Genomic DNA, 72,089 nt, shown 5'->3' with positions numbered 1-72,089 from the left:
CATATTTTTATTTTCTAAATCACAGTTAACTTCCTGTGTGGAAACCTTTTCTGCTGCGTAATGACCGCTATGTGGAAACCTTTTCTGCTGCGTAATTACCGCTATGTGGAAACCTTTTCTGCTGCGTAATGACCGCTAAGAGCGCATCATTGCGCTCCCAAAGTTACGAGCGCTGACTTCCTTTACAAATCACTCTCCCAAGTGTCAGGAAATGGTTAAAAGGGAGACACTGCAGCAGCAGCAGACTCCCCCTCCTCCCCTCCCCGTATTGCTGAGTCAGAGGCACAGGTCGATGCTGTGTCCTTACATCACACCACTGAGATTCTGGGTGGGTGTGGGGGTGCATTGACAAGAGTGGAGGCTGTCCTTGAGAGAGAGAGAGAGAGAGAGAGAGAGAGGGAGAGAGAGGCCTTCTACATGAATGAATACTGTGTTGCGTCAGATTATATTAAAGCAACAGGGTTTGGTGCACATATTCGACAGAGTTTATACAAAATGTGCACGGCAAATAAAAGAGGGACAAATTGACACAGGCTCAGTTTAATTTAAAAGGTAAATTTGTGAGAAAAAAATAATTGTTTTGGAAGTCTGTAAAGCTGTTGCCACAAGTCTTGGTAATCCATGAAGGTGATATTCAAAGCTGCATAAAATCATCTGCAAAAGAGGACGTGGCTTTGCTCCGCATGTCATCTTGTTGTACTTAACCGACCTTGTATCGTGTACTGCTCTGTTTTTTTTCCCCTCAGGAGACAATTCACCAGCTGGACAATGAGCTCAAGAGCACCAAATGGGAGATGGCTCGTCACCTGCGCGAGTACCAGGACCTGCTCAATGTCAAGATGGCTTTGGACATTGAGATCGCTGCATACAGGTAGCCTAACGATGTAATTGACATCTGTTCAAGTAGCAGAAATAACATTTGCAGTCATTTCATAAAAACGGTAACCTTCTCTGTACCTAAAAGGGATTACTAAAAACATTATGTATACATTTGCTATCCTCAGGAAACTCCTAGAGGGTGAGGAGACCCACTTCAGCACTTTCCCTTATCGTCAGGCGACCCCCACCAAAATCTCTAAGCCTAAATCAGACCCTCCCAAGCTCAAGGTGCACCACAAGTTTGTGGAGGAGATCATCGAAGAGACAAGGGTTGAGGATGAGAAGTTAGACATCGACGAGGCCCTGGCGGAAATAGCACAGGAGCTGTCTGCCACACTCGGAGGGGGAGATGAGGGTGAGGAAGAGGAGGGGGAAGAGGAAGGAGAAGGGGGGGAAGCAGAGGCTGAGGGGGAAGAGGGAGAGGAGGAAGTTGTAGCCGCCACTGAAGCCAAAGTTAGCTCTAGCGAACCCGCCAAGGACGAAGAAGAGGATGGAAAAGGTGACGATGAGGAAGAAGAGGGGGATGGAGAAGGAGGTGAAGAAGGAGAGAAGGAAGAAGAGGATGAGGGAGAAAAGGGGGAGGATGCAGAGGGAGGCGACGAAGGAGACGGAGAAGAGGGAGAGGATGAAGTTGAGGAGACAGTCCTGTGCTCCAAAGCTCCAGAGTCTAAAGCCTCTCCTGACAAAGAGAAGGCCGGAGACAAAGAAGGCAGCGGAGGTGAAGAGGAAGCTGGTGCTGAAGAGGAGGAAGGCGATCAGGATGAAGATGTAGCTAGTGACAAAGCATCCAAAAGCGGGGATGAGAAAGAGGAAAAAGAGGACGGGGACAAAGACAAAAAAAGCGAAAAAGATGAGAAGAAGTTAAAAGATGAGAAAGCAGAAGAAGCTGTAGCCAAGACAGAAGCTCCAAAAACAGAAGCTGCAAAGCCAGAGGCCAAGAAAGAAGAAGCTGCCAAAACCGAGGCATCAAAACCAGATTCTCCAAAGTCTGAATCCCCTAGACCTGGATCACCCAAGTCTGTATCCCCTAAACCTGAGTCCCCTAAGTCTGAATCCCCTAAACCTGAGTCCCCTAAGTCTGAATCTCCTAAACCTGAGTCCCCTAAGTCTGAATCCCCTAAACCTGAGTCCCCTAAGCCTGAATCCCCTAAACCTGAGTCCCCTAAGTCTGAATCCCCTAAACCTGAGTCCCCTAAGTCTGAATCACCTAGACCTGAGTCCCTTAAGCCTGCATCCCCTAAGTCTGAGACCCCCAAAGAAGGCTCACCGAAGGCTGGATCCCCAAAATCCATCTCCCCAAAAACCGAGTCCCCCAAGTCAGACTCCCCAAAACCCGAATCTCCAAAAGCTGAATCCCCAAAGACCGCCAAACCCGAGGCCCCTAAAGCTGCTGAAGATAAATCAGAGAAAAAGAGCGACAAGAGCGCAGAAAAGAAAGACGCTGCCATGAATGGCGACGCAGACAAGAGCAGCCCCGAAGAGAAGGAGAAGAAGGACGAGGGAAAGGAAGACGACGTGATCTCTAACGGCGTGGACGAAAGTCCCGTCAAGGAAGACGGCAGCCAGAAAGTGGTGATCACCAAAACTGTGGAGACGATCACCACCGGAGAAGACGGCTCCAAGCACGTCACCAAATCGGTCACCGTGACTGAAACGATGAAGGAAGAGGTGGAGGAGGTGAAGCAGGAGATGCTGGTCTCCACCAAGAAGACGGAGAAGCACTCCACCCAGTCCATCAAGCAGGTGACAGAGGGCGAATGAGCGGGCCGATCCAGCGGAGGCGGACCGGAGGAGACGACACGGAGATGAGCAATCAACCCAGAACTAACATTTAAAAAAAAAAAAGAAAATCATACAGCTAGAGCGATGTAACACAGATAGCCACTCACAAATCATAGAGAGAAGCCAAAACTTAAATGCTACAAATTTCAAAAATGCATGTCGAGTGACAGCTTTCAGCGGGGCTTTGCTGCGGACGCGGTGAGGAGCTAGCGACCGAGACATTTTATCCTCTTTTTCTTTCTTTCTGCAGTTCACGGGCGAGCTCATGGGAGGGAGGGAGGGGAGGGAGGGGGGGAGGGGGGGTCTCTGCATGCTAGCTCAGGAGAGGGGAGAACTTTCCTCTCATCTGTCTGTATGGTAGAAATACACTGTAAAAAGAGTACATATGTAAAATGAATAAATACACTGTGGATGGGAGAGTGAGAGAAATATTATTAAAGTTGAGAGGTTTTTTCAGAGTTTAAGTAAAGGGGGCGGGGGATGGGGGTAGAGGGGGAGGAGCAGGTGGGCGGGTCCTCTACGAAGACACTTGCTCTACTGAAGAAGCCTTACTTGACATGTGAAGATATCAACTGAGCCAAAAAGAAACTAACAGCAAATGCACCACATACAGAGAGAAAGAGACGGGCAGCGATATGACACACACACACACACACACACACACACACACACACACACACACACACACACACACACACGACCATGTACATCCAGTTAAAGCTTAACAAACCTGAAGAAACTCCTAGCCTTAAACATGCTTTTTATCAGTGTCTGTTATATTCACCTGAGTGCAACTGAAAAATAAAGCAATGGTAAATGCGCAGATTCACGCATTCTTGTATGCATAGGATGGATTTGAATTTAAATATAGAAATAAATGAGGTGCTACTGTTTGCAATCCCATGACTTTACTCATCATGAACAATTTCCCAGCAGCATTTGCTCAATAAATGTCATAACGAAGTAAAAAAAACAACCAGAGATTGTTTCTTGTCATTTATATGAATGTATTCATGTGTTTGCTTTGTGTATACATACATCAGACATTTCATATTACATTAGAGTCGTTACAATAAGTAGCTTGTTTGGGTGAAAGTGTTACGACTTGTCAGAATAGAGCTTATTAATAAGTGTTTCGTTATGAAATGAACGGCTTTACGGTCAAAAAGGTTATGACATCATGATTCAAGCTTCATTCACTGTCATTCTACAACACACACACACACACACACACACACACACACACACACACACATATATATTTATATATATCAACCAACAATATGCATCAACCAAGAATGTAATTGATCTAATCTAATATAACAAAGTCAGAGTGCAATAAGGTTTGTCTGACCATGTTGAAAGGATGGGCACCATTTATTTCTTGGCTTATGGTTATTGCTAAAAGATATTTCTTCAGATTTAAATTGAATTGATGTGCCGCTGAACTAGTTTGCCGAAAGGTTTTAAACATGCGGCTTAGTTTTATTTATTTTTTGTCAACAGCAAAATATATACGACTGATGCTATTACTAAGTACTAAGAAATACCACCGCCATCGGCTTTTTAAACCCATAACCGGGGCTGTTTGCAGCATACCTGATGCAGAGAGCCCGCTGCTGCTGCAGACAGTCTAAACCTAATATCTACCCAAGGGAGTAAAATAAACAGAGCAGCTGCCAGGTGATGTCAGGTGTCAGAGGATAATGTGCATCAGTGGGTGTTTGTTTTTATCACATTAGGGAAGATTATAGATGTGCTCGTGAAACAGATTGCAAGCTTCTACTGCCAGTCTTTTGTAAAAAGTACTAATGTCAGGTAATTGCAAAAGCAAGCTTATGGGTCATCTTGTATCCGGACATGATCCGTTTCAATGAGTGCCTATTTTGTATTTCACAATGGAGTAATGACATAGAGCAGCCTTTCACATCAGAGTCATCATTATCATCATCATTTCTCTTAGTTGGTCTGCAAAAAGCACCCAATTACCGTAAATAATGGCATGCTTTTATCTACCGCGTGTGTGTGTGTGTGTGTGTGTGTGTGTGTGTGTGTGTGTGTGTGTGTGTGCGCCTTCATCTGGTAATCAGCCACTTAGTCTCAGTGTAGACGCATTAAAACTGGGACTATATGTAACTTTTGAAAGAAAACATTATTTCTCTTATATATGAAAAGTTAAGATAGATAGATAGATAGATAGATAGATAGATAGATAGATAGATACTAACTTTATTGATCCCGCGAGGGGAAATTATTTTGTTACAAGCAGCAATAGGTTACAGAGCAGCAATAGGTCACAGGTAAAAAAATCTTAATATTATATAAAAAGAAAAATACAAGAAAGATACACATGTCACAATATATACAGTTATAATATAGTAAAGATGTTATATAAAAAATGCACACTATATACACAGTGAATAGAACAGAATAATATTAAATCAACTAAATAAACAGTAGTGCAGAGGTTTAACGTCAACTAAATAAACAGTAGTGCAGAGGTTTAACAAAATACAGACGTGCTCAATTCAGCACTTTTCAATGGGATTCAGCCTCTGCTGCTAGCCTTAATGATAGCCAATATTAGCTCAATTTAGCAAACTAAAGTTGAAGTAATTTAAATGTCACTCTTCTGTGAACTGTCGCGCCAAGTTTCAGCATTTACCATCATCCTGTAATCACCACTTGTGGCCACAGTTCATGCTCAGGTAACCAATCAAGTAACAGCTTTCGCTAAACAGCGACCCCTGTGGTCGTTCGTGGAAATAACAGGATAATAACGCAAATAATTTGCCTCCACTTTCTCTTACATTATAGACTGTATAGTTTCTGTAAAGACATCACCATAAGTGAACACGAGCATAGGTCACGAGCAGGAACAACAAACTCCCAGAGAGGTATGACGTACTGTGTTTACTTCCTGTTTTGTTGCATTTGTGATAACAACATGCTGCGATGTAATGAAACAGGAACACACGAGTTATAAAGGCAGTTGCGCAGCAGTTGCAATTACACTAAAGGTGCGTTCACACCAAACGCGACGAAATTAAACCCCCCACGATGTAATACATGGAACAGTGGAGGGTTTGATTGTAGTTTGGCTGACTTACCAACACAGGCAGCAGCAGCAGCTCATCTCACGGAGGCGATTGAGGCACTTCAAAAAGACCCCTTTAACGCTGATTCCAGCAATTTAAGAAACAAAATATCACTCCTTTCTCTGAGCCATGACTTAAACCTGAACACAGACGTGACACACACGGGTTAATAGATTGATTTACCATTACGAATAAACGTCCCCAAATGCCCTTATACGTCACATACGCGTGTAGCTGCAGAGCTCACCTGACAGTCCCCACGTTTTCTTCAGTATCAAACTAACGCAGTGTTATTCTGTGCATCCATGAGTAACGTTACATTGCAAACAGGAACTGGTAATAGTTAATTCTTCATGTTTGTAATGGTGGCAAAATGTAAACAAATATAGGTTTTCAAAAACGGGGCTCATGTAACAGCCCACACGTGTAGACTGTGCAACTTCCTGTTTACGTCCACCAAAGCATTATGGGAGCTGCAATTCCAGGATTAAGTGGAGTGACAAAATTAAAATAATGTTTTCTTCATGCAGCCAGTCCTTTCTTTTCTTTTCACATGCACATATATATATATATATATATATATTTAACATTATTAAGTGTCTGAATGCCCCAACAGAATAGTTTAGGAGGGGTTGTGTGGGGATCCGCTTTGCTCTTGAGTTTTATTTATAATCCGTCACTGACAGTGTTTCTAATGGCCTGTGAGTGACTGTGTAATCAAGGAATTAATGAAAGACATGCTCACATTTCGGAGAGCGGTGAGCGAGGTGATTACTAAACAGCTGCGTTATCACAAGCTCGTGATGTTGAAAGTTACATCAGGACTTGTTTATGGTTCACCCGGCACAAAATCAATGACACACGTGGCTTTAAGAGGTGTTTATTAAACCACCAAAATCTCACACACTCACTTTTGCACTCAGCAGTTACACATATTACGCTCATCAGGAAGTGTGCAACCAGACCCTCTATGGATTCCTCTTGATATTGGCAAGCAGTTTACCTTGATTTGTTGCTGTGAATGGCTATTGGACGGTTTTATTGAGCACCATGTTAACAAGCAGATTTGAGAGGATAGCATAGATGCCTCTACTGGTTATGGAGCTAATGGACAGTCATGATTGAAGTTTTCTGAAGCTACTGGCTTACTTTTTACCCTTTGTGCTCGTTTCCTCTGCAGCTTCCGGTTTGGCTGCTTTTCCTTCCTCTTTCTCCTTTTTGGCCTCAGCTTTCACATCTGTTTTCGAAGGAACTTTGTCGTCTTTCTTGGCATCCGCTTTATCTTCTTTCTCTTCACTTTTTTTTGCCTCATCCTTCTCCGCCTTTTCTTCTTCCTTTGCATCCTCATCTTTGTCATCGCCTCCTTCCTTTTTTACCTCCTCTTGGGCTTCCTCTTTAACCTCAGTCTCCTCTCCTTCTCCTTTGTCGCCTTTCTCCCCGTCATCTTTGGCAGCCTCTGTCGCCTCTTCCTTTTGCGCCTCCTCTGTCACCTCTTCCTTTTGCGCCTCCTCTGTCACCTCTTCCTTTTGCTCCTCCTCTGTCGCCTCTTCCTTTTGCTCCTCCTCTGTCACCTCTTCCTTTTGCTCCTCCTCGCCACCTGCATCAATAGATGAGAATTGTATTATTGACTGTCATCCGGATTTTAATAATTGAAGTTTAATTGAGAAATTACAGAACGTAAAAACAATGCACTAACCCTTTTCTCCGTCCTTGGCCTCCTCATCTGCTCCCTCAGCCTCTTCAGCTTCCTTAGCCCCTTCTTCATCCTCTTGCTCTTTATCTCCTTCCTCATCTCCTCCCTCTTTATCCTCTTTCTCCTCTTCCTCCTTTGTCTCCTCTGTCTCTTCTCCTGCCTCTTCTTCCTTCTCCTCCTCCTCCTCCTCTTCCGCCTTTACCTCCTCCTCTGCTTCCTCTTCCTCCTCCTTCTCTTCCCCAGGTGGGCTGGCCTCTGCTTGCTGGGCGTGGCTGGCAGAGATGAGCCCCTCGGTGGTGCTGAAGCTGGAGCTGAGGAGGTGTGATGTCATCAGGTAGGAGGTGCCAGAGCTCAGGCTGGAGAGGAAGGGCCGGGCGATGGAGGGCGCTGCGAAACTGTGGCTATACAAAGAGGACACACTCCCAGGCACTCCTACACTGAAACGAGACTCCTCCCCTTCTAGAAGCTTCCTGTAGAGGTCGGTGAAAAGAAAGGCGATGAGTACAACACTACAGTGTTGCTTTATCTCAGAATGTGTTTACCAAAATAAAACGTTTCCTGCTCTTTTTGGCTTTTCTATCCTATGCTAAACTCCTAAAGTTTCACATAAATTATACATTTAGTAAGGTCATAAACTTTGCAGATCTATCTACATATACATAAACTTTAGAAATACTCCAGCTTAGTTTCAACATATATTTTCACCTCAGCCTCACTGCTTCTCACCTGTATGCAGCAATCTCAATGTCCAGAGCCATCTTGACATTCAGAAGGTCCTGGTACTCTTTCAGGTAGCGTGCCATTTCCTGTTTGGTGCCCCTCAGCTCACTCTCCAACTCTGCAATGGTGTCCTGAATACAAGACAATGTCAAGTCAGGATAAAAGGACAAACAACGTTAAATGAAATAAAACCCTCAAGTAATACTTTAAAAGAGTTGTAACCACAGAAATGTAAAGATCTGGATAATAATGAATGCCTTGCGATAGAATACACTACTGACATGCATAGCATCTATCTCAGCGTTCTGCTTGTCCTCCATCTCATGCAGCTGTTTCTCCAGGGATTCATTGAGGCCTCTGCATGCATCGATCTCCAGCAGGCGGGCCTGGAGCTGGCGTCGGTACTCTCCCGCTTCGTCCTTGGAGCTTCTCACGGCGTTACTGTGCTGGGCCACAGTTTCGTTCATGGAGCCCACCTTCCCCCTGAACCACTCCTCTGCTGCCTGCATGTTTCTTGCCGCCAGCCTTTCATACTGGGACCGGATGTCCCTGAGAGCCCCGGAGAGGTCCGGAGCCGCGGCCTCAGACTCCACTGCCACCTGGACACCCATCTGGACCTGGGCCTGGAGCTCAACCACCTCGCCTTCGTGAATCCTCTTGAGGAATGCCAGCTCCTCCAGCAGAGTTTCGACGCTCTTCTCCAGCTCGGCCTTGGCTAAGGCTGCCTGGTCGGCCTCGCGGCGGGTGTCCATCAGCCTGCCCTCGGCCTCCTCACGAGCCAGCACTTCCTCCTCATATCGACCCTGCAAGGCGCTCAGGGTTTGCTCCAGCCGCTCTCTCTGTCCCAGGACGGCCTGTTGCTCTGCTCTGGCCTCATCCACAGCAGCTCTCAGGGACCGGGCCTCCTGCTCGTACAACGCTCTCAGGCGGGACGGCTCCGTGTACCTCTGCCTCAGCAGCAGCAGCTCTGCCTCCAGAGCACGGTTCTGCTGCTCCAGCTCACGCACCCTCTCGATGAAGCCGGCGAAGCGGTCGTTGAGGTCCTGCAGCTGGCTGCGCTCTTGGGTGCGCACGGTGCGGAAGTCGGAGCTGATCTGGGCGGCCTGGCTCAGCTCCAGCTCCAGGGAAGCGGCTTGTGAGGAGGAGGAGGAGAGCAGCACCCGGCCAGGGGAGGAGTACTGCAGACGGGAGGAGGACAGCGGGGAAGCATGGGAGGAGTAGACGGAGTGGGTCCTCCCTCTGGTCACCGCGACACGAGGGGGGGCCTCGACATACCAGCGTCTGTATGGCGAGGCGGAGTAGAAGGGGTCATAACCGATGCTACTCATGGCTGAGTGGTAGGAGGACAGGCTGCTCTCCCTCTCCTCTGTGTGTATGTGTGTGTGTGTGTGTGTGTGTGTGTGTATGTGTGTGTGGAGGTGTACAACGGGCTCAGGTTCAAGCCTCGACTGCTTGCTGCTGCAGCAGCCTGTGCTTTTATAGCAGGAGGCTGAGCTCTGACGCAAGCGCTTACCCCAAACTCTGACAATGCAGGCTCGATGGGCTTACACTGCAGCGGCAAGAAATGAGACAGAGGATCCGTGGGGATGAGCGGAGGGGGGAGTTAAAGATAGACAGGAGGGAAGAGGTCGCAAAAATAGACGTTACATGGATCCATACTAACGTTTGTGTTTTCATGACAGTGACGTTCATCAAAAGCTAATGTTTTAAAAAAATAAATAAAATCTGTGTGTTTATGTGGACTTACTGCAAAAACTGTCATACATTTTGATAAGAGTTCCACTTTCTATATGGAACAAAAAGACATGGTTAAACCGACTTGTTGTGCTATCGTCACTGCAGGAGAGAGGGGGGGGAGAGGGGAGAGGGGAGGGGGGAGGGGAGGGGGGGGGGGGGGGGCGTCCTTATTTACAACCGTGACACAGCATCTCTCCTGCTGGTGTAGAGCAGAACTACAGCCATAACCTCAAAAGACCTGCAATAATAAAATCCCACCCAAACAGAAGGTAACATGTAAAAAGAAGTGAACGTCTCGGTCCGTCAATAAGCTTGGCTGCTTGCTAGGAGATTGGTTGATTAGTAGTCAGTCAGTTTTTTCTATAATGTTAATAATATTTACTATATATTCTCAGCTTTTCTTTTGTCCTTTTCTTACTCTGTAAAAGCCATTTTGGTAAACTAACAACATCTACTACTTAAATGTAATGATTTTAGGTATGTACAGTAAATAATGAATAAGGTATAGAATGTTATAGAGATAATAGTGTGTTAGTTTGAAAGCAACGTTTTTAATCAGTGAAAGAAAAGTCTTCTTTGCCTTTTGTCAGGTTCTTATTTCAATTGGACAAACAGTCATCTGCAACACAGATACCCTGGCAGGTCAATTACACCCAGCTGCTGACGTGCATTTTCTTTTTGAGCGTGTGCGTGAGTGAGTGTGTGTGTGTGTGTGTGTGTGTGTGTGTGTGTGTGTGAGTGTGTGTGTGTGCAGGTATGCAGGGGCTCAGTGAAAGTATATGTTGGGGAAATTAATCTTGCTTTCAAGCTCCATGCATAAATGAAGTGTATTGCAGTGCTTTTTCAGCAATAACTGTGTATGTGTGTTTTTGTGCCTGTGTGTGTGTCTGTGTGTGTGTGTGTGTGTGTGTGTGTGTGTGTGCGTGCATGTGTGCATGTTCAGTAGTGTGAACGCTCCAGTAATTTGCCTATGCAGCAAAGCCCCCCCAGTACCTATAGACAGTGCTGTGAGCGGTTTGGGACTTCAGTGGGAGCTGCATGGACTCTGCTGCAGGCTGAGTCATCGTAACAGTTGTGATCACACTAACTCCCCTGTGTACACTCGTTCCCACCCAAACAGCAGCCTGACAATCTGCACCAGGGTGATTTCTTTTGGCAGACAAGACGCTTACAGGACTTGGGGAAATGATAGAGAGAAAGTAGACCATTAACTTCTCTTCCCAAAACAAATTAACTCACATATAGTGTATTCACTAACTAAGACCATGCTAATAACGATAAGGAGTCTCAAATGGTGAATTGCATGTCGAAGTCAGAGGGATGGACTTCGGGAGTGAAAAGTGGTTGAGGGAGCAAGAGATGAGAGTTGTGGGATGAAGGGATGAAGGGATGAAGTGTAGGGGATGAAGGGATGAAGTGTAGGGGATGAAGGGATGTAGGGTAGGGGGAGGAAGTCAAAGGGTCAGTTGTGACAAAATAAGTATAAAAATAAATATTACTTGATTGTTCTGACGGTGAAGCTGATTAACATAAAAGCCCAGCCTTAGTCTAAGTATCAAATTATTACTTGTAAAATTCCCCTTTTGGCCACTAGGGGTGCTTTGTATAACAAGCTGACAGATACACAGCCACCATCATTAACAATACTACTCACAGAGTGAGCTCATATTATGATTTATTCCTGGATTACAAGTCAAATGTTAATCTCTTTCTCTGTACTCCACCTATCTGGTCTCCAACAACTCTTAAAGAAAATATATGAATATCATACTGCTAGATGTTTGACCACAGTATGTTCAACAGCCACTCTGGAGCTTCATCTGTCAGCGGGATGCCTTGCTGGTACCATACAACTGGTCTATCAGCTCTTCGCTGCTGCAAAAATGGTTTCTACAGGGGTCGAACAGTAAATGGCATAGAACCAAAACCTAGCAGCAGAGCTTGATATTAATTATCCGTCATTCCAGCATTGAAAACTGTGTTTTCATATTCATTTTGTAAATGTCAATTCACCATAGAACCAGTGTGACCCAGCTGCAAAAAAGGCACATCCAGTGTTTTTCCTGCAGCATCATCCTTGTTAGTTCCTACTTTGTGCAATACAATAACCTACCTCCTTATTAGGCAGGCTGGCGTCACGCCTGGAACTCCATCAATATCATATTTTTGGACGATTGTATTTCTCTCTCTCTATATATATATATGGATCATAATTTGATTGGTCGTGGCAGGAGACGTTGACTTTGCTTGACAGCGTTGGCTCTGTGGCTTATAGTTTCCAAGCTTCATCAGCGCTGCGTATCCCTACCCTCTACGTCTGAGTGCTTCCCGACATTCAATTTCATGAAGGATACTGCAGAATAGTTAGCTTTCGATTATTTGTTTCAGTGGTGTATAATGTTTCCAGTAGGGTGGAACACGTTTCTCAACTCCAGACTCTTGAATCATTGAGCATACTTCAAATATGTTGTAGTGACGCACTTGCACAGCATATATAATACCACTGTATAAGTTGTAGCAGCTGTATATGTACAGTGCCTTACTAAAGTGTAACTCCTTTGAGATAGAAAAGAAATGTCGGGCTTCCTCATTCTGACTCCACACACTGTGACATGTCGCATGTAAATCTGATGCTAGAGCAACTCCTAGAGGTCATGGACAGTAATAACACTTTATAAATCCCTCTGCCTGTTTTAGATTTAAGAGACTCGATGATCATATTGCTAAGATACGATTCCTCAGGTTGGACCAGGTCGAACCCTTTAAAGATGAGTTAAAGATGTAGTTCAAGATCTTTGAGAAGCCTTTTTCCTTTTTGACTGGAACACTTTTCAACACTAATTGTTTCTGCTGTTTCTTGCATCTTTCGCCTGTTCTTGATTTGTACCTCAATTGTATTAACAATGATTATTGTTCATTAAGAGCAGTGGAAGAACGTTGTGCTAGTCAGTAAGTTGCGGAGCATTGGCGGCCGGCCGCATGTAAAGTAAGACAAAGCACATGAGTGCACGCTGTATGCAGCTTCTAATTCAGCTGTGTTTTGGCAACACGTCGCTCATGGATTTCCCTCCTACCCCGGTGTTGAGCCTGTTATGCCCTGTGAACAAATGCAATATTTACTAAACATATGAAATATTCAAAGTGCAATGAGCTACAGTTTCTCCCTCAGTGATTAAAACTGTTCCGAATGAGGCGCCTCTCTGCAGCCAACTCCGATCTTTTACACTTTTGTGCCACAGATCTCAGTTTAAAAGTCATGTTGCTATTTTGGCTAAATATCTGAACTCTGGCCTTCCCAGCCGCCGCATGTCCCACCAGCCCTGCAGAGGTCTGGCTCTATTGGCTGGCCATGTATGTCCATCAGAGCATCAAGGCCTCTCACAGGTGGAACGTGAAGGAGGCCTGTCTGCTTATGCACTGCCACCATCCAGGCAGCTATAAAAAGGAGTGTGGTATGCTGGCTTGGGCTCACTGTTGGTCAGACGGTGTGTGTGTGTGCACAAGTTAGAAGGGCTGAGGGAACTGTGTGTGGTTTAAGTCAAACTCAGGAGACACTGTGAGACATGGCTGCTGCCCACCGTTTGGTTATCGTCCGCCACGGCGAGAGCGCCTGGAACCAAGAGAACCGCTTCTGCGGCTGGTTCGACGCCGACCTCAGCGAGAAGGGGATGGAGGAGGCCAAGCGTGGAGCCCTGGCTATCAAGGACGCGGGCCTCAAGTTCGACGTGTGCTACACCTCCGTGCTGAAACGTGCCGTCAAGACCCTGTGGACCATCATGGAGGGCACAGACCAGATGTGGCTGCCCGTGATTCGCACCTGGCGCCTGAACGAGCGTCACTACGGAGGCCTCACTGGCCTCAACAAGGCCGAGACGGCAGAAAAGCACGGCGAGGAGCAGGTGAAGATCTGGCGCCGCTCCTTTGACATCCCACCTCCGCCCATGGAGAAGGATCACCCTTACAACAAAGTCATCAGTGAGGTGAGACAACTGAAAAGAAGGGCGTTGGCTAATTTGGAATCAGCAATCTAATCAGAAGATTGTCATAAAGCACCACCGTGTTTGTCTTATCAGTAACTTCTGTCAATTGTTTTGTGGGAGTAAACTACCTTTCACTGTTCTTACTACCTCCAGTCCCGGCGCTACAAGAATCTGAAGCCCGGTGAGCTCCCCACGTGCGAGTCACTGAAGGACACCATCGCCCGCGCCCTGCCTTTCTGGAATGACGTCATCGCGCCAGAAATCAAGTCGGGGAAGAACGTTATTATCGCCGCCCACGGCAACAGCCTCCGTGGCATCGTCAAGCACCTGGAGGGTGAGTACTACGGTTTGTAGGAGGACAGAAGCTTCCAAAAAGTTCCGCAGTGAAAAGTAGAGGTGAATGTTAACATTATAAAGTCCTACATCACAAAATGGCAAATTGCAAATGAACCGAATGTTTTGGTTTGAAAATAGCTTTCGGCTTTCATTGTAAAGGCCAAGGCCTAAATGATCACAGACACTTATCTATGCACACACACACACACACACACACACACACACACACACAGTTGTGGATTACAGAGCATAAAAATAGCATGCAGGGACTCAGCTGAGGGACAGGGCAGAGGGTCATGAGTGTGGTTCCCGTTACAGTCATGACCTTTATGTATAAAGGTTGTACTTTTTCAAGGAGTGGCCAGACATGGATAAGGGAGTCATACAGCCTTGAGGGCCTAAATGTCAGATAGGAATGGTGCTGTAGGTGTCAAGGATGAGAGAGACAAGTAGTTTCTTAGATTAGAAGTTACAGATTGCTGTGATCAAAATTAATTCAAATACAATCAGATGTAAAGAAAACCCTGCTGTGCTGACTATTGTTCTTCCTGTCTGCTTGGCTGGGCAGCCTTGTACTGTATCAATTGCATTCCGTCTCTGTTCCGTCTGCTGATCTGCATGTCTACCCGTCTGATCCATCTGCCCGTCTTTCCAGGTATGTCTGACGCGGCCATCATGGAGCTGAACCTGCCAACGGGAATCCCAATTGTGTACGAGCTGGACGCAAACCTGAAGCCTATAAAGCCCATGGCTTTCCTTGGTGATGAGGAAACCGTAAAGAAGGCCATGGAGGCGGTGGCCGCCCAGGGCAAAGCAAAGAAGTGAGCCTGCTCCGGAGGCTCCGTGAGGAGGCAAGGAAAAGAGACTGTTCCCCCTTCGTGCTTCAGCCCTTTACGACCGTGCATTTGTCCATCCTTGTAGTGCATTCCGACTTGGGGAAACGGGCCATTTTCAGCACATTAGCCCCGTTTGTTTAAATGACAGACAGAGAGATGACCTGTCAATCAAAGCAGACAGCCCCGGTCCTACATTTTATGCAGCCACATGTCACTCAGCCCTTTTTAAATTGTGGTCAAGGCCCATGTTAAGACCTCACCACTCTGGCACAACCAATAAAGAAGCCATGTTTTTACGTAGGCCTGGGTCTGTTTGATTTCACTTCTTATCTTATCACGGTCTCCCCTTTCTTTCTTTCTTCAAATTACATTGTCATCCTTCTCTATTATTCCCTTTTCTGTTTTCCCATTTGGGAATCAGTGGTTTCAGCAAGGAGCAGAGGTGCTGTGAAATCTTACCCAGGAGGTAGAGAGGAGGAGGAGGAGGAGGAGGAGGAGGGGGGGGGGGGGGGGGGGGGGAGAGAGACACATTGAGACAAGTCATTGGGTTCATCTTGGCAGCACTCCCATGATGCAGTTTGTCTGGGAGTTTTTGTCTATCCTCCCCTCCAGTCAGATCACACCGAGACCCGATAATTGTAAGCAATTATCCATCATACAAAAACTGCAGGTGACAAATTAAGAATATAAAAAAGCTAACGAGTGGAGCATCGTAAGGAATACACATGCTTCAGTAGTGACTAAGAGTGGTCTCTTTCCTGACGATAATGCCTCTATCTGCAGGACATAAAGGATCGCTGAATGGGGAATGGAAATAGAATTATGTAAATCAAACGCTCAAACCCCAATTGACATTTTGGCCCGATGTTACAGAGCACTCTCCACTACCATTATCAAAACACTGAGTGACGAAAATTTCTATAAAAAGATTAGAAGTGGAGAGTTGATACATATATAGAATACATAAGCCATTGAGAACTGAAGCAGCTCTTCTGGCTTGAAGTGGCCAAACTTGACAACTAATGGTTTTCCTGACATTTGTTACCCATCCGAATGGGATAGAGGGACTTTTAGACCTCCAACTGTAGTTATTCACATGTTACAATAAGGCACCAGTGACACATTACGTACTGTAGCATTCACCACATGGGTTTATTTCAGGATTGCCATAGTCTCACAGCGAGGCATTAGACATTTCTTTCAGAATGTTAAAAACACGATATTGGTAAAACAGTATCAGACAAAAACACGGGCGTTCAGCAGGACTGCAGAGAAGAGGGAAGTCAAGTGATCCTGGTTCAGAGTTCTATCTGATGTTGCCGTGCCACCTGCTGGCCACTAAGGGGAACACTGGCTAACAGTGTGTTGATGAACAAATCAATCCCAAGTCTAAAAATGTAGCTTGGTGTGTGTTCTTTGTATTATCATAATAGAAAAGGAGCAATTCTGGCATGGCTGAAAACTAAATGATTTAGAGTCTGTAACCATTGCTGAAAGCGAAATTCAGATTTTTTTTTTTTTAAGGTTTTAAGCTGCATTTGTCCTTTTGACAGTCCACAGGCAGCATCAGAAACTGGCTCAGCGCCTCGTCACCTTTGACACATCATTATCATAGCAGTTCAAATTGAAATTAACGACGACCTCATTATCCTTCGAGTCGGCAGAAATCGGATGAAAAGCGCGTTCCATCGAGCGCAGGCTTTGATGTAGATCAGGATGTTTGGTGCAGCCGAGGGTTCGGGAGCTCAGTCGTGGTTTGAATCAGAGGCGTTTTGATCTGTAGCGGTTTTAGCGGAGCTTTTCCTCCTGAAAGACTTGAAGAAGCTCGGGAGAGACGCTACCTTGTATGGGTTTCTCTTGTATGCCACTGCATCGTGGGTTTGTGCTTTGGACGCGTCGACATACTCCGCTGCACTCGTCACGTTCTTTTCTATATTGTTGATCAAGTCTCCCTGATGGAAGAAAAGCACAAGTAACACCAGTCGAGGTTGCGACATCGGTACATTCCTTCATATTAGGCATGCATATTTCCAAACGAGGCAGCCATCTTACCTGAATCTCCAACAGCATGGCGGTGTCGGAGAATATCTCGTGCAGCTCTTTGATGCTGGACTCGAGGCAGATGATGTCCTGATGACGAGACTCGATCTCACTCAGAGCCCGGCTAGAAATCGGAGCGTCGCAGTTGATCTGCAACAGGAAAAGTGCACCAGTTTATATAATCATCATCTGATTCGCTTCACAATACATCCTAACCCCATATCTAAGCGATCCACAACAAAATGAAAGCTACGATAGATAATTACTAACTATTGCGTTGCCATTTTTGTCGGCCAGAATCGAAGGAAATTCCACTCACGTCGGATATGAAGATGGTAAGATTGTCTCGGTGCAGCATGTCCTCCAGCTCTTCATCCGTCGTCACTTTATCCACTGAAATAGTGACAGAGGTAGTTAGTTCAACAAGCTGTTGTATCACCAACATCATTCTAAAACAAAAGTGCATCCTTGAATCCTAACGTTTTTTTTGTGTTGTGAGCTAACAAGTGTTTTTTTTTTAGGTGTTCACCACAGGATGGCGCAATTACACCTCTGCTCCTCTACTGCTACATCACTGTCTCTTAAATCAAATAAGTCTACTGTAGATGTAAACCGCAACCTGTGTGTAAACTGAAGGGGAAAATACAGTTTGATAGATAATTAAAATTGAACGCTGATAACCAATTACTCATTGTAATGACCTAATTGGGAAGAAGAGTGAATAATATTACCATCCTACATCATAACATATGTATATATATATATATATATATATATATATATATATCTGAGGAGCTATTAGTGTAGAAACCCCCGACATCAATTGTACTGCCATGATCCTGGTGTATGATACGAAGTCCAGTTACACACTGAGCAGAGCGGGGGTGGGGGTGGGGGGGGGGAAACAAGGGCTCGTGTTCTAGTGTCATTTGTTCTTTTGGCAGCTCACCAATCTCCAGCTGTCTCTGGATCTGTGCTTTGCATTTCTCTCTGAAGGAGATCTGCGCCTCATGGTGGCCCCTCATGACTTCAGCAAAGCACCGGGTCAGGTGGGAGTGCTGGCGAAAGACACATTTAAAAAAAAAAATCGGATTATCGATTCACGAAAATGAATTCATTGAAATGGAAATCTTGCGCACAGAACATTGTCACAGGGGATTTTTTTTTTTTTGACAGGTGCCTAAAGATTGAGGCTTCTTTTGTAATGAATGAGTCGGCTGTCTTTATGCACCTGGCTTGTTACAGGAGATAAAAGTGCTGCCAGACCTGGTTCTTCTGAATACGCTGCATTGCTGAGGCTCTTTCACCGTTCTTCTCATCCGCAGGAAAGTTCTCCTGCATTGCTGAAAGTACACAGATCAAAACGCGCACAGTCCTCCTAGCACACCGTTTCATCACTCTGCGCATGCAGCCGCAGAAAAATGTGTTTGGTTAACTCGCAGATTAGAGTGGAGAGTATAGCAGCCTTCCTTTTCTAACCATTTGCAAGTCAAATGCCATGTTGTGAACGACGCAGTTCCAGAATTTGAGAGGAAGCGCGATGCGGTGCTCTTCCTCATTGTATCAAACACCAACGACAGCCTACACAACTACGCATCCATAATGACTTCGCTCTAGTTGTGTTACTACAGCATGAGACAAACCAATATCTACTGTACGAAAAGCACATTTTGCAAAAAACAGCACTCCCTTACATATTAACTTGGCTCGGACCAAGTTGGCGTTCTTCTTGATCTCATCGTTCAGCAGCTTCAGCTTGTCTTGTTTTCCTACGAACAGAATAATACGTTCACCTCATCAAAGGCATCATTTCAGCATTTTAAAATGTGGTTCGTTTTAATGCAGCAGCTTTGGTGATCCCTTAACTTTAAGACGTACATCGTCAAAGAGCGTTAACATCCAAGAATGGTTGGGTTTTTATATGCATTATTAATTATTAACATGCAGCGTAGTGACCAGAGCACCTGCAGCCACGTGTTGGATACGTTTTTAACTTTCATTCAGCAGATCTGGCCGGTTGTTAATGTAACATTATTATCATGGTGTAGCTATATCTCCGTCTTGACCAAAACATTCATACGATACATTTATCTTCTTCTACGCCATCTAAGTATTTTCCATATAGCCGTTACCCCTCTATACAAACAGGCTCAGCGTGTGTGTGTGTGTGTGTGTGTGTGTGTGTGTGTGTGTGTGTGTGTGTGTGTGTGTGTGTGTGTGTGTGTGTGTGTGTTCAGTGGTGTGTGCCCTGGAGGAAGGGTAGATCTCTGAGAGCTCATCAGCGCCATGACGGTGCTCTCTACTTACTCTTGTCTTGGCTTGCAGAGGAAACAATAGCACCGTGTCGTCCCTCCACCTCTTCTGCTTGGCAGGACATTTTTTCAATGAGGCTTGTCACCTCCCCCACCTACAAATATATATATATATATACACACACACACACACACACACACACACACACACACACACACACACAGATATATATTAGGCTACTGGATATGAAGAGACAGCTAACAGACACAACGAGTGTGAAGTTTACCGTTTTGAAGAAGTCCTCCATGTTGGTTGTGCTCTCTGCTGTAGCATCTGCCATATGTCATCCTCCTGCTGCTGCTGTTCAAAAGGAGTCATTACGCTCACGTTACTACTTTAAAAATGAACAAATAAACTGCTACCTGCTGCTCCAGGTAGATAACGTTAGATGGATAGCCATCTTCTATATTTATACGGACTACTTAAATAAGAATCCGCTTTAACGCTGCTTTCATAAACGACACTAGTTTCCCCCCCCACAGGTGAAGTCAAGTCTTTAAACTCCCCCGAAACCTGTTGTTTTACTTTGCTGTAAATTACTCAAAGCTGCCGCGCGCCTCGCATTACCTTAGCGACAAAGTACAGTAAGACATTCGCGACATTTGTTTTACTTTCGGTGACGTTATTCACGATAAGGCGGAGGCTCGACCTCTACCTGCACTGTGTCCTCCCGAGCTGCTGAGCGCACCTGTGGAAATAATGAGGGAGCGCGAGCACGCGGGCGCGTTACCGTCAAGACTGGCAAACAAAGAACCTGTCCGCCATCGCGCGCACGTAGACAGTACAATAACTGAGACCTCTCTTCGTTGGATTAGATATTAATTAAGCGGGGGAGGCGTTGCTGTGTTTGAAAGTCACTGCACATGTAAATGTAGGTCGAGCGTGTAATGAGAATAGTGTAGCTCACCTGAGGGCGACTGTACGCCTCCCTCAGTGGCGGACTCGGGCTGTCTGAGGGGCAGGGGCGAAAAATAGGAAGGGCACCAGCTGCATGTGGTGGAGCACTGACATGCATGACGTTTTCTTAGCATGTACAATCCACTGCATCTTACTCTCTCCATTTAAGGGCTCCCATTAGTGCACTGCATAACGTTTTCTCCATTTAATGACTCCCATTAGTGCACTGCATCACGTTTTCTCCATTTAATGACTCCCATTAGTGCACTGCATCACGTTTTCTCCATTTAAGGGCTCTCATTAGTGCACTGCATCACGTTTTCTCCATTTAAGGGCTTCCATTAGTGCACTGCATCACGTTTTCTCCATTTAAGGGCTTCCATTAGTGCACTGCATCACGTTTTCTCCATCATGGCGAGGAAGAATGCAGCCATAATGGTGTTCGTATGAACGTTTTCTTCATACGAAAAGACAGAATGCAGTGTCCGTGGGTTCATTTATCAATATAACACCAGCTTTGGGATGAGCGTTGCTGGGTGACTTTAATAACATCTGCCTAACAGATGCAATGTGTCCTCCAGCCTTTAACTCTGGGCTGAATGTCACATACAAAGAAACAGATAGAGTTAATTAAACTACATGGAAATCTCAAAGGGTTGTGTGCTATTTTTTGACAACTTTATTCAACACATTGTATTACGTTTATGTCCTCAGTGTCTTAGTCTACAAACAACAATGGCCTCTCCCTTAAGTAGGCTGCATGACAGCATGCACCGGTGCCAAACCGAGCAACAGGATCTCAGCCAGCCCCAGGCCTATTTGTACTGTTTACATAATGCTAAGCCTCCAAGTCAACGGTCCTTACTAAACTGCTGTTGCACAGTTTGCACAGGTGCAGCTTAATTGCACCATGGATGTCTGCGTCTTCTGACAAATGATGTGGGCTCCATGTAATGTATGGGAGGTTAGTGCTTGTTATAGCTGAATAATGAAGTGAAGGTGAAGCGTATGGGGAGGCTGACACACACACACACACACACACACACACACACACACACACACACACACACACACACACACACACACACACACACACTGCGGTCTCGCAACTTCAGTGAGATCGGTTGCTCAAGGAATCAGACTTTTTTCATGTCCAATTCAAAATCTTTACAGTTCACTAAAAGCTCACCTGCATCTAGAAAGAAATCCGTCACGACTGTAAAATGAAAGCAAGCAGCTTTGTTGACTATATGCTTACTTACTAATACCAACACCAACACTTCTGCATCGCTACATCGGGCAGACCTTTTGTCACAGCAGGGTGGACACAGCTGTGGCCAATGGAATTAATTTGATTCTGGTGTGCAAATTAGCAAGCATTGATAATAATAATAATTCACTAAATGCTTCATCTATAAATCAATGGCGATCCAAATCAAATGTCATAGCCTTTATTAAAAGGTTAATACATTATAATGTTACTTTATATATAAATAACAAGACAAAATACAGGCTATTTAAATGTGATGATCACAACTCAGTTTTGAAATGCTCAGCTATGAATGGGTCTATTTCTGTGATCGAATGGTTTAAAACTGGCGCTGTGAGCCGCCTGAGTCGTCCTCTGTCTCCTCGCTGAGGTGAGAATGTGCACGGAGACGTAAAAAGGATCACAGCATCTGCCACGTCAGATGAAGACTCTGCAGAGAAACGAATAACCGATCCTTCAGAGAACTACAGTCTGGCCTTTTCACATGAGTGACACGCTCAGCGGGGGGCGCTTCTGACTCCAAATCCAAAGTGCTAGTTTTCATAAATAATGCACTGAGTGCTTGTGGGTACTAAACAGCTTCTTGGTTTCTTGGTGTGCGGTACAATACTATCTTCCATCATTTTACCAGGGGCCATGAGCAAAGTAGGCCTTGGCAAGACACATTTTACAGACAAATACGACGGGGATTTTTGTGAAGTTTTCTTTTTCAAAAACAAAAGCCACAATCTTGTTTTTAACTGGGTGAATGCTATCGAGCAAATGTTGAACGATGTGTCTCCCGAAGGCCGATGGTTACAGTTATCAAGGTGTGGCAGTGTGTTTGCTCACAAACCGACATTAGATCATCTCGCTTTAAAACACCTGTCCACAGCCAGTCCTTTAGTTCTGAACATACCTGGAAACAAACGTGTTTGTGTTATGTCATATTAGTTTGATGGAATCATGTTTCTTGCCATTTGAAAGCATTTAAAAGTATTTAAATTGGACTACATAGACCCCAATTTAGTATGTCAACACAAATCAGGCCGTAGCTAAATGCATCTACTCGAAAAGATATGGAAATTCTGAACTTTAATTTTCATACACCAGTGAGGGGAGGTCAGAGCACAGTATAATTCTGTCTTTTGGACGCTTTAGAAGGGGCTTGAACAACTTAGGGGCACCTCTGTGCTTCCTTTCATACTACAGTTTCATAAATGTATTATTTATTAAGGACAGATGTCTTTTTGGACATTGTATAACCCACCCAGCATCTCTTAGATTTAATTTGACATGAAGTAAATCTTAATCTAATTTCATTGTTTGTTGCATGTCTTCCTTCTCACCACTAGAGGTAGCTTTTAGATTACAGTCTGGAGACAGAGAGTGCTTTTTCTCTTTTCTCTCTGGATTTAAAGTAATAATGTGATAATCGATACCTGAATCAGCACCTCGTCATAATTCAATTCAGCTAGAGTTAGGTTTTCAGAGAGGTCCACATTTAATGATAAATCACTAATATTTACTTGGCAACAGAAATATGTTGTGCAATTTCAACAGGCAGAGAACGTATATTTTACAGCACCCACTGGCTGAAAGTCAGGAGGCGGTTTACTCCATGGTTTCTGAGTCAGCAATGGGAATCATATAGATTTTTTTTTTGTGATGCTGATGCTGTATAACAATACATACTACAAGGTTCTTTTACTCTTTATAAAAAAAAAAAAAAGTTGCAAGAGGAACATTTGCTAAATAAAGGAGGCTCAAAAGTGAGTTTTACATGGTTGGCCACTATGCATACCATACAGTCCCTGGACAGGCTACACCTGCACTGCTCCACATAGCTAATTCTGCTGTTTTTGGCTGGAGTCCTCCAGGCAACAATGAGCTGGTAATTACTAATTAACAGTCTGTCCAGTCCAAAAAAACAGATGTACCAGCCAGGTCTCACTGCCAGCATTCTCGTTCTAGCCTCTACATCCAAGACAATATGCCTTCTGCTGGATAACAGGGACGGAGCTTAAGATGTTGTAACATGCCATTGTAATGCAAGGCTTGGAGGGACTCCCTTTGCAGAGACAATCTCTATAGTGTCACTCTGAATTAGCTCAGTCAGCAGAGTGGTTGTCAAACCATCTGGGAAAGCAGAGACTGACAAAAGGCAGATGAAGTTCTCAACAAGATGGATGAAGCTAAAATAAACAGCGTATTTACTCCCAGGGAAAATAATGGACTAATCCAAGGCCTTTGCATCTCCCCCAATTCGATGGAATAAGTGTGATTGAGATTTTGAACAAAAAAGAGCTCACAATATAACACCGTGATTTTGCAGAATGTAAAATAATATTATAAGTGGTCATTTGCATGCACAAAAAAAACAACTTCTGTTTTCTCAAGTACTCTAGAGTAGTGATGAAGGGCACAAGCACAATAAATAAAAACTTTGTGCAACATATTATAACACATTATTTTGTAGTTCTATGCAAATACAAGCACATTTTCAGTGCTTATCAATGCATTTCTCAATCACTAAAACTCCTTTAATAGCCGATTAATAAGCCTTTAGAACTGAGTCATTTTACAAACAATTAATTAATGCTTTTTTAAGATTTATTTATGTGTAATTATACATCAAATATAACCACAGCTGTCGTATAAAGCGCTATCAAACACATTAAAGGGTTTTGAAGTGGGACTGTACAAAGTACTTATGCATGGTTAGTGTATTACCTACAGTGAACGATGGTCAGCACGCCCAAGTCAGCAGCAAAACATATTTTAGCCATCTCAAAGAAAGGCCCACCTAAAAAAAAAAATCAATATCAGTTTAAGTTTAGGCCTACGCTATTTAATTTATTTTCTGACAGGGAACTGAACTGTAAGTGAAACTTATCTATACTCTTCTAAATCACACAGGCTCCGCCCTCTACTGGACTTTATGGGTAATACTTTCCTCCAATCACAAGCATGCATGTTTGTGGCCAAAACTGCTAATGCTCCAGCGCAAACCCTCCCACGAGAACACCTCATCGGTGTGAGGCTCTTCTTTTATCTCCACGACCTCCTGGCCATGGCCGAGTCGCAGACAGCCGACCCGGTAGCAGGCAAGTGACAAACCACGGCGGACCGACGCCGAATGGGTCAAACAAACACATGACTTCAACTGGGAGACCGGTGTTGTTGTGAGGTTAAGTTAGTGATGTTTTTATGTACTTATTCTACATAGTTATTTCATGTCCATGATGTTATTCCTAAACCTAAGTGGTTTGGTTTTCTTTGTTAAATTGTTTCCATGGTGGCAACAACGTATTTTTAACACATTTAATTGATTTAAAATTGCATAAGCACATTTGTTACGATGTACTATTAACCGTGTAATCAGTGTTTGTATGCGTTTCTGCAAGAGAGAGCGTTTAAAATGCAATGTTATCAATAAATAATAATCATAAAAACGTCCAGCAGTAGCCCCAGAGGAAATTTAACCCGTGAACCTGACAACTTTGACGCCGTGATCTACTGGTGGAGCAGTACAGGCCCACACTCTTTCTTGTTAACAGTTTTCAATGTAAATCAATAATGCATGCTTGCTGGCAGCCTCGGCAGTGCTTAGCAGTGATTTCGTGGACTGGTACACCCAGGAGTAGGCAGGCAGCTGGGGAGCAGTTTTGCTCCATCGCTGATGACGAGTCCCTGGTGAAGCAGCTGGAGGGTGAGAGTCCAGCTGTGACATGATTCAGGCCACCTCTCTGTGTAATCTTTCCAAAGCATAGATGACTAGCAATAAAATACATGCATAAGGTATGGTTATCGCCTGACATTAAAATATTGTAAGTGCAAAACTGTAGTATTTATGGGATAATAAAAGTGGAAGTCCTATAGATCTCCACAGCGCTGTACCAGGTCTGGCTCCACATTATCATTCTGTAATATGGGGCTCAAATAGCACAACCTGCACCAAGGCTTTACTGTAATTAGGTCCATAAAAGAAATATCATAAATCAGGGATGTCGGGAGCAATCCAGAGGTGCTTGTGATAAGGTGGTGTAATATACACTGTGTTTATGTTTTATCCACCAAATCTGCCTCAGTTATTGACTTTCTATACTTCCCAAAAAGACCTCCAGCATTTTACTGCAAACTTGCCCGAACCAAAGAGCGGCGGTTTGCGGTCGAGATAAAGCATGTCATGCTTCTCAACATGACCTTTTACGGCTGCAATGCATTATGGATGCAGAATTGGATATATCTGTTTCCTTTGAGATGGATTTCTCTCAGTGTGATCCTTAAATGTCAGAAGAAGAAACAAGAGTGCAAGGAAGAAGCCTTTTACTGTTGCTTCTTCTCAACAGGAAAAAAAAAGACACAAGTGCAGGAAAAGAAGGCAATTTTTTTATTGTCAATTTTGCCAAAGAATTAATTAATATTGTGGTATTCTTAAACCAAAATATAACTTATAAAAGGTGCAGTTAATTAACATGCTATTCCCTCCTGTTTCATTATCTCCGTCGAGACACAATCCTTGAAGGAGAATGTGTGTGTGTGTGTGTGTGTGTGTGTGTGTGTGCATGTGTGTGCATCTGTCTGTCTGTCTCTGTCAAAGGTGCATCTAAAAAAAAACCCACATTTAGCCCATTTAGAAATATTAAACACTGCAGGTTTAACAAGCAGCTTGCCTAAACTTTGGCGGGAAGTTACTGACCACCAACAGCTCAACGTTAGCCATGGCGACGGCTAACACAGCTCTCCGGAAGTTGCAATCCTCAGAGTGAAGCAGCGAGGTTCACACAGCCTCCGACTCTGAACGAAAATCCGCCAATTCTTAGGTGCTAGAGTGGCTAACATTAGCATGCGATCCAAGAAGACAACGCAACTTAATCACTAGTTACTGAGTAATGTTGTCCAACACCAATACCTTCATACCTTGCAGTCCAGTCATCAAACTGCATATTGCCTGAGAGCGGGGTAAAGTGTTATAAGTTTGATCGAAACTCCATTCATCGCTTTATGCTACGTCGGACAATTAAAACGACGCTACATTTTACCACACCTCCGTTCACTTGATGGGATATACAAAAAAAACCAACAACTCTTTGATTGCTGTTAATACTCAACACATCTACCCTTGGGAGTCCTTCAGCGGAGCACAACACTGTTCATTAACTTCTGTCACTCTTGTAATTGTGTGTTTTGTGGATTAAATTGTGAGCACGGCTAGTCACGTAATCACTGACACGTGGGAAATTGAGGTTGTGTAGACACACAAGCAGACACACACATGAGGGCGGGAAGTTTTGGATCTAAAAAAAGTTTAAATAACAGTAACTCAAGTTTAATATCGCTTTCCTTTAGGCCAGTTCCATCACCTCATGCAGACAGACATTGCCTCCAACAACTGTGAGGCGATTCTCTCTCTACCTTTTCCAGTTTTTTTGTTTTTTTTAACGATTCCTCTCACCTTAACTGAAGACCTCTTGGAGAAGAAAATAAATCATTGCTGCTCTTTCAACCACGATACATTTTAGGATCAGTTGCATTCAGAGTCTTCTCAGCTTAAAAAAAAAATCAGAACACAACCCCACTTCTACTTATTCCAAATGGTGCTGACGTTAGATAACCTCCTGCAACCAACGAGCAACCCAAGAAATATGCAGAGCAAAGGCTAAGGTCTAGTCATTACTCACTTCTTGTTAAGGGAGACATACAGTCTAGATTACAAAAGCAAGGCCACCTCACAAGGTCTCAGCATTCGCTCTATCAGAACGTGATGTGAACGTCAAATGAGTCCAGCTGTACAAGTTAAATGATCAAACCTGCCCCGCGATGCTGTGTGCGGGTAAATAGATGAGTGGAAAGTTACGTGGGCCCGAGTCTCTCAGCCCTACTGGAGGGCAGATATGAAGAGCCCCGATGTCAGACAAAGATGGAGGCTGTCATTGGCTCTCTCCATCACTGGTTTGCGATGGCGTTTTCTCAATTTTACGTATATTTTTGTTGAAATAATCCTGAATATATAATCCAAATCCTATTCCAGCCCTATACTTTAATACTAATTTCATATGTCTGATAGCATTTTTTGAGACATACAGCACTGCTGCCTCTATTGTCAGTAATATAAAAATCATTTTGAAGTGTTTTTGGCTTCTATTGTAGAAGCTGCCCATGTTGCTGTACAGAAATGCACATTAGCTTCCGTTGGCTTTGTGACTGAAGCGTTTTTTTTTCTCTCAGGCAATCTGGCTCCCCCAGTTTCATTACCTTTCATAACAAGCTGCCACACCGTTTATGTAAACGGCTCATGATTTAATCTTGACCAAAAAAAAAAAAAAAATGCAGACATTTTTGTGCTTTCATTTTAGTTTCAGAGCGACGATGAAGGGTCACTCCGGGATAGCTTCCCTTGCATCTGAGCTCACCGGGAATAGATCTCGTAATTTATCACAAGGGATTGTGCAAAGATTTAAACGACGAATAGCAGCAGAACAGAACCTGAAGCGGGATAATTATGAAGTAAATGAGGTGTGATGAAATATATACATACAACTGTAATATATTGTAAACGGGTGCAGCTGCATGTCTACCGAACGGAGCCTCGTATGCTTAGTCATAAAGCATGGCTGATCTCTTCTTTGGTTGCTCCAGGTGAAACCAGCAGCTTTGAGCATCGTTTTTTCCTTTTCCGCTGAGGGAGGCAAATGATTAGAGTAAGCCACCAACTGCCGCTCAAGGCTCCTTTGGTATTCAAGACTGACTGACATTGAGGTATAGGTATAGGTATAGTTCACAGCAGCTGAACCCCATCGACTCCTAGAAGCATCACTGATCCCGGCCATGTCAAGCACTGGGGAAGGGAGTAAAAAAAAGACTGGAAATGGAGGCGTATATACAGGGTCACTTTTTCTCAACGTTGTCATTCGACGAACACAAATACAGACTGAAATGAGGGGGGAAGAAGGGGGAAAGAGGATTTGAACTCTAGAGGGCAGTCTTGCATAAAAACTCTCCTCCGATGTCAAACATTTTTAAGTGTAAGCTGAGGCTTAACCAACGCTAATTACTGCAATTGCAAGTGTTTACTTTCGTTATGTGATGCTGATTGAAACTGAGGTGGCCTCCCTCTGAAACCCCATCAGGCTTTAATTGTCTTTAGGCTCTGAATCACTCCCTGAGCTTTCTATGGAATGTCAAACAAGCGGGATCGGTTCAGTCTCAGTGCAGTCTGGTGAGGTGCCTGTGTCACATGTGGTAACCTTGGCACAGCAGCACACCCAAAGTCATACTTTAACGACCTGGGAGGGATGAGAAGCTGATTTCGGTTTCCATCAATCTCTCAGCTTTCACCCCTAGGCGAGGATTATGCTGTAATATTGCTTCGTGATTCTAATCCACATCTAGCTCCCCTTCCCTTTTCGGCTCGGGAGCTTTTAAAAAGAAATAATGTCCAGTCACTGCATAACTCCTGATCACAGGGCTTTCTGTAGTCTGTATTTGTCGGCTGTGAGCACTCCAACATAAAAAAGCAAACAATATTGATATTAATTATTAATAGATTATTTGAGAAAAAAAATCGGATAAAAAATAAACTTTTTTTTTTTTTACATTTTCACGTAACATAAAAAACACATGAATACTAAATATGTTGTTTTAAACAATTGTGACCCTGATATGTACTTTATATATGCACTCTATGAGGCTGCACTCTGAGCTAAATGCTAACCTCAGCATGCTAACATGCCCATAATGACTTAGCTAATCTGCTAATGTCAAGTTGGTATAATATTTACCATTTTAGCATGTTAGCACGCTACATTTCCCACCACACTAGCACTAAAGACAAAGTCGGGGGGGGATGACCAACGTTACTGTGATTCATTTTGAAGGGGTGTGACTGTCTGCACCAAATATCATGGCAATCCATCCAGTTTTTGAAACATTTCAAAAGCTGTCATGCTCAGGGTGGCGCTTGAGGGAAAGTCAGGGCATCGCCACTGTCTTTAGGATACAGTCTGGGAATGATACACGTTTGTACAAAATGTTTGCCGATCCATGGGCGAGATGTTGCAACATTTTAGAATATCTGGACGAACTACAGATCTGGCAACATTATTTCAAAATGACCTGAAATAAAGAAAAACATAATACATTTCTGTACCACAATTGCGTATTACTTGTTGGCTGATATACTCCAATATAGATAAATCTGCCCTACAATACTTCTCAAAAGAAAATAGAAAAGACACTCTTACTCCAGATCTCCAGTGACCCTGTTGATCACATGTATTCCTCTTTGGCATTGCCCCTTATTCCTGCACCTTTATCACTTGCCTGTTAAATCATCTCTGCTCATCCTTTTAGCGGTCTCCCATCTTTTATTCATTTTGCCTTTGGCAAAATGACAGAGGCTAAGGCAGAAAGAAACAGAAAATGGACAAAGGGAATTAATTTAGTGATTTAGTGGATGAAGGGATAGTAAGACAGAAGATGCGGTATTTCACTGCATCTCCTTAAAACAACACCGCTGAGGGCATGCAGAAGAATCTCGCTGGAATGTGTCATTGTTTTTCCCACCCACTTGTGGCACACCTCCCAGGTCTTGTGCGGATGCGGGTCCTCCTACGTTTGTCATTCTTCACCACACATGTCCTCTTGATAAGTGGTACGAGCAGGAAGGAGGGCAAGTGAAGATAAATCATACGATACTCATTTGTATTCCATTCATCCTAACATGCATTTCCTATAGAGAATAAAAAAAATAAAAAAAACGGACTTTTAGTATGTAGCGGAGCATACTGGAGCCATTGCTTTGAAACTCCAGAGAAATGTTGGCAAGTTTGAAGAATAATTAAATTGAAAAAATATCAGCCTTTGAGGCCTTTGGAACAGGACAAACGCAAACACAGGAATACAAAATAGTTGTCACTGTGGATCTGTTTTATTTATGAGAGCTTAAACTTTAGTTTTAAACTACTGAAAGAATCAATAACTGAGGACTAACTTGAACGGTCTATCTCACTTAACAGAAAGAGCCACACTACTGTCCATGCCTAATGGCCTGGAGCTGTTACCAGCCCACGAGCAGAGGAAAATGTGTACAAGATGATAATTAAGTAATGTACCTCACTCTAAATTGAAACACTGAGTAAACACAATCTAAATGGAGACTCCTTGGCTGCTGACCACATTCTAATCCATAACAATGCCATCATCCTATTAGCCTCAGTATGCAGTCGAGAGAAGCTTAAACTCAACTTTGCATCGAACATGAGTTGATGCAAAGCTGAGTTTTGTTCCCTGCTAATGTTTTGTCTGTTTATAAAGATTTGAATATGTGCTTTGAGGCAATACAAAATCAAAAAAAAAGGGAAAATCGCACTTAAAAATGAGCGGCAATTTGTTCTTAATACACATTTGTTGCACACATGCTCTTTGTATTTTATACAGGCGGCAACCTTTCGCTTCTGAAAAGTGAAGCCAATGCGAAAGTGCCTTAAACTTGCATTATTTCTAATGGCCACCAGGAGCGACTCAAAAAGTCATCCAATTGTATGGAAGTCTAGTCTAAAATGACTCTACTTCTCTCTTGATTTATTCCCTCAGTAAACATTGTAAACATGAGTTTAAGGTCTCAATCTCTAGTTTCAAGTCTTCTTCAACACAGCATGACGTTCATTGAGTAAATTATCGTCCCATTTAGTGTGACATGGACCATAAAGCAGGGGATGCTTTAGGGTGTGGCTACCTCGTGATTGACAGGTCGCTACAGAGCCGTATGTATGACGTCTCTACCGCGCATCACTCCTCTGCAATCCAAATATGGTCACCTATACGTTCGCTGGTTGCCAGGGCAAAAATGTTGGTATTTTTTCGCTTCTGCAAATGACGGATATGTTAAATTTGTATGTAGATTTTTGAAATAACCATGAAAGTCTGCTAGAGGCGGTTCATTCACGGTAGTTACGTAGTTGCAGTTGTTACATTATTATTCAAACACAGACCATGATCTTTCTTCTAACCAATCATTCGACAACGTTAGTGTGACATTGTGTACGTTTCTGCAAGGGTGATCTGAGGCTGATATGAAATGTATTGATGGAAAACATACTTTTGATTCAGAAACATGGACATTCAGCCTATCATGTGGTTTTCAGAAACGTATGCCAGCATTTTTTTTTTCTTCCGGTGACTGAGTTGTTTATAGCATCGTCTACTTTACCCAGAGGAGTCTGCGAGACTGAATGTGAAAAAAAACAAAAACCCTGCATATGCAGATTGTCCAGACTGTGACAGAGATTAAAAACAACTCTGTGTGAGCCACAAATTGGCGCACAAAGCATCGGAAAAGCAATTAACTGGCGAGGGAACATCACAGGTGAGTGAAGGCAGTGACACACGCCTGGATTTAAAACTTAAAAACTCATTTTCTTTTTACCTCAGCACTGTGACCTTATTCTATTTCATCAGATTTCAAACCGATAGCTCAGCACCTTTGATGTGACGCCTGTCCTGGGACAGACGTCGTCGTATGCTGCACAGATTTGTAAAGCCCTCTGAGGCAAATTTGTGACGTGAGATTTTGGGCTATACAAATACAATTTTATATGTTTAATTGAATTGATTTTGATTTGAAACCAAAAACGTTAACATACTGTACAGTACTGTATATCTGCAGCAAGAGTGCAGGTTGTGGGAGAGGGATTTCAAAAAAAAGGAGAAGCTGCAAGCTGCGAGAAAAACAAGTTACGTAAATGTTTTTTGCTTTGTAATCAAGAACGCTCTCATCTAAGTCCATTTATATTTGACCTCCAAACTTTTTGAGTGTAACTCCCAGTTCACACAAGCACAGCAAAATGTGGTTTGCACACAGGGAATGTATATTCATAAAAAGTGATGTTTATTCTAGTGCTCCAAAGCAAATGCTGCTTTGCCTGTGTTCTTCTTGCATATTTGGGGGCTTTAGGGAGCAGAAAGCCTGGATTTAAGTTTTAAAACTTTGTATTTGATGGAAAGGCTAAACATCAAACCTGTAATATTGGGAGGTGGAGTAAAGCAGAATTTAAGCCTGCGAGACTCTTCGCTCACTTCAGAGAAAGCGGCACTGTGGAGTGACAAGACTTTGAACATGTTTACAATCTAATTTGCCTGTAGTCTCTCTTTCTGAGTCAGAGGAAAATGTCAGCAGAATTCAAATAAAGACGGCTCAGGGAGAGAAGGTTAACTCTGTCTGCGGTGCATGCCTGTGTGGATTCTCAGCAGGAAATTAGTCATGTGGCACAAGCACACAAATTAATGTAACCGAGTCGGTCTTTACCCCCTAGGTGCCAGAATACAGTATGACATAAATCTGTTACTAATTACTCAACTGTCAAGAATACATATTCATGTAGGATTTGATGAGCAGATTGATTAATGAATCAGGTTTGATAAATCCCACTTGCACATGTGCAGAGATGAACGTCTAATCCATCTACAAAAAATAACACACAAGCCCAACGTGATGATACATGATATTTCTGCCCTTGGAGAAAGGGCAGAATATATCAAATACTGATTTGTAACCTACACTGATGATTGCAACAATTTCGTTTTGCCGATGCGGTTTGCGGTTGCCCAGACGTTGTTCTGAATTTCCCTTTGAGTAAAAATGGAATGGGCACCAACGCTGTAGCCCGTAACCAGCGGCCTCCGAACAGAGCGAGACAGAAGAGGGGTCGCTCAAGGAGAGAAACAAGCCGAGGCTATTATTGCAGCGCCGAGGGGGAGACGTCAGTCAGCGGCACAAAACGTTTATTGAAGGATTATACAGTATGCCTGAGTACACACACGCACATGTACAGTCACAGCCGCCTGCACACACACACACACACACACACACACACACACACACACACACACACACACACACACACACACACACACACACACACCATATCACTCAAGAGGATAGATCCTGACAAGCATATCTTTAGCCTCTTAACTCTCCAGAAATCTGCTAATAGGTGGAAATGAAGACTTGATTGGAAAATAACTAACCCAAACTTGTTCAAATTGCATGACACTCTTGAGATATCAAAAGGGAGAATTAGAAATTTCCTGCAGCTACGGGGTCTTGAGTCTTATTCTACGTTCTTTAAGCGGAGAGCTGCGAATACAGCGGCAGCGTCGGCCTCTCTGGCTTTGCCAGCGCCTCTCTGTTGAGTCAAGTGTGAGAAGGGTGAGAAAGATGAGAAGGGAGGATGGACGGGTGAAACAAACACGGGACGTATGCACTCGGGAGACCTGTGGACACCCAGGAAGATTAGCGACGGCTGAGGCGTCAGCTAACGGGGATCCGGCTAATAAACTAAAACTAATACCTCTGTTCCTGTCCAGCTTGAAACCAAAACTCAATGTAGAGATATTTTAAGCTCCGTTACATAACTTATTTTATTCCAAATGTCAATCTTTTCCTAAACCTAACCAGTTCGACCATAGTGCAGCGTCATAGTTTGATGCGTAGGGCTATCCAGTGCCCTGTAGGAAGAGTCGCTAAGGGGTCCTGACAGTCCTGAGCTGGGAATGAGAATGGGTTGGACTTAAACACATCAACATTTCTATTCACCGCATTAGCTCGCACCCTCAGTGATGACAGCCGTCCTGGATTTCTTTGACACGCTTCATCTTCAATTTGGACACAAAATTGACTCTCACACCTGTGTGCTCCACGTCTAAACATGTTCCCTCATTCGGGGGAGGCTTGAGGAGGCTTTTGTCTCGTCACGCCTTGAACTTTGTAACACTCTTTTACGCGGGAGTCGGTTCTGACATTGCCTGCAGAAATAGAAGAAAAACTACAGTCGTTAGGATGTTGCCCGGCACCACAATGAGAGGCCATATGCCCCCCAACCTCCTCACTTCAGTAAGAAGTGCAAAGTGAAATCAATCATCTCATGTGTAACAGAGGATAGCTATAGTCTAACGGCAGGTTGGAAACTGACCTGAACCCTTAAGCACGGCTTACATGTCAGTCAAAAGGGTAAGTGATGAGAAAACACTGAAAGGTGGGTTGGGACAAAGACATAGAGCAGATATATATATATATATATATATATATATATATATATATATATATATATATATATATATAGAACAAATTAAAGACCAAACCTGTGTAACAAATGGTATCAACACCCAAAAATGATGCAACAACTCAGGAGACATACTAGATCATGGGGTTGGCCATCATTACTTCCACCACGATGTTCAAAGCATTTTTAAAACATTCACTTTTATTCTAATTAAATGATTTTTTATTTATGATTGAAGCATGAGCCTGTGTGTGTCTCTAACTGTTAAAGAGCAGCTAAGCCGTATTTAGCAGCTTAATGGGCTGACTGATCCTGATAATGATAGTGTAGCATGTTATTAGGACTGGGCAATAAGGTTGAAATCAATTAGCAGAATCTTCAATAACTAATTATGTTAGTTTTAATTACAATCAGCTCAACTGTTTCAACAAACAGAATTGTGTGAAATCTCATGAAAATAATAACACAATTTGATCATATCAACACAATGTGATTCCAAAAGGGAAAAACTAAATCAATACCCAGCCTTACTAGTAGTGTGTGTGTTTGGATAAAACACAAGTTACATTTCAGAGGTGTCGTTATTGCAAAGTCAAGTTGAAAAAATTCATAAATGTACAAAGAGGAGAGGAAGAGGGAGAGGTAGGCTTGAATGAAATAACAGAAAGACCTTGATTTCTTGATGAGTTCTGAGATCAAAACCACACACACACACACACACACACACACACACACACTCAGGGTCGGTGCAGCGATTGTTAGTTGTGCAGCTGGTAGTTATATATTTATGTCAATAACTGTAGCACTCTGAGCCACACTCTCTCACACACACTGCACACTGTGAATTATGAGACTTCTGTTAGCCGTTGAAGACTGGACAGATTGCTGGGTGTTTCCAGTTATTGACTGGACAGTTTCTCTCATCCCAAATTCAAAATGTCCAAAAGCATCCACTAGCCCAGACTAAGCTGTGGTGAAAGTGGCGGCTGAAGCATCCAGACAAACGGACAGTACAGATAGAACTTCCACAGCTCCACAGAGATAAGGTTGGGATACTATCTGCTCGTGACCACATTTCACAGGTCAGACCACAGTGACCGATAAGCCTATCCCAATCATGTTTGGATGCCGAGTAAGTCTGAAAAGTTCAAGTTCCATAACCGGAGCTCTGAGAATGCAACTCTGCTGTTCCTCCACGAGAAAAACAAAAAAATCGGTTTTCAGTAGCACAGATAAATGGAAATATATGTTCTGCTATAATGCCAGTGACGTCACACTCATACATCAACATAGCAGGCGTTACACATGTCCTCATACTTCCTCATGATGGTGACTGATTACTGCATTAATGCAAAACAAGATATGCTGATGTTTTGCATGGTGACTCTGCACCTGTTTGCTGACTACTCACTGTGTCTTGTCTGTTAGGGTTGCCGTTGCCAATGGAGGAATTGTGCACTCAACGCAGTCTCACACTCCTGTGCCCTTGTAAGCTCACAGTCCCATTCTGAGCGCTCACAGCCAACATCAGAATACATAAAATAGTCCGTCGTTCGCGAGGGCTCAGTCTGCCAGTCCAGAGTTTGCACATTTGCATTCAGCGGTTGCTGTTAGGGGTTGTGGGAGTGTGAGGAATGCCAGCTTTCTTGCACTTCGGTGGCTTATCAGAGGTGGGGTAACCAGATGAAATGCTACAGATAATGAGGCGATCTTACATCTGTCACAGCTTTTAAACCAACGTTCTGTAGTTGTAATTCATCAACGGCTCAAGAAGAACATCTTTACCGAGTACCTATCCTTTACTTTATTACTGTGGAGATCTTTTAACCGCTCATGAAACAGTCTCAATGTAATACTGTTGCCTCTGTACGAGCTTCACAAGTAAACAAGGCCATCAGCGAGAAGATTGGCTATTTCTACACAGTTATTCCTTAATGCTCGTCATCGGTGCCACGGGGTCGGATTCCACGCACAATTAGAAAAAAAATCCTGCAGGTTCAGCAGAAACTGCATCAGCTCAAAGTCCAGCGGTTCAGCAGACCCAGAACCGACTACGCTGCTGCCTTCGACGTGCATTTTAAATCCTTGGAGAAGCTTAAAGTAACAGTTGAAACATTCACCATTATAAGTATAAGTCACAACTTCAAGCTACTTTTTCGAAATATTATAAACAAAATGTATCAAAAGAAAAAGTTTTTTTTTTTTACCAGTAACACATTCAGCACTATACTGTTTTAGTTGTCAATGTGGAACCAGTTTTATGTATCTTTGTATACTAATTGATAGATCAATTAAGTAATATAGCTCTGTATCATCATATAAGCACACCATTTCGATGTAAAAAGTCACAGTAGAAGTGAAATAAATGCAGTGGAGTAAAAGTATATAAGGAGCATATAGTGGAAATACTCAAGTAAAGTCGTATATAGTTTGTACTTTAGTTCAGTACTTGAGTAATTGTAGCTTCTTCAACCACTGATTTCTATCAGTGGAGAGGCAATAGAAACGCTCCCAACATCGTATACAGCACCTTTAAACACTGTAAGAACAATATTATAATACTTCAAAATCTTTTGAACTGATACGAGATGATCACTAGTAGTGTTTAGTAGTCATGTGGTAAATGCTATTGGGAAAATTTGTGTGTTTTTTGTGTTTTGATTGCGCTCAGATTTTTCCTTGGAAGATTTGCCGTATTTCCGCCAGTATCTTTAACTGTCCTTTTTTGTTAAATGCAGGTTTCATGGGAGCCAGAGACGACTGCCGGCTCACAGCCATGATTTTATGGAGCCGAGTGCACATTTCTAACCAGCTGCTTCCTCTGTTGAGCATTGGAGTTGCCAAACCCCAGCCGTAATTGAAAAGGTAAGCGGCTCTATAGAAATGCATTATCCTTATCAAACCTGCATTTTTTTGAGCGGCCGCAGAAAAAAAAAAAAAAAAAGCCTTTGAAGGCGAAGCTGTCGTCTTATTTCAGAAAGGTGGAGAACTGTTCCCTCTCTCCACCTCCTTCCCAATCTCCCATTTGACCGCCACATATGAGTCTTTAAAAAAAAAGAGCATTAATACTACTGTTGTCTTACAAGCGAACGTCCTACTTTTTTTACACAATCTTTAATACGCTGCCATTTGTGCGATCAAAACCGTGCAAACGCTACACTCTGCAGCTTACGGTTCTTCCATTGCTGCAGAATGAAACGCTACCTCTGCACCTTCAGCTCTCTTGTCTCTTGCCACCATGTTATTGAGGACAGAGTTTGAGTTACAGTCCCACCTTTTTCAGCAAAGTAAAATACCCGAGGGTCACAACACCTCTCTGTCTGGAAGCTGAAACTCAGATGACAGATACGTTTAGCTGCGGTTGTGATGTCAACAGCACACTGGCTCCAGACCGGGCTTATGAAGCATATTTTTACATCTGTTTTTGGCGAGTGATGCAAAACGGCCATCAATCTTCCCACGTGGCCTGCGCTGGCCCTTTTACAGGAGCTGTTTAAGGCTGGTTCTACCTCCACTCTTCCCATTTTATCTATTCAATTTCATGAAATGGAGTAGTACAGCTCAGGGTGAATTCACATTTTATTGCTCACTCTGATTAAAAGGGACGCATCTTCGCCTCAGTTCCTGGAGTTAATCTGGGTCTTTTTGTGTGAGTTTGTATGCGGTCATGCCACCTTTGCAATATGTCTTCCATTCAGTCGGAGCACGCACCTCCTATAGCGTAAAAAATGCCCATTGGGAATTGGAAGATAGATGTTTGCATAATTTAGTATATCGGTTGTGCTGGTAAAAAGGGATTTGGGTTAATTATGCAATCATTTCCCACATACTAAGGTGTATTTAAAGTGAGCAGTGAACAAAACCAATGGCACCAGTGAGTAGGATAACGGCCTTTGGATAGAGCAGAGATTGTATGTGACAATTATTAGGAGTTCAAATTAATTATACTATCATTATGATTAAATGACTTATATTCTTTTGAGGTAAAGCTATAATTGTATCAGTTAATTGCCAAAGTTTAGTTCATGTGACGTGTCATTTGGGTAACTTTATGTGGGATTGTGTGGAAGTGTGTGTTTGGGTGTATAACAATGTGTGTATGTGTGACAGTGTTTTTGTGTGATTAATGGATTAGAGATGGTTAGAAACGGTGCTGTCATGTTAAATTACGTGGAGCGACAAGCTTCACTGCTTCATCTCATAGATCATATCAGAACAAACCCCTCACATTCCTGCCAATTTACTGCCTCGGTGCATGTGCTTCTCAACGGTGCATGCATGTGAAGTGTGTGTGTGTGTGTGTGTGTGTGTGTGAACTTGTGCATCTGGTGAGCGTGGGTTTTACAGGCTACCATAACTACTGTCGCATTGAGCTGTCAAGAGCGAAAGAGACGCTTTGGCCCAAATGCAATCTCAGAACCCACCAGCTATAATCTGATGATGATTTCGCTTTTCATTGGTTTTAAATTAGCTCGTAGACTAACGCTACTAGTGAAACAATCCGGTCATAGATGTCGTCTCTCAGCTCCAACTCCAAGCTGCTGCTCCAACTATAAACAAGGAGCAGCGCACGAAAAAAGCCAGTTCTGTCGATACACGATTTTCCGTTCGTTCAACTTTTTTAAATCATGATTTTAGAGAAGAAAATGTCCATAATCTACACTGAACTATTTAAAACAGATTATAATACATCACACTTAATGATCGACAGGGCAGCATGTTGCGAACAGATCATTTGTTAAAAACAAGCAATATACACTGCAGTACTCTTTCAAATCCACATTTGATTTAAATACTGACACAAATGTACTAAATACTTGTGATTATATGAGAGTATAATCTAGTATATATATATATATATATATATATATATATATATATATATATAGTTGGCTATACAGTATGGTCTCATTGATTTATTTCCTGCCTGACATAGTTGAACTCAAACAAAAGGCCCTTCTGCTGCGATCAATAGAGTGGCTGTTTCAAACAGAGTTGTTGCTTCAATCAATAAGGAACGCTTTAATACCACACATATTATAGACAAGTAAAACACCCCTCCCCTCCCATTTCAAGATATCGAATGAAGTGAAACAGTTACACTTTAAACAACACCCACAAATAAAAAGCTAAAACGAATTCAACTCGATATCTATATCTCTATCCATCCATCCCTCCCTCCACGTATGACCATCGGGGTGAAACGCTGTCATCTTTACAGCCCAGCAGTCGATGTGTGAATGTATGATAATACCTCTGGAAAGGCTCCTCATCCCATCGCTGTGTGTAGGAGTGGAGAGAGACTGATTCTGTTCTCTTGGCCCGGATAAGAAATGATTTCCCCCAGTTCCCTTGCGACTGGTGAGCAGTGGAGTGAGAAGAGGAGTTGTATTTGAAAATTGATAGAAATAAATACGATAAATAGACATAGAGACAGAGATAAAGAAAAACAGGAAGGGGAAGGGGGGGGGGGGGGGGGGGGGGGGGTCCCTAGGAGATGGAGAAATTCTCCTCGAGCTTCAAGTTGACAGGCACATAAGCTGAAAGCTATGAGATGAAGCAGTACATAGTCGGTGCTTTCCAAATCATATTATCATCGTCTTCCTGTGTGTTTTTGTGCGTCTGGGCGGTTCAAGCGGCCAATCACAAGCAGCTCTAAGTGCGTCGACATGAATTTCCACACTTTGAATATGGCGAGCCGACGCTGACGATGATAGGACGAACCGCTCCTGACGGTTGTTCCATTATTGGCGAAACGGTGACAGAGAGAGAACAAAAAAATTTAAAAAAAAAAGGGGGCGAGACAGAGAGCGAAGGTGGGAAAGAGCTGTAAACACCGTGTAAACACTCGCCTTGTGAGAAAAGAGAGCAGCTCTAACTGTTGCATTAGTGACCCCCGTGAGAGCACGACTGTTGACATCAGAGACCCACACAGGGGAATGCACTTTCAGCAAACAAAACACTTCGACTTCTGCGAGGTCACCTTTTCATTCTCAGTATTGAGCTTTTGGGTTGTTGTTTTTTTTTTCTCCAGGAGAGACCCATACTGTGCTGCTCGCTGAAGCTCAATCGATACGGTTTCTCTGTAGAAATGTCATTCACTGCTGACACTTGTCATGTCAATATGTGGATATGATGGCATTTTCCAGAGCTACACTGATTACTGTTTGTACTGTGTGTGTGTGTGTGTGTGTGTGTGTGTGTGTGTGTGTGTGTGTGTGTGTCTGCGGACTTGGAGGCAGCATTACACGCAATACCGTACGCTGAGTGGAGAGGAAGACGAAGGTGACACAGTGTTCAACCCTTGCACAGCATATCTCATTATCTTCTCATTTTGTCAAGAGAGCTGTTGGTGAGGAAGGGGTGGGTGGGTGGGTGGGTTGGTTGGGACCCATAGAGATTGCAATAAGGTACGACCATTAACATTATCGAGGAGGAAAAGGGGGGGGGGTGTGGATGAAGACGTATGACCCTACAACCTGGTATTATGTGCAGAGGGAGAGAATGAGGAGATAAACAACAAACATTGAAACGTCGAGTTAAACAGAGAGAGGGGAAGAGGGGAGAGGATGACTAGAAAGACACATGAAGACAGAGTGCAGCAGAGCTCTGTTGCTTAGGGGGAAAAACAGTAAAACAGTGTAAATATCGATAATTCTCCTCTCTCTCTCTCTCTCTCTCTCTCTCTCTCTGTCGTACACTGTATACGATGGTTTCCAAAAGCCCACCGGCGTTAAATAACTGTTTACGCAACCTGTCTCCTAAGATAATAAGTAACAAATATCCCGCAGTTAGCGGTAAGTAGTGCGACGTCCACCTACAGTGAGAGGTGACGATTTGGAAGCCGGGACAATCGGATGTGGTAAGAATGACCAAAATTTGCAGAACAAAAAACAATACAGCATCATCTGATCTGCAAAACATATATTTATATAATGCACAAATAGTTTTAATAGTTTTAATGGACATGACATTGCAAATTAATGCAATCCAGGGATTTTTTCAGTTCTGGAAAAAAGCAGATTTTCACCATTTATCAAAAACAAATTGACAGTAACAAAACAATTATTTAAAGGAGTTATTTAGTGGTTTAGTATGCACTGCCATGAGGCTGCTGGACTCACAACAGACAGACCGAAACAAATACACCCTCCAGATATATGATGTTGCTTCGACACCTTATATTTACGCACATATGGTTCTAACACACAGTATGAAGTGTTTTTGAACTTAAATCAAACCACACCAGTTGTTTACAATTACCCAATATGGTTGCTACTGCTTCTGTCGACGGTGATTCATCCGGATTGATAGCAGGCTCCTCTTCAAACCCCTGTGATGTTTCTGGTCGACGATCATCTGCTCAGCACCAGCCTGCAGGCTATATCCATTGACAACAATGATCTAAAACACGCTGTTCAAATTCCAGCGGAGAATAATGAGAGTGAACCCTCTTTCATAGATTCAACCTCTCAGAGTCTGAATCCGCCTCCCCTCTTTTGTGTCTTCCCTCTTCCCGTCAATAACTCTGTTGTTTTTCATGGAGATCAGGATGAAGTAAAACTGAATCACAGAATCACACAAAAAGAAGAAGAAGAAGAAGAAGAAGAAGAAGAAGAAGAAGAAGAAGAAGAAGAAGAAGAAGAAGAAGATCGCTGCGGGGGGGAAGTATTAGTGCCACGATGCAACATGCAGGAGCAAACCTTTATTAAAGGGGACTGGATAAAACTACAACATGTTATGCCTTGGGTTCTGAATAGACCTTTTCCACCGACATGCTTTTGTGCATATTTTCAATTTATGTATGTGTATGTCATATAAACATGTTGGTGATTGGCAGAGTTGGAATAGTTGGTGTATCACTAAAATAAAAATGCTCGAATGCATCATGAACTACATGAAGCATTTATACGTCCACCAAAGCTTCCACACCACCGAAGCAATGAAAAGTTAATGTAAAACTAAAAATGAAGGTAACCTTCCTAAAATGAACACATGAAGCAACATACATAATTTGGGCCTAGCCTGGCACTCATTTAATAACCTCACCCCTTCTTCCTTTAATGACCTTCCTAATGACATGTGACTAGAGAATTAGCGCCACCTACTGTTATCCTCTATCTTGTCATTTTCCTTTGGTAAATTTGGTTGAAATATGCCCTACATGCGGATGGAAACCTGGCTAGTGATTCTACAACAAATGTAGATATTCTTTCATATTCTCATTAAAAAAGGTAAATGAAAAACACTTCAGCAAAGTAGTCGTAGGGAAGCTTCACCCACATTGATGGTGATATAACCGTTTCTTTTCCATATTGATTTGCAAACCTCACCTTTGAACTGTAAATACAAGGAAACATACCAGGAGGAACAAGGACACCACACGTTGCACAACAAACAATATATGTCAAGGTTGAAATTCCAGCAATGAGCTGAAAACATGTGACAAATTGAATCAAAGGATCATGTCCGGGCTCAGTCTGTAACTGCCCTTGTTGAAATCCAGACATGCCTGATTCCTGCGCACACAAACACATCCCTCATCATTAGTGGGAATATACGTGAACAAGCAGAATAACTAGCGGGTAGACAAAGACCAATCTGACTGCATCAGTCCTCACGCAGATGGCTGAGTGATTTCAATGCACTGACGGAAGACATGCTGCCATTTTGTCTCTGTTTATCATCATTACGTGAATTGACAGGGCTCTGGCACCATTTGGTTTCTCTGCTCTCTCCCTAACATGGACAGATTTGCTGAATGCTGGCTGACACCTTTTGTTACTTCAGTCTGCTTGTTGTGCGCCGTGGAGTCGCAATGGAGATTCATTAATTTGCTGTGCTCCTTGAACAAAAAAAAAAAATAACTCTGGGGGTGTGTTTCTCTTTTCCTCACAGAGAAATGAAAAGAGGAGAAGCAGGTAGAGAAACTATCACAGCTATCAGCATCCCCCGCAGTAAGAGTGTGTAAATAGTGAGATGGAAAAAGCTGTTATATTTCCATTACTGTCCTTTGACATCCTTGACAGTGACAGGATTGTTTTGAATTGGCTTTACATGAAACAGCGCTACGCTTTGCAGCAAAAAAAGAAAAGAAAAAAATAATCCACACAATTAGAGTACCGAGAGGCCAAACATTATTTAGCCTTTATGCATCAGTAGGCTGCCTTGATGATTTTTTTACTGCCGCCCTCTGACTCTCTTTCCTTTAATACCAGTTTAAGTAAAGTTACCCTTTCACCACACATGCCTTACTCTGCGTTCACTCAACGACAGGCCCACAAGTCATTTTCAATGGAAGCTGGAGACATGACGATACATGACAGGCGTGATGCACTACTGAACAAAGTTGAGCTGGTCTCAACTTTTTTCTACCGCTCCAATGACGCGGCGACGCATCGACCAAACGCGTGTTTTTCTTTCCGTTTTGTTCGGGGAAAAAAAAAATGCTGTTCGCCAATTCCCAGTGCTATGCAGCAACAACATACAGCTGCGTCAGTGAGCTCTTGAGCAACACTTCAACTGCAACTTGGAAACAACGTAGCTGGCAATGCTTGGCCTTGTTGGCAACAGCAAGTGAGGTTTAGTACTACATGTAATGAAAAGAACCATCAGCAGCTTCTTTGTGAGAAATACAAGAGAGGAGCAGTTTGAGTGTCTGTTTACGGCGCAACCAGACACTCTCATGTTGTTTTGGTAAATAAATCTGTGAGAAATAATTGCGACTCAGATCTGATTTCATTTCGCACAAGACACGAGGGTTTGGGAATGCACAGCTTGTCGCCCGCAGCTCTTTATCTAACGGCTCACCATGGCTCCTTTACTCTGTGGCAAAAATTTTAAAATGATCCACTTAACAAAAAAACAAAAAAAAAGCCAAGCAATTTTGACTAACTGCATTGACAAAAACTGCGTTGTTTTGTAGTTGCATCAAAATAAAAGTCACCCTGTGTTGTCATCCATGCGTAATTTTCCTGGGAATCTCTTGTGCAGTAGCCAATTTGAACCCAACACAATGATAAAAATGATGATTATTATTATCATCAATAAATTTAGAGAAGGATCATAGTTAGGGTTGCATGGCGAGAGGATAAAATGGAAACTACTCACTAAACGCTCTTTTCTAGTAATTAGAAATTACAAATATCCTGTGTATTGGACGCATCCTGCCAAAAGTTAGCAGTGCATACTGAAATGGGCATGTGGGGGGGGGATACACATTTGCACAGATTCTATGATTAATGAGGCGACAACTTTCAAAAGATCAGGCTCATCTCTGTCACACAACTTTATATCCTTCAAACAACACAAGCCATGTGAACGCCCGAGTGTGGAAACGTGTGCGGAAACTCAATCACATTCACGAAGTGGCGGCATGCAGCCGCGGGAAAGAGACAATTTTGCACTCGAGTTGAGACGTTCAGTTGAAGTGGACACCTTGAGCGAGCCCATCTGTCATGTGCACCTGGGTCTGAACCTCGGATGCAATCTTGCAAACTCTCGCGCGCTTGTTGTACGGTCTCGACTCTAAATCGTTGACATGCGCCATAGATATTTAATACACGATAACAATACTGGAGGTAATCTCAGGCGTCAATCTCAGTAATTAATGAGCAAGTTCAGGAGGCCGTGCAGGAGTCGGGCGTAAAGCATGCCATAAGCCATCTGTGAGTTTACTTACAGGATGGATTATTTAATGACCCCATGCACACCATTCATCACAATTAACATCAGTTAGTCCTGCAGTATTCTGAGCAACGCTGATTTGTATGCACTTTCTCCCTCACGCACATCCTTCACACTGCACTCTCATGCTCCTGATCTGGAAGAAATATGATATAAGCTTTTTGACACAGTTACACAAAACTTTGTCTTCCGCTAACACCATTAGTTTCTTCACAGGCAAAATGTCAGATGCCGAACTGGCGAGCTCATTCATCATTGTTGTAGCATTTATTTACTGCTCCGCCTAAAGTCGGAGTCTTCTTCTCTCTTTCTTGGTGATTGGAATGTTTGTGAGAAAAAGAAGAAAGAAGAAGAAGAAGAAGAAGAAGAAGAAAAAAAAAACATCAGCAAAGGCGTTATTTGTCTAAATGATAGATGCACCGGGGAAAGAGATCGAACTGCCATACATTAGAACCTGATTTATGGAACTGAAACTGTGCCTGTGACAGAAAGGAAAAGTTCTCACTGAATGAATTTTAAGTCACAGATCCACATCGTGTCTCTCGTATATTTATCCAGTTCTCAGACTGGAAGGTGATGGGAAACAGAGAATCCTTTTAGTTGCGTATAATGCGACGACCCTTTCTGCCCCGTCTGCCTGCTACCCTGTTCGTGTGGCTGCTCTCTCCCCGCAGGTAGTGGAGGTGGGCGTGGCAGAGGGTCATCAGCAGAGTGGGAACACCTGAGCTCATCAGCAACACTGGCAACACAAGGGCCCTCTGTGCCAGTGCACTCTTTTGAAAAAAAACAAACTCTCTTTAGTCTCAAAATGGTCCCTCTCTCCTTCCTGAGACACTCATTTGGTTTTCGGTTGACATTCTACATGCATACACACTTTCCCCTCATGCACTCACATACACTGCTGAACTCACTGACTCCACACGACGCTGTTACTTTAAGATTGCCTCTTATGCTGCCTGTGAATAAATAAGTTGTCATGTTTTGCCGGTTTGTGACATTGAGGGAGAGACGTATATATAAAGTCCTTTACGCTCTGATTCAATACGACCCTTAAATATGTACCTTTTGTGTGTACGGTAGGAAAAGTTAAAGAAGTATGTTAGGTGTGTTTGGGGATGACCCCGTCCTCTGATGTGACAGTGGTAGTCATAGCCATGAGATTAACGGGAATAGTTCACCTGATGGAGTCTATGCACTGGTGGCGGTGAAGTGATAGAGCAATGCTGAAGCGGGGTCTCTGACGATTGGCTCGGTGGAAGGACCCGTTGGCGCCCTTCTGATGAAAACTGTGTGTGAATGGAAAGGAGGATGGTCGCATCAATCTGACACTGTTGTGGCAGCTGGCAGCAGCAAAGAAAGGAACAGTTAGTTGTATTGTATTTGACAGCAACGAGATGATTGTGGCAAAATCGGACTGGCTCGACTGAAAGAGTGGACACCCTCAATCAGCTGATTGAGTTGGAAGCAGGAAGAGAGAGAATGTAGATAAAGAGAGGGGTTTTAGCTTCATTAGCTTCATTAGCTGAGTATGGTATTGCAGGGTTATTGTATTGCATTCCACCTTGTAGGTTTGGTGACCTATGTAATGTTGAGCTCACTGACCGTCTGTGCACCAGTGAAAGTTCGATTTCTTGCTTCGGAAAATAAGAATAATGGACCAGGACTATACAATTAGAAATAACCCGAATAGCAAAAAAAACAACAAGTGGGAATCTGCAATAGCTGCGACCGCATACTTGCATGCAACGACAAGTGCATGCATTCTCTCACTCACACACACACACACACACACACACACACACACACACACACACACACACACACACACACACACACACACACACACACACAACCACAGAAGCACTTTACCTCAATGGCAAAATAAAAAAAAAGGAACTCTTTCTGAGATGCCTCCAACAAGTGTCGAAGACAAATTGGTTCATTTCCTTCGTAAGTCTGAGTACTTTCGTAAGTAGAGGGAGCCGAGCTGAATGAAAGAGGAACTCTCTGAGTGCAATAACGTGTCCAACCACCAGTAAGAGTACATTTTTGCAGTGGCCACAACCTTCTGGGTCTGACTTATAATGCCATCGTTGCAGTAATCGTTGTATCACTCGACAGTCGAGCCATTGGAGCTCCTCCTCCAGTTCTCCTCATCCATCTGTAGAAACCTCCCACAAGAGTTTGCGACAAACGGTTTACGCTTTTGGCCATAGTTCGTCAATCCGTTCGTTTTAAAGTTAACGTACGTACCTTGTTGTTAAAGGCCACCCTCACCCTTTGACCGCCAAAAAGGGGGGAAACCTTTGCGGGCCGAGCGACCAACCAGCTGATAGATTGAGCTATTGAGCTGCTGGTCACATAAAAAAATCTAAAGGTGACAAACCTCCAAATTGATGGTTCTAACACCATCAGATGTCCATTAATGCACCCTGGTTCTCTTTGTAGCCTTCCTTTCAGGCATTAAGGAAACTGCCATTTACCTGCCAACATATGATATATGTGTTACATATAAAGAGGGGGAATGTGTGTGTATGACTTGAATTATTTTCGGCATTTGAGGTGGCAGGTGATCTTGAATACAATGTGTGGTAGTGGCCTTTTTATTTATTGCTTTACTGGCCTAGGGCAACAACCTGAAGATATACAGCTAACATCATGACCAGATGGTTTTCACCATCTTCTGTCTCAACATTTGATATAAGTTAAAACATTTTTAATTAATCAACAACTGCTGCCTAAAGGTGAAAGTCTGAGGAAAATATCTTCCCACAATATTAAGATTTTTTTAATCTAAGTGCAAAAAGAACGTGCATAAAGTACCAACTTGCTAAACAAATTTTACTTTAAGATAAAAAAATAAATAAAAATCAAAGCTTCCAATTGTGCATGCAGAGCTTATTGTGTTTGCATATTTGTCATAGGAGCAGTAGGCAGACAGGATAAGGAGCTTATGCTAACAGCCAGGTAGAAAAATGCTCACTCCAAAACTGGGCTGCTGTGATGGTTTGCCATTAGGAGTCTCACATGAACCGCTGCTGGCACTTGCAGGCGCTGTGGGAGAGGCTCTCGGTCAGGCAGGAGAATGCTGCTCACTGTGAATGGGCCTGAAATGATTTTAGTTTTAAGAAAAACAAACAGCACACATATTCTTAATATTGGTGTAGGAGGCAAGGCGAGTTTATTTATATATCACATTTCAGCAAAAAGGTTTTGTGAAGGTTTTTCACAGAATATCAGAAAAAGTGCAAAAGAAACACACCAGAAAATGACAAACAGTCATTAAAGAGTCAACAATAAGACAGGTAGAACTTGCAAGAATAAAGGTTATAGTGTAAGAAATGAATAATTAATGAAAAGCAGCGGCAAACAGAAAGATCTTCAGCCTTGATTTAAAAGAACAGAGTTGCAGCGGACCTGATTTTGCTGCAGATATTTGATGCATAAAAACAGAACGCTGCTTCTCCACGTTTGAGTTTTCACTCCGGGGGACAGAAATGCAGGAATGTCACATGTAGCACAGCTGGCTCTGGATGGAAATGTCCCTCCCACCAATTTATTCCCCATCAGGATCCTGGAGCCGATCCCAGCAGTGCTCTGTGTGAAAAGCAGATGGACAGGTCACTAATTTATCAAACGTTTAATGCATATAGTAGAACACAATCAAACCTGTGGACACTTTCATTCCAATGCGTACAAAAGAAAAATGAATACAGAAATATGTCAAATAAAAGAAGAAATGAGGAACAGGTTAGGCGAAGCGGCGAAAAACTAAAGCTAACAGTGAGAAAGGTGTTCCTCATCAAACCCCTCATTGTCACTGAGTGGTGTCCAGATGAGAGCCAGCAAGCCGGATCCATTTGTACTTAGGGCTCCTTAGACACTTCCCTTTCATTTTTCCCAGCATGGGATTGTTTTGGTTTCGTTTGTAACAGATAGAGACGCAGAGCTGTTGGCAAAAGTGCCTCTCTCTTCCAAAACAATTTTCTTTTAAGATTGCTTAAGTCAGATGTGAAATATTGTGCGTTTTTTTGGAGGGGAAGTTAAAAAGGTACATTACATACTGTGCAGTACACAGAGGAAGCTCACTTCCAGCACCAGAGGGACTGTCTTCTCATTATTCCTCTCTGCTCTGCTTGGAACTTTATTTCCCAACAATCTAAACAATATCGACACTATGGTCCCTCTTTAATTTACCTGAGGCTCTATTTGCAGACCTTTCGGACGGTTCACCGAACAAACTTTTAACTTGGCAACGTCATACAAGCAACCGTCTTGTGATTTTAGGAAAGTTCGGGGAAGAATGCAGTAATGTGGTAATTCTATAAATTCCAGATTTGGGAAAAGAGGAGAGAGGCTTGTGAAAATTAGGCCATAGCCGCACTCGCATGGTAAAACAATCACAGCGACGATGCTAACATTCTGATATTTACCAGATTCACAACCTTAGTTTTCATGTTAGCATGCTATTATTTGATAATTAGCCCTCGACACAAAGTACTGCTGAGGCCGATTGGAATGTTATTGATGAATGTCATTTTTTTTAAAAGAACAAAACAGAACTAAACTTAACCAAAACGTTTTTTTAAACGTTCTGATGCGGCTTTAATGCTTCTCTATACGTTCACGTCTTGTTTTTGTTTTTTTCAAACAGAGCATTCATAGGAAATACCAAAGGATTTTTCAGAAGAATCTTTAAATTTCACCACCAGCACAAAGAAGCTTTGTGAAATTATAACCCTGGCCCGAGAACACGGTGAGCATGGCGCATGGTAAATAAGCCCTCAATTTATCTTTAAGTGCTGGGCCCAGTATTGACACACGCATCGACTCTCTGGAGGCTTTTTTTTGTCCAGCTCTGATTCCCGGCTACGGCATCTTTACCTCTTTATGCCAATCAATCACAATTTCAATCTCCCTCCTCCTCTGTTTTGTATTCCCTCCAGTGACTGTGAAGTTCCCAGAGGCAGACTGCTGGAGATGAGCACTTCTTGTGCGGTAATGGCCTATTACAAGTCATTCCTCACACACACACTGTCACAGGTTCCCAGCTAGTCTTCGTCACTCCGTCACTCTGTGAATGGCGCCACTTCATCAACAGAAAATGGCCAATTCTACGGTGAGACACTGAAAAGAACATTTGTAGAATACAGACACAGAAGCATGCACACAGTGAATAACACACTGACCTCCACTCCACCGGGGTTTTCTTGGGCTGAAGCGCAGAAGGTCAACATTCACGTCTCACTCAGGATGATTTGCAAGAACTTTGGTAGCTTTTTGTTTTTGTTTTGACCAAAAATGTGTTCATGACCGAATACCAACAAAACCAGCCTCAGCTGTACTTAAACATGCCTTTGTGTTTATTAACCTTAGCTCGCATGCTAACCCTCAACGGAGATGGTGGACACAGCAAACATTACACCCAGTAAACTCCAGCATGTTATCATCATCATTATTATGTTAGCGGCATAGTTTCAAATTCTAAGCAAACTATCGTTGAGATACTTAAAAGTAGCTGGAAGAAAACTCTGTCTCTATCTTACAACAGTATATTTACATATACTGTGGTTTGTTTTTTAATGAGTACTTTAATGATGGCATACAATTTAAACGCTAATCTAATTTAGATATTTATAAGCTGGGGAAATATACATCAACAACCTTCTCACATTAATCTTTTTCTTAGTCAATTATTCAGTTGTTCCCCAAAGTAAAAACAGGAAATGCAATGCTCATAAATCTTTGCGTTCCTCGGCCCTTCCCTCTATCGGTCTTAATTTGTCTCCTCATCTCTTTTCCCACCTCAGCCTCAATCTAAGATTCATCTGTTGTTCTCCTAGTTTCTGTATTTAATTTGCGCTCCTCTCTTCCCCACCACCGATGCAGTTTGAATGTAATTCAACCCTCACAAGCAGACAGACTATATTTATTTTCAGTTATTTACTTTAGTTGACGTCTCTCCTCTATCACATCTCCACTGACTATTCTATGAGTGATAAAAAGGGATGTTGCATTTTCGGACACAACTTTTAATGAGAACATTACAGGAGCATAAGTTATTTTCCCCTGGAAATTTTGGATTGTGTACAACGTTTGGGATGTCAAAGAGTGATACAGACACGAGATGAAACGCACACTAACACAGAGACAAAATACACTCTCGCAACGCAAACACCAGGGGACAAAAATGAGGCATTGTGCTGGCTTTGGCGCGCTAAAAGGAGCAGTTACCACACCATCTGGATTACATTTACATACATACATCACATTATTGGTAACTAGCAAACAATTTTTGTGAATTTGTAACTTTTTCCACAAAAGAATCTTATATTTAACCACATTTAAAAGCATTTGGACACCGTATTAGATGTATTTATACGGCGTGTCAGGCCACAAAGCTATTATAATCTTCAAAGAATCACTCCTCAATGCCAGGTTTGAGTCGTTACGACCTGAAAATGATCGTACTTTGAATGTTATTGTTAACATATATTTAAGACTTGACTGTGACTATACTATAACTGAGAGTTAAACATGTCTAGCAAAGGGGATCACCTTGTGTGTCTTTTTCTTTGGGTGTACAACAATAGATTATTGGTGACGGTCAGGATTTGCAGGCTACGTCGGTGCTGTCATGAACGCTCATGCAAATGTGACCTCTACTTGATCAGAACGCAGCATAGCGTGTGATCACAAACTTGGAGATCGCCCATGTGAAAAGAGCACCGAGACAATAAAACAATGAAATGACAGCAGGGAAATGCCAACATTAGACATAGGCCATGTCATTATTAGCCCCCTGTGTCTGCTGGATTCAGACTTGTAATCTTACCACTAACAAAGACAAATACAGAGTATGATCCATAATCACGTTTGTCCATCCACAAGATGATGTTGAAAAAAGTCTCACTCAGCAAACAGTCTTGGAGCAGCACAGCATGGAAGAGTTAATATTTAATGGGTATAGATAAACCACTTCTCTTTATTCTTTTGATTCCTGTCATTAAATTTGCGGGCTGTCATTTTTATATCACTGAAGATACGGCCCGTGTGAGCTCCAGTGTGCTGCTGACGCTTTTAACTGGCTCTCAGTGCAGGCGCGCTTTCAAAACGGGAAAGAAGCGGAGACAGAAGAAGAATAAAGGAGCCGCCATTCTTTAAGTGAAGTTTAAAGTTAGCAGACTGCCTTCGGTTGTCAGACTTAGTGTCTCAAGAGTCTGAGGCTGGTTGCCTTTAGGAGAAAGGGTTATCGTCAACTGATGCCACAAAGCGCTTGCTTGCTCATTCATACCGTTCATAGACTTTGCTGTCCCCGGCGACAACTTTATCTTTCCGGCCCATTTTTACTCCGCAAATTATAACGCCCTCCAGATCCTCCCATACCCGTCCCATTCAGCAGTTGAACCAGCTCTTTGTGCCATTCCTCAATCACCTGTGGGACAGTCAGTGCCTGTCTGCACACCTGGCCCTCATTCTCACTTATCAGCCCCTCCCTATATAAACTTGCCCTCTAGCTTCACTGTTTTTATGAAATTGGTAAATATTTGTGGTTTTCTGGTGTGTTTTTTTTTTACATTTTGGTAAGTCTGCAACTCTGTAGACTCAAAGGAATAACCCACAATAAATACACACATATTGGCAAGGTTTGGGAACAATCATGGTTATGCTTAAAAAAGCGTTAACTCGTGGTTGGGAATGGGGAAAAAAAAAGCAGCCCTTGTCCTGCGTTAAAGTCTGACATTTTGTTTGTTTTGATCATGATTTTTATCTATTATCCACTTTGGAACTGTGACATTGTGTCCTCGACAATGTTGGACACTGAACCAAGAATTCCAACAAAAATTTTAAAAATGTAAAATAAAAAGTTAAGATGATGAAGTCTGACAAAGTGGGCCACTGTGAGTGTATGAATGTGACAATGCTTGCCACTACTCTATATTAATAATGTTTATCAAGGAAAAACCATTAGTGGGCTGCCTTAGGGATCCCAGAGAGGACGATGGACTAATGAGGATTTTTGAAAACTCACAAATGCTACTAAGACATTATGATTGTCCCACTTCATTTTTCAACTGGTCGAGTGGTTTGCAGTCTCTCTCCACACTTCCAGCTTACAAACTCGAGGTTCAGAATGTTATCTTTAAGTACAAGAAGAGGCAGTAGATGATCAACTGAGATTGAGAGAGGCGAGGAAAGCAAGACATGCAAAACAATGTAGAGAGACAAAGAGCCTAAATAACACAACATCGAGTTACACCTGTGTCAGTGGTCCGTCAGATTTGGGTTGGAAAGAGGTCAGACGCGATTTTGGTATCAGTGAAATGGAGTTTAGATACATTAATGCTATTGACGTTTAACATGTAAGCATCTGATCAGCCCCCAAAAAAGGTTGTGTGAGAGAACGAGAGAAAGAAAGAGAGGGAGTACACACAAACACAATTTCTAGCAAACAGGGCTGCACACAGACTTAACCAACATGTATACTGTATGTGCAAGACAAAAACACCAATTACACTATCTCATGAAATGTCTGCAGTTCAGCATTTGCGCCCAAGCACATCCTGAAGCTGCAATCCTGCGGAGCTCTCGTTAAAGAAAGCTGCCAGCCAGGATGAGTCTTGGAATTGTTTCCGAAAACAGCGATGGCTCACAGTTAAGTAATATATCAGGACACCCACCTTGTTGGATCCTGGTGTGGATTTGGCCGGACTTCTGTGGGAAAGTGAATCAGGAAAGTAAATGACTATGGCATCCTGCTTTTGTTTGTGTTGCAATGCTGTTGGCAGCCGGACAATCTGATGCACACATCTTCTATCCTGCTTAGTCAACAGTGCAGGCTGAAGTCGCTGGTTGATAGAGGAGCCAGTGATTTCTTGGCACACAGCGGGACACTTTTTACCTCATTGCTTTATTCCAGTCAAATATATATTTTTTTCCCCGATTGAACACATAATGCATTCCCCACCCCAGAGCATTGTCAAGGAACATGACGAGGACATCAGTTCTTCATACAGAGGGTCTAGATCTCAGCTGGATAGAGACACGTTTGGGACAAAGTGGAACAGGATTTACACAGCATGAATGCAGCGCTGCGATTTCCTGGGGGGGGAACTGTGCGATGCTATCAGACCAAAATGAACCAAGATCCTCCATGGAGGATTTCTGGCACAATCATTTTGAATCCGTGCCACACGGTGGTGCTTCACAGGCTGCTGTGGAGGCTACATACTGTCTATTTATGTACTCTAGGGTGAAATCATGGCACTCGAGTCAACTTATTTCAAGCCCTTTTGCTTCTGCTTCTTCTTCGTCCGCATTCTTCCCATATTGATCACTTTACAGGTCATGCATGTTTTTCCATCTTTTTTGTTCCATTTTCCATTTAAGATTGAGGATGGATACTGATTGCTAAAGGAGAGAGGACTAAATCCATAAGCTAAAGTAGTGTTTTCAACTTTTCAAGTACATGTGCTGTGACAGCGCTCTCAAGACAAGCAGAGGAATGATGACTGTAACGAGTTTAAATAACATTTTTAGAAGTGGCAGTTTGTTAAACAAAAGTCTCACATTAAGCAAAGGCTTCTTTCTCCATCTCATCTCACAGCCAACCGACGTGGAGCACTTTTACCTCTTTTCCAGGTCCGTCTGTTTCATGTCTCAGCTGCAGCACTCGGTCTTTGAGAAGATCCTCAGATGTCAGATGTCAACACTTTGACGGGGGAAATGCTGGCTGAGGTCATTCACGCATTCTCCGAATCTACATAACCTCACTCCATGCTGTCAGCTGGCTTTATGTACTGTATATGTGTGCAGGTCATGCATGCAGTGGGTCTTATTAGCATTCAGTCGAGCCAACAGTGCTCCCTTAGATGTAATAATAATAATAATCATCAGTTTCAGCTTCAGTTATGGTGGCTAAGCAATATGTCACAACTAGATTGAGTTATTAGAGGAGTTTTGCATTATAGGTCAATTATGTCTGGCTAACAGTATAACAATGTCATCATAGTTAGATAATACAACTTACTGACCGAGGTCATACAACAAAACAGCAGTCTTTCGTCCTTCATCCCACTGTTTTTTTTGCATTAATACATATTTTTTCAGCAGAAATTTAATTGAAAAAAAAATGATATTGTGCTCTCCAAAATCCATTCTGAGTCACGAATTCTTCTCATCTTTTTAAATCGCTAATTTGCTCAACATGGAAGACCTTTATACTACTTAAAAGGAGAGACGCCACTGAGATCCTCAGAACTTAGAGCAATCACCACATATGTAATGCAACGTTAATGAGCCACGCTTCCTCATATGACAAAGAAAGAAATAGAGGGTAAAATGTGTCTTTTAAAAAATGTGTGTGACTTTTTCAGGGTTGTCATTAGCCTTATGAAATCCTCCTAAAAGCATTGAAGCCATGCAGGAATGTGACACATTTGAGATTATGAAGCACAAGATCAAAGCTAAAAGACCAGACAGAAAGCCACCAAAAGGCCACTTTCATAAGAGCACAGTTGAACAATTTGACTGTTTTTTTTTTGATTGGTTGCTGTATTGTATGTTATGTTTAGGGATTGCTAAACCAATGCAATATTAATACTATTAATATTGATATATTAATAATGAATATGAACGTGAACAATGTTCTCCTATGTAGGCCTTTTACACAGAAGGAAAAGCAAAGGTGTAACTGATAAAATAAATAAAAAATGAAAAATGTGTCACTCTCGTGGGTTATGGGGAGACTTGACTAGAATGGAACCATCACTAATGTTATAAGTAACACATGTGCTTTCCTGTTATGACAAGTAAAAATGTCTGCTGGGGAAAAAAAAGGCCTGATTGCACACAGTTTCTGGTACCTTTGACACAAAGAAGGGGACAGACTGCAAGGTGATGCATTACTTCTTGTTGTTGCCGAGTTATGTCACGTTTGATGAAGTCCCAGAGGCTGCTGCTTCCATCATAAAAGCCACTCACCGTTCATATATCATCAAGACTATCTCCATGTTCCTTGATCTGTTCTTCAGCTCGACTGGATATCTGTGTTTATAAAGGTCTTCTATTCAAACATTCCAATTAAAAGGCCCTGCACACCCACACGGGTGTTATCAGTTCTTCTGAATAATTTGATTCTGCTCAGGCTGAAGTTGGGTGAAGCTTTGTTGGGAATGGAGCCTTTTTCACAGCAGACATATTTTCTTGTCATAGCAGAAGAAGCACAGGTGGAACTGATAAAAGTGCAGGTTAAGTAAAACTGTTCTTTAAACACATTATACATGTACAAATAATCAAATAAATAAATACAAACTTGTGAAAAGACTGAACTACATCACGCTGCATTGTGGAGTTAAGGTTGCTACACTGGTTCTCACAATTGCTGGCAGGATTTTTTGGGGTATCCCTGAAATAGGGATAGGGCCTTATGTTTGTAACAGTGACATAAGGATAATTATTAACACAACACACATGTTAAATCATTTTCTGACAAAGGTCAGATCAACAGTATTCTAAGCTTTTAGAGTTTGAATTTTACTTAAACTTAGATTTAAAATCTTTGATACTTACTTAACCTTTGACTTCAACAATGTACAGAATATAATTCATGGAGTTTATATGGAATGATTAGTGCACGCACACGCACACACACACACACACACACACACACACACACACACACACACACACACACACACACACACACACACACATTCCCATATTACCAACAGTGGACTATCATTCCACTCCAACCAAGTGAGGACCTCCTTTTCTGGTCATTTTGAAAAAAGGAAAAGTTGATGGAATAAAAAAAAATATAATTTGAATGTATTTTCACAGAATAATACTGCAAATGGACTTTTTTTTTTAAAAGAAATTTAAAGGGGAAATTTAGAGGGGACTTTCATCTTTGAAATATGTCTACCTATCAAAGAGGGGATCTCCATATAATGCAGTGGAACTGTCTGTACCCATTCTCTGTCAACACACACACACACACACACACACACACACACACACACACACACACACACATACACACACACACAGTCATATTGAGTAGACAGCAGGTCATGTCAGAGTCAGAGGACAAATTGGCAGAGAACAGCTGCTGGTCTTATGGGCTTGTTAGTCCCCTTCAGAAATAACATTTGGGATTAGCATGATGGCTGAGCAAAGTGCACAGGTCTTTGTGCATGTAAATGTGTGTGTGTGTGTGTGTGTGTGTGTGTGTGTGTGTGTGTGTGAGACATACATGTGCTGCTTGTCAATAAAGTTTTGTGATAGATGCCGCTGTCATCTGACTGATGCTGGGAGTGCAACTTTTTTCGGTTGCCCTCCTACATTTGTAGATACATTGACCGAAGGGTCAGTGTGTCACGGTGTTCAGTACTCCTGTTTGCTCTTTTAAAGATTTAATTATACTGCGTACAAAGCAATTCATGTTCTGCTCTTCAGCTCCTATAATAGGAGGTGTGTCTCAAATATGCATCAGTGAGAAAGGAATGAAGTCCTTTATACGCTTCTGACAGGGGAATCTGCCATGTACCCACAGGGGAGATACAACTGTCGCAGTGGATGAGAAAGAGGAAGGCAGCATGTGAAGCACATGTTCTTTATTTGTGTTGTCACGGTGTAGCACTTCAGTAACGGAGACCACGACTTCCACTGCCCTCTGGCATCGTACTCCTGTTCTCACTTGTTACACTAGCAGCTGTTTGTTGAGCACAGAACATAGCTGGGAACATTTTCTCTTTCTGCCCTCTCTCTGGACCATCCATCAGATCTCAGACTTATTAGATGTCATAGCCTGTGCTTAATCATCACTGCTAGTCTGGTTTTCACTGTGTCATTTTGACAAATGAAAAACGGAAAAAGCAGAACTTACTTTATTCCAGGTGATTAATTCCGCTATTGCTGCTTATGCTAGGCTCAGCATTTGCTGACTGACTGACTCCCTGTAGGCAGCAGTGATTACAATATTTGCTCGGTTTATCACAGCACGACCAATAAAAATGTGTAAATAAATGGCACCAAGATGTGGAAACAACATATTTCCAAAATGTCCAAAACTACAATTAGGTTGATGAGCTTGTGTGCCCTCAACTCAACCTGTCTTCAGAACTTTTATTAAAACTAATGCGCCAACATTTAGGGAAATATGCTTTTTTTTCTTTGTCAATGTGAGTTAGATAAGAGATTGTCTTAGAGAACCTCCTTCTGTTTGCAACCAAACACCGACTTTGTATGCATTTCCAACGTCTGCAGCATTCACTTAGCATTCAGTCTGAGCACACGTCAACGCTGCCAGCTAAAATATGTAGAATACTCAATCAATCCACTCTAATGCATACGTTTAAGTAAACCAGTCAACATGTTACACATGCTGACATGCCCTTTAAATGAAACATTACTGCTGTAATGAGAGCTGTGTAGCATTTCATCCACCCCCTCAGCTTCACCTGTTCAGACCTGCTTTCATGTGTTCTAAAAATGTATGTTCTGAATAAAAGATATGCCTGAAACCAACATGCCATGATCATTAATCAGTCTGCAAATGCAGATGCACCGGAAGGCCAAAAGTAAGTGGACCGTCCTGTCAGGAACGGGCTTTCCTGTAACATAACAGCAGATGTATGGTTCATGGAAATGGCTTTCTCTGTTTAGAGGAAGAACTTGGCAAGAATAGCACAGCAATCTGACCTCCATCCCTTTGAACACATTTGGGATGAATGAGAGCCGACTGCCAGCAAAGGCATTATCACTCAACATCAGAGGAAAGGTTCCAAAATCTTGTGAAAGCCTTCCAAGACACCAAGGCTGACACGGCAGCAAACTATTGCCCATTGTTTTAGAACGCGATGAAACAATCACTTAGTTTTGTTGTCTAAACCCAGATAGTTAACTTCGGTGGTGAGGCGTACAGTTCATTGTTTGGGCGGTAGCAGCACGCTTGGTCAGGAGCCCTTTGTGGCACTTTTTAACGAACTGGGCGTGACACATTTGACCGAACCCTTTGACCGGGCTGCTCTTCTATAATCACTGCTGTTGGAAAACTTGAGATCAGAAAAAAACGGATGGAATGATGGCTTTGAGTAATAGTGCTCCTTAGTCTCCTCAGCATTATATACCTCTCCTACCTCTTCTGTTGCCCAGAGCAGATGCTGCTTCTGTTGCCTCTGGGTCCAAACAGAGCCATGGGGACCAGGGGTCTCCACAGAAACACCATTATACCCTCCCTCAGTTCTCCTCTCAACTTCCGTACATCTTCCTATTCCCCCTTTCCCTCCCTCCTCCTAACCCATCTTTTCCAGTCAAGGTGGAAGACTGTGGAATCATATCCTCATTATTGGCCTGTCTATATGATGCCTCGTCGCAACCAGCAGCAATCCACATAAGTGATAATTTCTCACAAACTGCTGGTGGAGGTAAAGGAGAAAGAAGTGAGGCTGGAGGCTTAATGCTCTCAATGTATTTCACATCTGTGCCTGTCAGCTTTGCTCCAAAACAGAAGGGGAGGAATAATTTGCATGCCACTTTCACAAAGCTGGCAACAAACAAATTGCAGTGCATAACAAATTACAGGAGCCATTTGGTGACATTATTTGTATGACAAAGCATGTTAGTTCAGCAGACTGGGAAACCTAGAATGAGATTCAAAGAGGGACATTGGGTAATACCAAATTACCTTGAAACACCAAGCTCCAATTTGCTTCGTGGCAGAAAAAATAAATAAATAAGGGGGGGGGGGGCAATATATGGCCACATGACTTTAGTGACACTTAAACAGTTCGATGGAACACAGAATGTGCCTGACCTAGCTTATTGTTTTACCGTCAGGTCCTCGATGTTGATTTGGGATTCAGGAGCTCAAGCTCTGAATGTTTGTCTGTTCATTAAAGTAAAAGGCAGGTCTCCCAATCAATACTCTGAACAGGTACCTCATTGCATCCTCAAATATAATCAATTTGCCACAGAGCGTTACAGCTGAACTTCCCCCTCCGCTGCTCTTACACTCAGCCACGAAACAAGCTTTCACGCTCGTCACAGGGAGTTGAACCAAAGTGGTAAATGAATTCTTCAATCATATTTTCCCAACAGCCGCAGCTGTGCAGAGACACCATATGCTGGCTGCTTTGTAAATATGATGTAATAGAGTCTGGGTGCAAGACAACAACAAAAAAAAAAAATCATTTTTCATGAGGTTATTAAAGTGATAGTCTAAACAAAATATGTCTTTTGAGTGTCAGGCCTGGGAGGTGCTTTAAAGTGGGTTGTTCGTAGTAACTTGATGAAGGGGAAGAGCCGATTCAGTCACTTACAACAGGTTTTCAAGGTTGGAAAACAATGCATCATAATGCCCATAAAAACATGTCAACCCGCTCCGCCATCCAGGATGTTCAATAATGAGCACCATTGGAACTGATTTGTATTACGTCAGAAATCCAAAGTCTCTCTTTTTGGTGGATGTCTGGCTCACTCTCTCTGTGTGCTGTGTGACTAGCGGAGCGGTGCCATTTCTCAAGCAATATTACATTTTCATATCCCTACTTATTGAATATGGACTGTGAAATATGATAAGTGTAAATGTATGAATAATCAAAATATATGGCTGTGCTGACTGTGAGAGAAATATATGTCATCCGCTGAATAATAGTCCTGAACTTTCATCGCATCTCTTTTTAAAACTTTCACTACCAACTACTTCCCACACATCTGTAATTATTTTTCTCTAAATGATGTGTGCTATTGGCCTGACTTAGCTGCTCTTCACGGAGTTCAATAATTCAGTTCTTAATTGCTGAATGAAATGCCGTTATGTTATTGTTATTTCTGATGACGCCTCTGACCTGGCCTACGCTACGCCGGTGTTAAACACGAGATTAAACTAATGGATGGTCTGAATGATCTGTCCTACATTCTCTAATGCGTTACTCCGTACAATTAGATCATTTTATGCAAATGAAAACCCTCTCTTTCAGCTACAGCTCACTGCTATTGAACAAGACATTTGGCCATGAAGTCTACCGCCAGTCATAAAAATTCAAGAGAATAAAACTGAATGACTGAGTTATCCTGCCAAACACCGTGGCCTCTGTCTGAGTCCATTAAGATGCCATTCCCTTAAACTCCACCCTGTTTAAGATCAATAATGAAATCTGTGCTGCTTGCTGACCATAGCTCAGTCGCCTCTACCAAGCTGTCTTTTAGATCACGACGACGGCGATATGGAATCAGAGCCTGTCTTCTAAAAAACAACGACATGTTTCCCGATATACCTCCCTGCTATCTGTCTCTACTCATCTATTGCTCTATTCATCTGTTGTCTCTTTGTATTGTATTTGTTTGACTCGGTGTGTTTGCATTTCATCCTCTGTTTATTTCTCATTTCCCCTTCACCTGATACTGGAAGATCACGAAGTCATGCAAATAGCAATCAATAGCATGGCGTAGCTGTACTGCAATCCATCATGACGTCATTTGATTGGCATTTCATCAAATAACTACATTTCCCTCTCATGAAAACGCTTTAAAAGCGCATTAGTTATCCGTAAGGTAACAAATATTTGCTGTGCTGAAAGGTCTTGAACCTGCAGCTCAGGGAGTGGAATGCCAAGTCCGGGTTTGGTGGTAGCATCTATACGTCCTGAGGCGCTGGTCAGGATAAAATGGGCTTTACTCAGCACCAATTTAATCCTGCTAAGAGCTGCTGTCTCACAGCATTTCAATTCTTCACGGGGAAAGGCCACAGGAAAAGGTCGATATAGTCGGGGGAATGTTCTGCTGATTATTAAAATGTTTTTACCTTTAAATAGTTGTGATGATGGTAGCAAAATAAAAGTTTAGAGTTCTTCTTTTTCAGCCTGTCGTTAAGCTGGAGGCCAATGTCTGTGTGAGTTAAGCTGTTGTACAAGCTAGGTGTGATTTTACAAGCTGGCTGGAACCTAATGGGTCCAAGACGGTGATGAAATAGCTGAAAATATATCATATAAAAGGTTCATGTTAAGATTTAGAATTGTGTGTATCTTTTCTCTTCACCAATTAGCCATTGTTTGGAAAAGCAGCCCCCTACGGTCCAGCCTCTCAGCAGAGAATGGTTGGTGGCAGACCCGGCCTTGATGATTATTAGTCACCCTCCCTTGCATTTCTGGATCATGTAATTACGCCTCATCTGGAGACGGAACCTAAAGCCTCTATGGCAGCGATAAGAGGCTGATAAAAAGCTAAATATATCTTTGGTGAGATTTAATCAATGCATTGATCAGTTGCTCATTATGAACACCTGAGATAAACAGCCGAAAGGAGCCAGCTCAAAGCATCTAATCCACACCAGCTCCGCAAACAAAATCCAGGTGGATTAGCGGGGTTTCATTAGACAGGCCATTAATATTTATAAATCAATTTCACACATTGTTTAACCTGAGATGGTAAAAAGGCTCTTTGTGAAATAATCACTGGAGCCCAGAAGGTTCATTAAGCCTCCGACTAATCCCAGCAAATCCACTCGCTTCCCCAGAACTCTCCCACCTGAACTGTCTAACTCCTAAATATTAGTGGCACCTGGAGCTCCAAGACATTTGTCCTTGTTGCCTCCTGTCTTTCCCGACCTGTCACTCTCGGAGGGGCTTTATCTGATTGGGTTGATATGCAATAACTAGCCAGATGCTCTTTCCTGGGGGCCAAGCACTGTTTTTTTTTTTTTTATTCCTGATCTGAATCTACAGACTCTGCGAATGTGAGGAGAAGGAATATGTGCCAATGCTGCCACAACCCCGCCCCCCCCTGTTTTATCAGCTGTGACCCCTTTGTCAAATAATATGCTTTTTCCCCAGACATAGCCTGAACCAGCGAATACCCTCCCTCCTAGTTTGATGTATCAACCATGAAATGTCATCATTGTAAAATGTGTGAAAGCAGCAATAAATGTAGTATGAAGAAATTATTAGGTGGCAATATGTAACGGAAGTGGCCCCAAAAGTGAAATCTTGATATTGGAAACAGCGGTCGACAACACAATATCGCTTCAAGGTCCATGTAGTAGCTGTTTTAGGTTCAGAGTTTTCCAGCTGTCATGAAATTGCAGATAGCCCATTTCAATTTTGCAGCACTTTATGGACTTCTGGCCCATTTTGACTTAATTTTAAACTTGAGGTGAGATTGTTTTGTCGATCTCTATTCTCCCTCTGACTCATCAGCCTGATAGTGAGCCAAGTCTCACTATCAGGGCGTCAAACACCAACGCTGAGGCAGTAGCCCTCGGCGTTTCACGACGTTAACCGCGTGCGAACCTTCAGCGTCAAGATACCACGCAAAAGGCTGCCCCCGAAGTCATTATCGTTATGCCAGGGGTTTCTACCCAAGCCGCAAAATACTATGAATATAAACGAGCTCACTGTTGATATTAAAGCAGGTTAATCTGATCCCAAAATGAATGAAAAACAGGCTTTGTGTACCAAGTTGTCAGGAAGGTAACAATGGAACAACGCCATTCTGGTTGGATATGTTTGTAACAATACACTCTTCTGTAAAAATTAAATATTAACGCCAAATATTTTTGGCAGGACTATAAATCCTTTACCCTCTTGTCAGCAGTGAAATCTGACATGCTGTATTATGCATGACAAGGCAATGGCAAACCTAATGCGGAGAGTTTTGCATTTTTCAGTAATGCTGCTATGTGTGGCAGGATGCAAAAGGTTAGAGATTCCACTGCTGAGACTGGGAGGATTTAGATTTATCCCCTCAGAGGCAAATCTATCTAATATGACAGTTTAATCCTCTTAGAGACGTATTAACTGTGATCAAAGAAAGGACTTCAGCATTCAAAGTTTCTCTGCGTTTTTTTTTGCAAACGTCTAGTGCCTTAACTCTTAACGGATTGCGTAAACCCACCGGCTGATTGTTTTAACCCTCTCCGCTTATCAGGAACATTTTGTTTTCTGAAGAGCAATTTATTTATTTAAGGTCTCCCCCGAGGTTGTGCGATCCAATGATATTTTACAGGTTGATACTTTAACAGTCTGTAAAACAAGTACACTAGCTAAATACTATTATTCCTCACTGTGCTAAAACTATAATAAAGACAATTTTTTTTTTCCCTTAACAAGATACATCGATGGAGTCATCAAACTGCATGTTGTGTTCAGGACCTCTGGCTGGATCTTCTATGTATGAAGACAATTAGAGGGCTAATTTTAAATGCTCTTGATTGTAGCGCTCAGTTGGGACTTGCAGCAAAGCCTGCAGCCCCTCAAGCTGAGTGTAAAGAGGGAAAAACGGGGCTGGATATTTAGTTTTTTTTTTAATTGGGACTACAGAACACAGCAGGGGGACGGAGACATGAATGATTCAGTCTGATATCCTGCACAAAAGCTTAATCTTTAAAAGGATCTCTCAGATGTTTTGGAGGTTCAAAATACATTCTCTAAATTCGGGAAGTTCGTCACACCAACTTTTTCACAATGGAAACAGATAAGTGTGTTCATTCTAATCTGATATCTCTGATTTGAAGCTGTGGGCTATTGTAAATATCTGGAAGTTACCAAACTGGACCAGGAGCACATGTGTGGCGATGTAAAACACACACTTTGGCTGTGTGTCTAAAGAATCATTGGGTTGTAAAGACAGAATATAAAAGTGACTTCTTTTCTTCTTCTGTTATAAACACGTCTGTCCTTTGCTGCGATCAGATTGGACAAGTAGTTCAATTCATCACTGCCTTTTCGTTTTTATCTGAAAGTAGGAAGAAAGACAAATATGTGGACAATGTGTGCTAGTATTCCCACAAGCCCTTAATTCAGCACCAGCTTATTTGCCAGGGTCAGTGTATGTCCACGTCTGACAATGTATTTTGCATTTCACCAGCAGGGAAGAGATGCGGAGATGTAGAAAAGCTGTTTTTCCCCCCCCCCGCTCCAGGCCAGAATCACATTTTTTTGCCTTTATGGAAGAAATGTGTTTACTCTGATCGCCGTCTTTGGCTCACTTATTTCATCCCCTTGACTGACTTCACCCTCAAGCAAGACTAGGCACAAAGGCAGGTAATAGTGTTACCTGCATATCAAAGGAGAGTGTGTTAAAAGTCCTTTTAACACACTCTCCTCAAGAAGGAGGAAGGCCTTCTTGCCTTGACTTGTCAGGATGTGTCATCTCACATTCATCCTTGTGGGTGGGGGAAATGTCTCATCAAGAATTAGTCTTTGTAAGTAGGCTACTATTCTAAAACTCATATATCTAATTAATGTTTCATATATGTTTAAACTGTCAGAACTACTCCACTCTATTTACTCCAATAACTTTCATTTTTTCTCTATCTGGTTATGAATGATAATGTCCCTGTTTAGGCTGTTTGGCAGTAATAATAAAACAAAAGCTATATCTAACTATCACTATAGCCAAGGCTTTTATTTGACCTGTTGCCAAAGAATTATGCAACTGCCTCCGGTAAGAAATGCTAATTAGATAAATAGACTTTTTAACTTTTATTTTAAGTACAAGTCACAAACAACTTTTGAAAAAAAACACTCACAAGCAGATCAGGGGTCAGCGTGTCGAGTATGTGTTCCACTTTGCAAAGAGCAATCAGAGAATAATAATCAGCTGCGGTGTGAACCGGATTTTCTCAAAGGAAGAACTTATGCAGATGTTACAAATGGCAGAAAGCTACTCTGAACACAGTGTTCCTAACATACAAATGACGCCTTGCAAATTGAAAGAGTCAAGTAATGAAGAAAACACAACAGGATATAAGGCGTAGCAATAAGAAAACAGGAACAACTAAAACGTGTACAAACAACAAAGAGATAAAAAATGAAGTAAGAGAAATGAAGGACGAGGGAAACAAATGCAAAGACAGAAGAAAGCGATTGATTACAATTTGGATTATTCATGTGCGTTAACATCCTGTTTTCACTCCCAACTCGTCGAATACCAATGTTTGGTCCAGCGCCCCTCCGCATCAGAAACCGATGCACGGAGGCCCTGTTTAGCGGCTGTGTGCGACGCACTGGGCTTTCAACTAACCCAAATGTAAACCCTCCCATGGCATTAGTGGACGGTGAGAGCATGTGAAGTAGAATAAAGTGTGTGAGAGTTTGCTTGGAGCAGGCGGGTGGGGTGGTGGATGGGTCAAACAAACACAGACCGGCGTTTGTGAAACTAAAAATAAACTTGGACATTTTGTCACCTGAACCATGAGTCACATGACTCGTTTTTCACTCACTACCGACCGCACTTTTCCAAAAACCTAATTTTGCTTTGTTGCCTAAACCTACTTAAAACTTGTTACTTTAAAAAAAAAAACATACTTACCAGGTGATTGGGTGAACCATCTGTCAATCAAGCTCTTACCAAAGCCAGTCAGGGAGAAATGTTTCCATTTAGAAAAGCCTTCAGAGCCGTTCATTGTTCTTCTTACAATCAATAAATACTCTCCATTTCTGATGCATCTGATACTAGTGCAGCATCTATGCAAACCTCTCCAGGAGCCTCCATTGTTGTTGTTAACGAACGGTGTCGTCCTACAGATACTTAAGCCCCGGCCACAGCTTTCGGTGGCTCCTCAGGGGATGCCGATTGTGTATGGCAAGCCAGTGCCGGAGCAAACTCATTACTTGAAGCCTGACAAGATTGATTTTCGTATGATATGTGATCCCGCATCTCTTGCATGATCTTGTGACAACAAGCTGCCGTGCAAGGTAATATATATATACAATATAACGACAGTAATATAATATATAACGTATAATATGTATTATAATCTCTGGATGTGGGGGGAATGATGGTATTTTATCAGTCTTCCTCCGAGTTAAACAGGCCACGCAACACCATTTAGATACAAACAGTAAAGGCATGTGCCTCACTTGCAAAAGGACTGTTACACACATGCCGGCATGCAAATGAATGGACCTCTTTACTGGACGTGCTCAGGCTTCAAGGACTGCAGCAGAAGGCCACACTGACTTTCATCCAAATTGTGCACTTTATGGAAAAGCTCACTTACATTCAGATACTAGTATGCATATCTTGGGAGAACATTTGGGGGAATTTATGGGACCAGATCTCCATAATCTCGATGGCTGATGTTGGTTGCTGCATGCCGCCATGGGCACCCATGGGGAGGGCATCGAGTGCTGGTTTTCCAACTTGAAAGCACCTCAGAGGGGACTCCTGGACCTCCTTTCCCCCCAGATGTGTGGTTTGAAATCAGCATTCCTACCTAAGAAAAACATGAACTTGAAAGAGTTCAAAGCAGAGACATCCCTGGTAAATTTACATTCATTTTGAAACGTCAGTTAGATTGTCAATGTAACACGGACCATTTTGCTCCACATTGATCCTATCCTGCTTTCATTATGTTGCGCAATACCTAGAAGAAGACTCAGTGCCAGTCGTCTTCATAGCTGCTGTGTTTACGCGTCAGTATTTTAACTTAGAGTGAAAAACCAGACTAACAAAGCAGAGGAGACCTTTCTTTAATCTTACTGTCGAGGGCATTGAATTGCCAACGAAATGCCAAGGGTCCAGCAGGGAGATGGTAGCTTATGAATTTTTCATGTATTCCCTAATGTCAGACACTCTTACCGGTGGAGAGACTCGATCTTCACCGTTGAAGAAAAGGCTGCGATTAATTCTGCGGCATTGCAGACTTCTCACTGTAACATGAACCAAATATATGGAGCCATGCAGCTGTGATATCAGAAGCTTTGCATATTACAGCCATGAATTGTGAAGCAGTGCGACACTGAAACTTGCTTTTGTCCACTCGCCAGCCGGTACGTTTTCTGCTCGCACACATACACACACTTACAAATGATGTTCTCCTAATGTGTGCCTTTACTGTAGATTAGAAGTCCGGAGCATATTCGTGTCTTCCCAAATGAATACGAGAAGGTGTAATGCTATATATTAATGTGAGCGTTTCTAATGTTTGGACATATATATTTCTTTTTAAGTGTGACCATTTGGAAAATGTGTCCACACTTTCCAAGACAATGCAAATTGCTCACTCCCTATACAAAATATAATCCACATTGCATACTTTATTGTGTATAACAGTAAGACTTTGCTCATATTGAAGGCTTAACAATGTACTTTAAAGATGCAAAACAATCAATATGAATTGTATTTAATTGTGATCAAGTTTGAGATTTTATTGGAACCATCAATCCTCTACGAATGATAGGAAATTGTTTTGATGGATGCTCATACAAAAATAGGACAGGACAAGCTGCACAACACAGCAATTTATGAATCTTTGATCACATTTTTGTTCAGTTTGTCTTGAACTCGAAGAGTAAAAACACTTTACTGAGTGAATCTTTGGCTGTGGTGCTATCATAATTCCAGCCCATCACTAACCCCTGTGAGGTTAACCCGAATACGTTGGATGGGTGATTGTGTATACTGTGAATTCAGAAAAGCACAGTATGTTCTCCAGTAATAACTCGATTATTTATCTGTGCGCAAAGGCTTCTTTTACAGTATATCCAGAAGCCGAAACCACAGACTTATTCCGTTTAAAGTTGGACACCTGTAGCTCAGAGCAAGTGTATAGAAAATATCATTATCTATTATTCATGCTTGAAGTCTTAAATATGAATCTATGCTCTTCTGGAGATTACTCTTCTCCTCTGTTCTCTCCAGGTAATGACAGCGATTCATCACTGAAAGCACAAGGGAGAGGAGTAATGAATTATTGAGCTTTTCTTTTGCAGAGATTTCCATCCCATGTGTATTTATAGGTCAGTATCAATAAAATAAACATGGGGTTTGTTAAATATTGTTATTCTATAATGTGAATTGCTTATTAGTCTTAACCTCAATGTACCGTATTGTACGCATTTGGAGGCTGTAACTTTATTTCGAAACAAGACACAAATGTTCACTCTGTATGTGTTTTTAGCTGTCATGGTTTGTCAGCAATATTGCTTTGCTTTCTCTAAGGAAATTTCAAAAAGCAGGCTCCCATTTCTGTTCTCTCAAACCTAATTCCACATTGGCTCAGATGTTTGACATTTGTTCTATTTTTGGACTTATTTATCTTTCCCTCACAGAGTTTTCTTGCCGTCATTGGAGACCATGTTCTGCGGTTTGTTTACCTATGGAGCCCAACTTGCTGAGTTGTATCAGGGGTATATAACATCCTTGGACTTTCAGCTGTAATCATTTTCCCATTTGATAAATGGGCCTATTCGCTCTCCCTCCTCCTCCCTGAGTGTTTTTTTCTAAATCTAAACATACACAGGGTGTATATGTGATCGACTTAGATAAATGTGCAATTATACGTAGCTACTTTTGGGAATTTTGTTGTGTCCACGTCAGATAGATGTAGATCCAACTCTTTGGTAAGTTTTAAGGCCGTTTGAAAAGCACATTTTATGCATTATCACCATTTTGTCCATCTCCGGTAAATACTCAACCCAAAATCTCATAGTTTCAATCAATCCAAAAGACAAAAAAAGTGCTTTCGCCAGTCTATTCTGATGGCCATCACGGCCCATGCCATGGTGGACGCCAGTCAACCTTTATGTGTCAGCGGGAGTCTCAGTTTGAAATGCTGACAAATAACAAGGCAGACATCTCCCAGTTGGACTTTCTTCAGCTCCAACGTTACCAGAGCCCCAGCGAGTAATAAATGAAGGTCATTGCAGCGCTGCTTCCTGGAAATCAGCAAGTAAGGGCAGTCCTGGGATAAGAGTCACCTCATCAGTAGCTTTAACATCCACACGTGGAGGTCTGGACGAGGGCCGTGATCTTGGTGCTCAGGAAGACGTTTCCGCAATCTAAAAGTGAAGCTCTCATCTGGAGGAGCTGATAAAATTAGTAACTCAGTTGGATATGGGGCTATTTCCATTGGACCTTTAACTTGCACGGCTATTACTTAAGCCTGCTCATCTCCTCAGCTCCGGCTGGGAATCCTCACCTCCTGGTTTGGTAGTCATTGTTATGAAATGGAACCATTTCATATTACTACGTTCCATTACTGTGTCTACATTCTATTACGACTCCCACCTGTCCTGCCGGGAAAGTCATTTGTTTTTGATGGAGCAGAGAGAATGAAGTCTGCACTCTGCAGTCTTTCGGAAATTAAATGAACTCTTTTTTTTTTTAGTAGCAAACTGTGGATCTCCCATCCATAGAGGCTGCTAACTTACTGACTCATATTACACCACGGGGAGTTAATTCTGGAAATGGATCTCCTTTTTTCTATTTTTTTTTACCTTAAATCTTTTTAATGCATATTCTGTTGATTTAAATAATTGAATTATGTTTCATCTAGAATATTCCCCCTGAGTTAATTGCTCTGATAAGTGAAGGAGGAGATACGCTCTTTGATAAATTGGTATGTTATTGGGCTTTTATTATGTTAATTAAAAGGGCCAATTTTCTAATTTAACTGCATGTCTAATGATCAAAGTAGTAACATGATGTGATGCGCTTCTCCATATGTATTCAAGTTAAAGACGCTTTCAAAAACATCAGACATACTTAAAGTATGTATCTTTTAATATGCAGGAAAGGCAGATAATTGGCAGTGTAAAGGAAACATATTCAAGCTTTGTGATATTAATCAGAATTATGCTAGCAGCAGAGCTCAGACCTTGATCTTTTTGATGATATAACTCGCTTCCATTAGGTGTAAAAGCATCCTTAGACTTTCAGCCCGCCCCATATCACTGTCACTGTAACCAACACAAAAGCAGTTTGTTCTTTGAAATCCATCAAATCGTTGTGATGCTTAAAACATTTTGAGGCATATTATTAAGAAAAAATAAACAGCATTTTATGTGTTGGGATTAATGGCAGGAGTAGCAAGTACAAAACTTTAATTATTGATGGTAATAAAATTAGGAATATCAATTGCATTATAAATATAGATTCATAATAACGGGTCACCACTCTGGGATCAGGGACTATTAACCAAACGGTGGATAAAGTCTCAAAATTGGTGTTCACTCAAAATGTCAATAGTTAAGATAATGTTAGAGTGAACAGTGACGGGTTGAATCTGAGCACTGACTATAACAACCAGCTGTTAAATATAACAGTTTATTTACTTAACAATACTGATCAAAACCAAGTGTTATAAATAAGCAAACATCTGTTATACAATTACAATCATACTACCTCAAAGCAATAAGCAATCACTTGGTACGAGTGTGTGTGTGTGTGTGTGTGTGTGTGTGTGTGTGTGTGTGTGTGTGTGTGTGTGTAGAAGGAGAGAGAGAGAGAGAGAGAGAGAGAGAAAGAGAGAGATGGCGGACAAAGTCACATGAGTGATTGAGCTGTGCAGGAGAGAGGAGAGGCGGACTTGGGCCAAATCCCAACGTCCCTCCTCACGGACTCACGGACTTTGAGGCTCGCTCCCGCGAAGTCCGTGAGGGTTTAGTTCTGTCCCACTGTCACATCGTCCAGTGTTTGAGGGCTCAATGGCAACCCTTTATGAACCCTTTATGAACCCTTTCCGTAGGTATGCTGACTTAGCCTAAGGGATTTACCCACAAATCATTGCATTACATTACATTACAGTCATTTAGCAGACGCTTTTATCCAAAGCGACTTAAAATAAGTGCATTCAACATTGGTAATCAAAAGAGTAACAACAAGGAAAGTACATTTCCTTTTCCAAACAAGCATCTAAGAGCATGAAGCAGAGCATAACTCAGAGCCAAAGTACAGAAACAAGAAAAACAGTTAGTGCAATAAGTAATACGAATACAATAAGTGCAACAAGCTAGTATGAAAACAATAAGCGCTGAGTGGAAGGCTCAGGGTA

At 42.3% G+C, this 72,089-nt stretch overlaps 4 protein-coding genes across 7 annotated transcripts in view; 2 read left to right on the top strand and 2 right to left on the bottom strand.

Annotated features, from left to right (window-relative positions):
* Positions 1–3,637, top strand: part of nefma (neurofilament medium chain a) — a 5,144-nt gene extending 1,507 nt beyond the window's left edge. The window contains exons 2-3 of the mRNA XM_068705905.1: positions 747–871; positions 1,005–3,637. Of these exons, the coding sequence (XP_068562006.1) occupies positions 747–871; positions 1,005–2,640 (1,761 nt within the window). The 3' untranslated portion in view covers positions 2,641–3,637. The remainder of the gene's footprint in view (positions 1–746; positions 872–1,004) is intronic.
* Positions 3,638–6,623: 2,986 nt separating this feature from the next.
* Positions 6,624–9,608, bottom strand: nefla (neurofilament light chain a). The gene is made up of 4 exons (XM_068705904.1): positions 8,454–9,608; positions 8,179–8,303; positions 7,456–7,922; positions 6,624–7,356 (listed from the first exon to the last, which is right to left on the bottom strand). The coding sequence occupies exons 1-4, from the start codon at positions 9,498–9,500 to the stop codon at positions 6,905–6,907; spliced, it is 2,091 nt and encodes a 696-aa protein (XP_068562005.1). The 5' UTR covers positions 9,501–9,608; the 3' UTR covers positions 6,624–6,904.
* Positions 9,609–13,373: 3,765 nt separating this feature from the next.
* pgam2 (phosphoglycerate mutase 2 (muscle)) lies at positions 13,374–15,357 on the top strand. Its single transcript, XM_068705902.1, has 3 exons — positions 13,374–13,889; positions 14,043–14,223; positions 14,881–15,357. Exons 1-3 carry the CDS (start codon positions 13,473–13,475, stop codon positions 15,048–15,050), a joined length of 768 nt encoding a protein of 255 aa, XP_068562003.1. The 5' UTR covers positions 13,374–13,472; the 3' UTR covers positions 15,051–15,357.
* An 832-nt stretch (positions 15,358–16,189) lies between these two features.
* On the bottom strand, positions 16,190–20,145 carry LOC137868622 (syntaxin-2-like). 4 transcript variants are annotated; one of them, XM_068705502.1, is made up of 9 exons: positions 20,070–20,145; positions 19,641–19,711; positions 19,409–19,508; positions 18,796–18,870; positions 18,368–18,444; positions 18,051–18,159; positions 17,421–17,494; positions 17,114–17,251; positions 16,190–17,013 (listed from the first exon to the last, which is right to left on the bottom strand). In XM_068705502.1, exons 2-9 carry the CDS (start codon positions 19,692–19,694, stop codon positions 16,807–16,809), a joined length of 834 nt encoding a protein of 277 aa, XP_068561603.1. In that variant the 5' UTR covers positions 19,695–19,711; positions 20,070–20,145; the 3' UTR covers positions 16,190–16,806. The 4 variants fall into 4 exon arrangements, with proteins under 4 accessions (XP_068561603.1, XP_068561602.1, XP_068561604.1 ...); XM_068705501.1 differs by having other exon boundaries at positions 19,641–19,714; positions 20,070–20,128; XM_068705503.1 differs by lacking the exon at positions 20,070–20,145 and adding an exon at positions 19,982–19,997 and having other exon boundaries at positions 19,641–19,714.
* Positions 20,146–72,089: the final 51,944 nt, after the last annotated feature.

This window comes from Cebidichthys violaceus, unplaced genomic scaffold (assembly GCF_023349555.1).
Source record: "Cebidichthys violaceus isolate CVI_PGR_0920_01 unplaced genomic scaffold, fCebVio1.0.p SCAF_12, whole genome shotgun sequence".
NCBI lineage: Eukaryota > Metazoa > Chordata > Actinopteri > Perciformes > Stichaeidae > Cebidichthys > Cebidichthys violaceus.
This window is presented reverse-complemented; position numbering and strand designations above follow the sequence as displayed.

Bases quoted from the DNA above. Each gene is read 5' to 3' on its own strand.
- nefla (XM_068705904.1), bottom strand. From the start codon at position 9,500: ATGAGTAGCATCGGTTATGACCCCTTCTACTCCGCCTCGCCATACAGA. The intron at 8,304-8,453 runs GTCAGTAGTGTA...TCTTGTATTCAG, and splicing joins CTGAGATAGATGCTATGCAT to GACACCATTGCAGAGTTGGA. The intron at 7,923-8,178 runs GTGAGAAGCAGT...CGACCTCTACAG, and splicing joins ATTGAGATTGCTGCATACAG to GAAGCTTCTAGAAGGGGAGG.
- pgam2 (XM_068705902.1), top strand. From the start codon at position 13,473: ATGGCTGCTGCCCACCGTTTGGTTATCGTCCGCCACGGCGAGAGCGCC. The intron at 13,890-14,042 runs GTGAGACAACTG...TACTACCTCCAG, and splicing joins ACAACAAAGTCATCAGTGAG to TCCCGGCGCTACAAGAATCT. The intron at 14,224-14,880 runs GTGAGTACTACG...CCGTCTTTCCAG, and splicing joins CATCGTCAAGCACCTGGAGG to GTATGTCTGACGCGGCCATC.
- LOC137868622 (XM_068705502.1), bottom strand. From the start codon at position 19,694: ATGGCAGATGCTACAGCAGAGAGCACAACCAACATGGAGGACTTCTTC. The intron at 19,509-19,640 runs GTAAACTTCACA...ATATATTTGTAG, and splicing joins TGGAGGACTTCTTCAAAACG to GTGGGGGAGGTGACAAGCCT. The intron at 18,871-19,408 runs GTAAGTAGAGAG...TTCTGTTCGTAG, and splicing joins CTCTGCAAGCCAAGACAAGA to GAAAACAAGACAAGCTGAAG.